Raw genomic sequence first — 72,089 nt, 5'->3', positions numbered from 1 at the left:
AACAGCAAAGAACAAAGTTACAATATGCACTTCATTTCAAAAGAGAGATGATTTAGTTTGTAGCACACATCACGCAGAAAGCTACTTCTGCCAAAAGCTTGGACATCTGCAGCTTACAAATAGCTGCTTTTCAGATATGTAAAGATTAAACTGTCATTATTCTGCTCAAGAAATCGCTGTCTGCAGCCCTTTTTGGATTATTTAGGTAAGCAGCATGATGGCCTCTATGGAAAGGGAAAGAAAATGATAGTGTCCTGTTTTATATTCTTGGAAACGTTAACAGCTCTTCTCCTACAGATAATTTAGATGCACTGTCACACAACACACACACTCAGTTGGTGCAGCTAAGAAGTAAGATGTGAAGCCCTTAGCTCAATAGGCAAGCCAAGGACAACAGCTTGCCTAGGTCTTTCTGAGGCGTAGGTAAGAAACATGGGAAGGAAGGGAAGCACAGCACATTGCTCTCCATATTCTATTGGCCTACAGGTTACCATGGTCTCTGAACACTGGTGATGTTGGCTAGGGTTGATGGGAGCTGCACTTCAACAACACTGGAGGCTCACAGGCTTCCCAAGCCTTTAGTAAGTGGATATTACTGGCCTGTGTGGCAAGGCTAATGTGAAGATTGTAAGAAAGCATCAACCGTAGGATGCTACTATGAGGATGTGTGCAAAGTACACTTCCAGCACAGGCTATATTCACTTGAGATGCTGCAAGGTCATTTCCTCTCCGCTGGATTTCCAAGTCTCTTTCTGTGTTCTCAACAGAGTGAGAGCGGAGAGGTCTTTTGCCTGATTATTTCTTCCCCTGTGCCAAACTCCAAGCTGATGACACTTTCACCACCATCTGCACATGTGCAAAAGCTGCCCGAATTGTTCACACCACAATGAAATGACAGTTTGCATTTTTGAATCACATTGAATCTGATTTGAGGGAAAGTTCATGAACGAGGAAAGGAGTACAGTATTTCTCTAAAAGCAGCAGGATACAGATGAGTTGTGCCTCATGTCATATGAACCCGGCTCAAGAAACCACCCGTGGGAGCAGGCTGGAGCTGCAGTAAATGGTAATATGAACACACCCGCATTAATCTGCATGGCAATGAAAAAGCTGTCTGTTCCGTTTACATAATTTGGGCCACTATCTGATAATAGAAAGCGGAAGGCAAAATGCTGGCATTTTCATTCCAAAATGATGAAATGTAATGCAGTAATCATGAGGGGTGGGGGAAATCTCCCAGGAATGTACTGCATTTGTATAAAAGGGCAACATGCTTTCCCCCCTTCCCACAGGAACTGAATAGAAGATTCCAGTTGACTTTTTGAACAAAGAACAACCATCAAATTAAGAACAACCATCTCTATTAAACTGTAAATAGGAAGAAGTAATTGATAGGGCATTTAGTTCACTGATCCTACACACTGATATAATAGTAATTAGAAAACCCAGCAACTTCAGCAGTAGAAAAGAACAAGGAAACCCAACCAAGAAGTTCAAAGGAAGGATTTTAGAGGCTTTGAAGAAAATACATAGGTTCGATGGACTTGAGAGGATACATTCCAAAGAGCTGTGAAGTGAAACAGTGTGTGAAACCCCCTAATGTTGTAATTTGCACTTGCAGTTTGAACAGAGCTTAGTTTGATCAGAGGCTCAACTGGGCTTAGCTCTACAACCAGCTCTCAGTATCAGGATGCAAGCCTGGCACCTTGAAACTATAAGAGAGTGACTCTGACCATGTGCAAAGTGCCCTGCTCTCTCCAGCAAATAACTCCAAGCAATCTCCACTGATTTAGAATTAGGGATAAGGCTTTCCAGGAAAACCACAGGTTTTTTGGGGAAGCTTTTTCTCAACATTTATTTATTGCAACTATATCCCGCTTTAACTTTGGGAAGTGCAGTACTGAAGTTGCTAGTTTTTTCCCCACTGGTCACTATGAGATGGTGTTTTCAATATCAGCAGGTGATAATGTGATAGACTTTCTATCAAACTGTTCCCAAAGGGTCAGGTTGGGTTCCCACGTCTCTGTGGATCTCATCACGAATACGGGCAATTCTGGTTCTAAACGCAGCATAAGGGATCTCTGTAGTATAGTGTATTTTAAAATGGGGTTTTAGAGTTTTTTGGGGGTTTTTGAATGTTTTATGTAGTTTTTATGTAGTTTTATGTAGTTTTATGTAGTTTTGTGGTAGTCTTATGTAGTTTTGTGGTAGTTTTATGTAGTTTTGTGGTAGTTTTATGTAGTTTTTATGTAGTTTTATGTAGTTTTTCAATTTCATTGTTCCGCAAGGGACAATGACAATAAAGATATCGTATCGTATGCTGTGAAATCTTTACCTACTGATATATGCTCACAGAGTTTTTTAAGAGCACAAGGCAAAGTCATGCCATATTGCTTTCTGGTCAGTTGGCAACCCCCCACACAGGCATCAACCAGGCAGAAACCTGCTTAGCTCTTGCTGTGAAGCAGCTGCCAAATGGCTTCAAACCATTTGTGTGCGCGCGCCTATACCAGGGAATTCTCAAAACTAAAGGGCGCATGTTGTGATATCTAAGCAGAAATTAGCCGGAATTAAGAAACCATCTTATATCACTCAAAGGCTTCCGGTCAGGAATTAGATAGCTCATTTAGGTAAATATGATGAATCCACTTGACAACTAATGCTGCAATCCTGTACCAGCTTATCTGGAAGTAAGCCCCCATTGAACTCATTAAGAATTATTTATGAATAGAAATGTATAGGACTGTGCTGTAAGCAACCATTTATGACTTACGTGATTACCTAATTCCTTTCAGTTCGGAGGGAAGGAGTCACATGGCACATTACAGCTCCTTCCTTCACTTTCTTCATTGGGATGGAACAGCCAGGGACAAAGAGCAAAAGTTTGTTTGGGCTATAGTGCCTCTCTGGATTTGTGCCAGATTTTGATTTTAAAAGGGAGGATTTTGGCTCGCTCTCCTAGCCTCAACATTTCCAAAGGATGCCACTTTTTCTGACATCTGCACTATTTCCTGACAGCTGTAGTGTGCCTTTAACAGCTGCAGGATAGAAATTCAGTAGGTTCATCTTCTCCTATCCTGGCATCATGATGCCAAACACAAGCTGCACCTGTTGAATTTCTGCCCATGGCCCATCTTTGTGATATTGCAAGCAGAAAGCCTCTGTCAGGGAACAGCAACAACCTAAAAACTCCCAGTCTCTTCCCTCAGTAACTGACTCTAGGTATGACAACAGGATTTTCTGTTGGCCCAGTACACTATATGTGGATGTACATATATCAACTAAGCCTAGACTACCTCACAGGGCTGTTACAAAGATAAATAGTGGGTGATGTACACAACCTTGAGTTCCTGGGTATAAATGCTAGATATAAATATATATCACAGATTATTCAAGGGGGAAAACATATACCTTGCTTTAAAGGCAACATTTCATAGTCTTGCTGTTTACAGAACCCACCAATAGGTTTGCCAACACTGATAAAGAAGAATAAGCAAGTATTTCACAAATTTGGTGTCTGAACGATGAACGACTAAACTACGTAGCCTAGCCTACCAGATGGGGCTGCTGCAAAGATGAAATGGGGGACAATGTACTCAGCCTTGAACTCCTGGGAGGTAAAGCAAGTTAAAAATAAACAACAAGAAGTAACAAAATATTTACACATGAGCAGTTTCACAACTCTGAGCAAAACTCACTTACACATATGCAGTGGTACCTTGGGTTACATACGCTTCAGGTTACAGACTCCGCTAACCCAGAAATAATACCTCGGGTTAAGAACTTTGCTTCAGGATGAGAACAGAAATCGTGGAGCAGCGGCAGGAGGCCCCATTAGCTAAAGTGGTGCTTCAGGTTAAGAACAGACCTCCAGAATGAATTAAGTTCTTAACGCGAGGTACCACTGTACAAAGATTTCCTTGCCATATTTGACAACCAAAAAAGTATCCTTGTGCTAAAGTGTATAGGAATTTTAATTTGCTCCACAGCTGCATGATGATGCTATGGTTGTATCTGCTAGTTAATGTTGTATTTTATATGTTTGTTTTGTAGCTATTGTATAGTAAATAAATAACAGCCCAGTGAAGACAAGCATAATACTAAGTACTATTAATAAGCAATTAAAACAATAAAAGCACAAATTCAGTTCAGGAGAATGCTTGCCTAAACAGGCGTGCCTTCGGGAGCTGGTAGAATGCCAACATTGATGGCAGCTCTCATATTTCAGCAGGGAGGGCATACCACAATACAGGTGCTACAATTGAAAAAGCCCACCTCCATGTTACCACAAGCTGATAGCCATCAGGCCATGGTAAAACTAATTACTTTATTGCAGTGCCCTTACCAGGCAGTGGAGATTAAGATACCTTTTCAGGTAACCTGGTCCAGAGTTATTCAGGGCTTTGCATGTATCTTGCAGAGGCTTAAAAGGAGTGGCTGTGTGGGAGATATGAAAAAAGGGTGGCAATGGGGAGGGACGGCACTACATTATCACAATTTTTTTGCCAGTAGGAAACAAGCCTCATTTATTTCCAAGACTCCCTTCTGAGTAAAACAGACCAAAGTCCTGTTGTGGAAGTGGAAATCCTTGTGTTGACTGCACATGTAGTAGAATACCCCCTACATTTAAAGCACATTCACCCCACCTCCCCCCAGAATCCTAAGACCTGTAGTTTGCTACTGGTGCTGGGAATCATAGCTCTGAGAGGGGTAAATTGCTACAGTCCCCAATATTTTTGGAGCGAAGCCATGTGCTTTATGTTTCTGAAATGTATGTTGTGTACACAACCAACATTTCGGAGGTGCTGTTTGAGAGACTCAGCTAAATTACAGGAGAACTGGAGCATGGTAACATTTGGCTATTTAATTTACCAATTTAAAATATACCTCAGAGTGGTTCCTTTTTAGTATTGCCCTTAATATCCACCTTCCCTTCCCCACAGGTGGGCGGGGTTTGCGGCACTGAGCGAGGCTTACCTGGGCGGGTGCCACCCACCTGCTTGAGCTGGCCTTTGACCCGCCCTCGGCCAGGGAGGACAATGGACGGCTGGCCGGGGGTGGGCCTAAGGCCAAAAGAAAAGAGACTGACTCCTGGTCTCAAGCCTCTTTTGCCGTGCTTCCTTACCAATTTAAAATATACCTCAGAGTGGTTCCTTTTTAGTGTTGCCCTTAAAAAAAAGTTGCTGCTCTTTCTTGTGCATTTAACAGCAAACAGTCTGACACATAGAAATTAAGCAAATGAAGTGGAGCTTTTCTTCTCACTAATTTATCTCTGGGTCAAGAAAACTTCACTTATTTAAATTATGGGTGCTAGCTGCTGCTTAAAGGCATAAAGAGAAGGCCAGTAAAAATAAAAAAGAGGGGGAGCTTGTTAGCCTTTCCTTTACCAAAGCAGACACCTACTCATTAGACCAAGGAGTTGGTGCTCCCTGAATCCAGAGTTTGGGCAGCTACAATTATACATCACTTTAAAGTGTGAAATGGGGAATTGGCATCAGACTAGCCTCTGCCTGACAGGGTAGATTGATTCTTTTTGTCCACCATCTTTGGTTACACCCCCAAAAGGCTAATTTGAGCATTCCTGTTGGGTGTGTGTGTGTGTGTGTGAGAGAGAGAGAATTAACTCTAAGCCCAGGGGGACAGATGTTAAAGGAATACGACCATTCAAAGGCAGGAGATTGAGAGGCATCCCTAAGATGCCACTGTGTGTTTGTATGTGCAGCGAGTGTGGTTCAATGTAGTCACATGGGTTTTGTTCAGTGCTTGTCTTTCTACCGAGCTCAATGGGAGCTAGATCAGGCCTGAAGAGAACTAAATACTTGACAGCTGTCAGGGCTGGTTATGGTCTACTGTGAAACCCCCAATGGCAGCCTTCCTTCCCAGAAACCGGTTCTCTGTATTGCAAAGAGGCAACCAACTGAACCTGTGAGATGCTGAGTCACATTGGCTTCACATCTCATTGAAGTTAGGGGGACTCAACTCTTAATGGGGAATTATTACCGGTCCCCAAACTAGTATGGTGTGAGAGATGCAGCAAAATCAAAGCAAATTGTCATTCTCAAATAATTCTGGGCACTGTAGTTTGTTAAGGGTTGCTGGGAATCATCACTCTGAGAGGGGCAAACTACAGTGTCCGGAATTCTTTGAGGGAAATAATAGGATTTAAAGGGACAGTGCCATACACATCTGCACATTCCCTGGAATGAATGAGCAATGATTGGTTGAGAGTAGAACTGGGCTGTATCAGAGAGAAAAAGAACAAGAGTATTTGTAAAGTCCAGGGACTACTTTGTTGACTGATCAAAGCTTGAAGGCTGTTCTTGCCTTGTTGTGGCCCTAGGCAGCAATTGCAGCTACTAGAATCAGCCATATGTTGCCATGTTGCAGCTCTGCCGCTGCCTCTAGCTGTCTCTCTCAAGCAATATTTTGGGCATTATACAAGTTCAGAATCTCCACGTAGCCGGTTGTGTTGATTTGCACCACTGCACCCAAAATTCAGCTGAGCAGTCTATAATGCAAGATAAATTGTTTCGGTTTTGGTGTGTGGTGCAAATAAATTTCCTGTAGTTGCTGAGCCATTCTGAAGAAAAGTGGAAAAGTATTCTCTTAAATACAAAATATGCAATTCTTTCCACCTTTGAATTGATGGTAATTTAGCCATTTTATCCCTCAAAACCTATTGCAGATTTATCAGGAATTCTCTCGTTTGCTTTTTTTTTAATTTGGAGAGAGAGAACAAGGCTATTATACACAGTTTAGACCAGGGGTGTCAAACTCAAATTCATTGGGGGCCGCATCAGCAGTTTGGTCACCCTCAAAGGGCCGGTCTAAGCAGGCATATATTGCGTTGCAACAGTTCGATCCTATGTAGATTTTAGGGAACCTAATTGTATATAGGATCGGGCAGATATTAGCTCCTCTGGAGCAATGCGGTCATACCACCCATAAAACAAAATGGGTATTAGAAAATAGAGAGCTGTGGACGGGCACTCATTTGGCAACCACATAAGAGGGATATTTCCCTGCTCCTCCTGGAAGATCTCCGCAGAGGAAATTCAACAGGTGCCGTCTTTTTCCCTCGCTGTAGCCACACCGGCAGATTTTCTGCTCGGCACACAGAAAACCTACCAGAAAAATGTTGGCAGGCATTGTAACAATTAAAAGTTAGCAAGGAAGGCTCCCCCCCCCCCCGCACCTCCAGGAAGGAAAACCCTTTTGCCCGGTTAATGCAGTTATTAAAGGCACAATCCTCATTATTTTAAATGAAGCGGGCACACTTGGGAGGCAGCCCATTGAACTCAATAGGACTCCCCAATTTCACACGCACGGAGAGAAACCGATGTTACCCATTATATACATTTGCAAGTGGCAATGACTAAAGTAAATAAACATTTCCTTCCCCCTGGAATTCCTTAAATATTTGTAGCTTTGTCTCCATTGTGCACAGCAGCGTATATTATTATATTAGAGTAATCAGAGGGGGAAGGGGAGAAAAACAAGCAAGCTGCTCATCGACGTTACTTCTTACTATGCTGCTGCGCAGGCGCTCTTAGCCGAAGCAGGTTTTGAACTCAACTTCCCAGGGATCTTGGCGCGCCTTTCATTCGGTTGCTTAGCAACCGACGTACACCTGCCATGGAGCCGAAGGGGGAGCAGGAGGCGAAAGACGCAAAAGGTACCCCCATTCCCGCCCCTCTCCATTTCCCGCCTTCAGCCATTGTCCAGACTTGCCACCATAGGGTTCCCCTCGAAACTACCCCTTGCTCTCAGTAACGTTGGCAACACTCCACTAGTATGGCACACTTTAAAGCGCCGCTAGAGGGCAGACATTCTCTGGCTTGTAGGCTGCCGCACATGCGCTGAAGAGGCGGCTTTCTTGTGTCAAAAAAAGAAAAAAAGAAGCGAGAATAAAAGGTGAAGGCTGGCGGCCGGCGGTGGCTACACGGGCCACATGACGAGGTCTGGCGGGCCGGATTCGGCCCGCGGGCCTTGTGTTTGACACCCGTGGTTTAGACACTATGTCTTTATGCAATGACTGCCCCACATTTCCAGATCACAACAATAGTCCTTTACCTGTCCTAAATGCACATACAAATCCATTGTCCTTTTTAGCTGTGGCTTGGGGTGGGGGACTACGACTCTTGTGCAATGGTGTAAATCCACAAGTTGGATTCGCCTAAGTTGCTGGCCAAACTCCAGCACTGAGTTAAATATGCTTGTCCATTGTAATAAATAGGATTGAGTTGCCAACTCTTTGTTGATGTGTTGCCAATATGTACTGTTTTCACGTTAGTGGCACACAGATGTGGATTGGCTAAGGTCAGACCTTGACTGCTGAATCGAGCCTCTTAGGAAAGTTCAGGTAGAATCAGGTCTAAATGTATTCAATAAGATTTTTACCTTAAAATATTGATATACTGCTGTTTATCTGAGTAATACTAGAATGGTTCAGAAAACACAAATAAAATACAGTAAGATGCAACAGACATTAAAATGTTAAGCCACTGCAAAACCCCACCCACTGCAGCCAGCATGATATCTTACTTCAAGCTGCTAAGTAGGAGCCAGCTTGAGTAAATAGGTATGTCTTAAGCAGGCTTTGAAAGCCCATCTCAGTCGATGCCTGCTTTATTTCAGAGGGAAGCAGCTTTCAGAGAGCAGGTGCTACCACAGAAAAGGCACTGCCTTGGATTGCTGTATGATGGGGCTCAGCTAACAGCAGCATGCTTATGGTCACTTTCAGGTTGTGCAACTAAAGTTGGTTTGGTCTCTTGCACAATGAGCTGACTGAAATTAATGGACAACAACTAATTTAGGTCTATTAATTTCAGTGGGTCTCATTTGAGTATGAACAACACTGGATACAACTCTCCGATGTCAAAACCTGTTATTGTCATCCTGCTAGGATTTCCATTGTCATATAAACAACAACAAAGAACCCTAGTATGAATTCAGTTGAGACAAACTGTGAAACTGCTGTTGTATAAGACCATACACTTTTTACCTTTAAGAGTTTGATCAATGTTTACTTCTGCAAACGAGGGCAGAAGGCTGAGTGGCATTTTTACACTCTCTTCAGCAAAAGTCTTTGTTTTTTTGGGGGGGGGGGACCTGAGGTAAAAGCTTCACAGCTTGTTAGTTCTAACAAGCAAATCTTACACAGCAGATGGGGAAGCAAATTGTAACGTGTTAAGAGACGTTAAACACTATTTGTGTCCAATCCCAACCCTCTCCCCAAAGATGTGGCAACACCTTCCTTCCACAGCTCTAAATAGCTGGCCATCTCTTAAGAATTAAGCTCCATTACACAATCAAGAGTCTCCAAGAATCCACCCACAACAGGATACGCGGCAGCAACATCGCTAGTTAATAAAGTTACGTACAAGCTTTGCATCATGAGACTGACTCGCAATAACTAATAACTCAGTTATTATGTGCATTCCACTGTTACCTTGATAATTATGAACACCACTGATTAACTCTGAGAATGTTTCATCTGCCTCACCTACAGGAAGGAAGCCACCAATCTAGGGCACTATTTATGTTGCTGTAACAAAAGTTGCCATTCCAGGTAGAAAGTGGCCTAATGAAAGGGAGACGGAGGGAGGTTTGGCAACCAGAGCTGACAAACAGGAACAGCCAAGGCTTACAGGGAACAGGGAGGAGTGACGTTCCGTTTTGCAAAATAGGGTTTGAAGAAACCCTACGTTTCAAATGCACCCCATTTCCAGCATTTTGTGAAAATCCCCCATATGGATTCATGTACTGCTGCAACTCAATTAGAATTAATTGACAGTAAATGAGATAGCGTGCCATTCTCTATTTCCTACCAGATAGGCGCAATGTAGCTTGTGTCAGGTTGCTTTTGGGTTAGGGTAGCTGGCCAGAGAAAGTGCCATTAACAAAAAAGCCAAGCCTTTTCCACAAGTACAACCACATTGAGGAGGGCTGCATACTGCTGGAGTCACAGAGAGGGATAGTGTGTCAGGCAGCATATGCTCTGCAGAAGCAAAGAACTGTAGGGAATGCTCAGCACAGCTGGTTCACGTGCACTCTCACAACCCTTTGATTCCTATGGAGCGATGCTGACAGATGACACAACTTGGAGCAGTGTGTGCTCACACTGCTTTAGTGGGCTTTCTTTGCACATGGTGCAATGTTTGGTGTAGTGCTGTACTATCAGTGCTTGATAGTGAACACAAAATGCTGCCATGTATGTATGTATGTATGTATGTAACAGTACTTTTTGTATGTCTCAGGTTCAATCCCTCAAATCTTCAGGTAGGTCTGGGAACGTTCCCCATCTGAAATTTTCTAAGGCTGGTGGCAACTGGAATTGATAATACTGGGTTAGATAGACTAGCGATCTTACTTTATAATAATATAAGGCAGCTTCCTATGTCTCTGTTTCCCATGGCATGCCATAGAATAAAGTCATCTTTACTCTATGGCATGCCACCATCGCCACCAAATCAAAACACGGAAAGACTCGTCTAGCCTGGTCATATGTGGCCTTGAAAAATAAAATAAATAAAATAAGGCACGGTAAACCAGAAAGTATTGAGTCCTCTGCTTGAGGCTTCCCCAACACAGGACTTTATCTGTGCTAGTGCAAAACTGTGCTCAGATTTGTATTTTTTATATATTTATATACACATTTACTTATATACATACATCACCATTTGTATGCTGCTCAATTAACAATGCCTCCTGGGCAATTAATGCTAAAAGTTAAAAACAATACAATGCAATTTACATGAGCTCTCAAAAATAAACATAATAAAACCAACCGCAGCACACATACAAAACCAAAGCAAAACAAACATATAAAAACAGCAACAGTTAAGCATACATTAGCATGGCAAAGCTAAAAACACTGAAGATCCTAAAATAATCTTCAAACGCCTGGGAAAATATTTCTTTACAAAAGGTTCCTGGGAGAATCTTATAAAGGCCAAACCTTGGTGCCAAAAAGGCTGCAACGGAAGCGTCAGTTTTACAACACATGCATGCTGAAGTGTAAACAAGCTGCTTCTTCTACACTAGAGCATTATTACTTGGTTTGTCATCAGATGTGTGTTAATGCATAACTGTCCCGTGCACATTGCCTTTCAGATCCCGCTCTTAAGATAAATAAGCCAAAGTGTCCACTGAGAGGGAAGTCGTGCCAATGGCCCACATCCTGATTCACTACGATTCTCACACACTGCACTTGCAGAGGTGTTCCTCCAACCAGCCCAAAACATCTCTGCTGGCTTCTGCCTGCAAAGTGACATCCTGCTACAGTCTGGCTGAGGTTAGAAACACTCTGTTAAGGCAGGGATGGGGAACCTTAGTGCATCCCCCCATGTTGTTGCTGCACTACCATGTTGTTGCTGCACTATCTTGGGACTGGGCTGTAAACAAAGCACAGAGTACCTGTAACTAGATCAGTCCAATTAAATCCCCCCACTCTATGCTGACCAAAGAGAAAATGCTTTGTTATAGGACATGCACACACCCCCAAAAGCAATTCTATACATATTCAGCGCGCTAACATTGGCTCATTCTGTGTGTGGCTTGGAAATGGCACTCAGCTGTGGGTAAAACTAGCTTTTGTGTCTTTTGCTGATGGGTAGCGATGAAATTAAGCAAGCTGACTTCTTTAACAACACTTCCCACACTACCGGGACACCTTGCTGTTCTTTTTAGAGACACGCTTTGCTCATGCCGGAGAACTTGGAGAAGTTCAAGTGTTGCATAATTACCCAAAGCAGGCCTGAAAACAAGAATATCCTGTTTGGATTCCTGTACGCTCCCTAGGGTAGCTCATCTGAATCTCTGACAGCCTTCGAGCTCCATGAAGAAAACATTAAGGCTCCTTCCTGATAGCAGCTTTATACCTAGAGTTCCTCAGCAGTAGGGCTCTTTAGTCCCAAAGCATCCTCAGACAATCGCCCCATTGTTTACTTGCTAGTCAGATGAAGCGTTATGCTTTCCCTCACTCTGTAGGGCCTCCATAATCCTAACAGTCATGTTCGCTCAGCAGTAAGCCTAAATATATGCTTCCCAGAGGACTTTCAAAGCCAGGCTATGTAGATTAACATTGCTGAGGTCTGATGCTATCTGTGACAGGTTTCTAACACCATTAACATTTTAAAAAATAAAATAAAATGTGGCCAAGGCTTTAAAATGATTTGCTCCCGATAAATACATTTTTAGTGGGTCAATTATTAGAATAGTAAGGGGGGGGGAGTGATTGTCGATGGGACAGGATCCCATTCAGAATCGGTCTGTCAGCCGCGCCGCATCTCTTTATGTGTCACCATGCCCCCTTTTTCTGATTAAGAAGAGAAAAGAGGAGAGAAAGAAAGAAAGAGAGTAAGAAGCTCAATTGTATATGAGTGAATCAGGAGACTTCACAAACATTCAAGGAACACACATGCCACTACAAATTAACCATTAGCACTGCACGGTATTCATCTTTTCTGTCACACACTGTGGGAAGCATGCCTTATTAGCATGGAACCACGGAGTAATAGTATCTCCATCGACTTAGCATGTCCTTATCTTGGAGGTAAAAAAAGGCAGACAACTGCATAGGCAAGCACCCAGCAGACCCCGCCACTTTCCACCACCACCACCCCTCCTTTCTCCCCACCCATCCCTGGAATTACTGCCTGCAATTTACAAAGAATAATAAAATAATCCTCAACCTCATGGCCTTTTCGGCTGTTCTCGAGTTTGCCCTGGCGTTTTACTCCGCACAGTGGCGTTTGCATTTTTAATCAGCCATACGCATAAAGCAAACAATGACCCCAATTGCTGCATGGCTTCCCTCGCCCCGTCCCCCACCCCCAACTGCAGTTTCTCATTGGCTTTGAATTTGAATAGTACACGGCGCACGGGGCCCTTCCTGGAACCCAGATGTCAAATTATAGGCTCTGTCTTATTGTGTGGGGTGGTGGTGGGATGTTTCTGTGTGGCAGTGAAGTTCATTGTTAATTCCCCCCCCCTCCCCCTCGCTGTTGTGATCCAAAAAGCTGCAAAGGAATCCCCCAAGTTTCATTTGAATGTGAGTCGGTCTTGGTGCTCCCCCTCTCCAAATAAGCAATTAAACTGTTAAAAAGAGAAAGAAAAACCACGCTACATACGTGGTCTTAAAACGAAGCACTTTCAAAATCTGTGCTCAGGCTGAGGAGGCAGCTCTCATTTGATGCCTGTGCAGTCTATAAAAAGGCTTGAGAGGGGCCCGTTCCCCCTACCTGGCCCTCCTTACATGCTGTTTTATTTAAGAAATCAAGAGTCTATTTCACAACCACTTTGCCGTATAAAAACCAAACTTTTACAACATAAAAGTGACTTTCAAGGGGAGGGAAAGCTTATTGCTTGTTTCACTAGCTTCTTTTAGCATATACTTGTAAAAATAAAAAAAAAATCTGAATGCCATCCAATTTGGTAAAATCTAATGTAGCAACAAACCAGAGCCTCCCACTGAGCTAAAAGCAGAGCTGGTATTTTAAATGTTATAGGGCTGTAACCTAAGCACTAGAGGTAAGCGTGGGGCAGAGATGGGGGGAATGTATGACACAGTTGTAACCCAACACGGTGGATTCCCCAGCATAAACAAAATCAAATGGGAGCGTGGGGTGGTTTGGCCTTCCAACAACTCCAGTTTCAAAATAGTTACAGATTTGTGCTCCTAACTGTGAAACAAGACTTCACATGGAACAATGGGACAACGCAGGGCTCGACTGAAGCCAAAGCTCACCGGTGCTGAATCTTATGGATCCAGTTTAATGATGGAATGAGCCCAAGACATTTTGCTGCCTGAGGAGGACAAGATGGCGCCTCCCCCCAGTTCCATGCATACAAGCCAACTGGACTGGCATTTGTGTCTTACTTCAATACTGGTTGATGGGGTAGCACCCTCCATGACGCCAAACAGCAGCAAGTTAGCTTAGGGGGAACAAGGCAGGCTATTTTGCACACCAAGCACTGTCTTCCATGCCTCGCCATGGCTCGCACACACACACACACACACACACACACACACACACACCACAGGCACCTGCTGCTTGAGGCATCTACCTCGCTCTGCCTAATGATAGGCCAAAGCTTGCTAGGAATTAGCAGGACATCCAGAAGTAGGCCTCTTGTATAAATTAAGTGCGGGGAAGATGTGAACCTACTGAAAGTCAGAGTGATAAGATGCCCTCTAGATCATGGAAAACTGATGCTTGGGGAAAGTTCAGTCTTTGCCGCAAAATTATACACCATTAAGGATGCCTATCTTGAGAGACGAAGGAAGAATCCAACACCATTCCTCAAACTTTATCTGCCTCTGAACTAGAATTCTGACATTTCTTCCAGTGGTCCAGTGTACTACTCCCATAGAAGCTTCTGGAAAACTGTGATGAGGGAAGGCTACAAAAACAAAACGAATAAAACAAGCCATTGGCCAGCCAGCACAATTGTCTTTTGAAATACGAATGGGTAAGGCACATCTCTGTTATCCGTTGCCTGAAAGATGCAGGCAGACCTTCTCCATGCTTGCTGTCATGAGCATATGTTTTACCATATGCCTAGCGTGCTGTAATTCACCAGCCACTTCCAGTTCCCTCAGCCTGCTTCAAGACAACACGGGCTACAAAACTTCAGTCCATCTCATGTAACTTCTGCCACCAAGCAGCACTTCTCGTTGAAAATTCCCTGTCAGCATACAGCCGCTATAAAGTACTGGTTTACTTACAAGCCTTACTGATTTTTCACCACATCATTTTTGCTCGGACATAGGAACTCTCCACCTTTCTGCTTCACCCTTGCTAAATATGCTGGTTAAAGACCACCCGATGTAACCTCGAGTATTAAAAAATGGACAAGTTATATTTAAACACTGGGGATTGGAAAGAGAGGGTGGGTTGTGACTTGTGAGGACGTGGGCCCCCTTTTATACCATCTCAGCCAGCTGCTACTGTAAACAGCCTTCTCTACCTGCCCTTTGAGCAGGCTGTTTTATTTAGGAAATCAAGAGGCTTATTCACAACCACACTGCCACATAAAAACAGATCAGCACGCCACAAATGGATTTGCGAAGCAGAATTAAGGAAGCAGAAGGGTAGAGTTTTACTAATTACTGGCACACTTCTTAAAGACCAAATTACACAAGATGCAGATCTGTGAAAGGAGGATAGTTAAGAGAGTTTAAATTCAGCCATGGCACATCCTGAATTGCACTGGACCCCAGAAACTGGAGCGGGGGCAATTTATTAGCCTTTCCCAAGTGTTGCATCACAATTTAAACCACCTCTCCTCTCAACAGCCTGCTATTAGTCCTACTGGGGTGGTGGGGGGAGGGGGGAGAGAAATACAATACAGGCTACTTAACTTGAGGTGTGATCCTATGCAGACCTACTCAGACATGAGGGAGGACAGTCACAAAGAGGGCCCCATTCTGGCACCCCGATCTGCTCAGGTTGTGGGGTGCATTTGTGGCCAGCTTGGCCAAGAAGAGACAGCCTCTAATGCAATCACATAGAAATCATAGAACTGTAGAGCTGGAAGGGACAGCAAGGATCATCAAGTTGAACCCACTGCAATTAAGGAATCTTCGGCTGTGGTGAGGACTGCAGGGCCTGCTCCCTCTGCAAGGCCTCTACCATCTGGCCTGGGGGACAAGGCTGGACTCACTGGAACAAACTCTTGGGGCAGTGCTTGGGGGGGGGGAGAGAGAGAGTGTGTGTGTGTGTGTGTGTGTTTGCTATTGTTTCTATTGTGTTTGCTATTGTGTGTTTGCTATTGTGTCTATTGTGTTTTAAAACATTCTTATGCAGCTTTTAACCTTTGGGGCTTTAAATTTTAGCGGCCTTGTTTTGTTTTAGTTGGGTTGGGGTTGTTTTTAATGCTTGGGTGGGGCCGGGGGTTATTAAAATCTGTCTGTCATTGTAAATCGTGTTTCTTTTTTAAAAAAATTCTATTGGCTTATTGATTTGTTTATGGTAGTTTGTATAAAGAAAGTTGTTTTTAAGTTCAGGACTGCCCCGGTAGTGGTCCCTAGCCCACAGAATGGCTGAGGCAGGTTCCACTAGGGGGGATGTGCTGCGACACTCGATCACATGCCGCTTGGAACCCTAGAACATTAAAACAAAATTTTAAAACACTTATTTTTTTTTAAAAAAAAACCTATGTGGCATACAACTTAAAAACAGTTAACAATATCATTAAAACAAAAATATAACATAAAACCAGAAAAGCTGTTGTGTAAAAGCATATAAAACCAAATAAAAAATGAGAATTCACATAGACAGAAACAGAGTCTGATCTTATGAGTTGGACTTTCCCTGACCCATTGGTCAGGCAAAGCCTGACTCATAAGACCAGGCCCTTTTTTTGTCCGTATGAATTTCCTGAATACCTGTTTTTAATGAGTTATTATTTTATTTATATTTGAGGTGATCAAATAGCCTGCAAAACCAGATACTGTGATGCAGAGAGAGAGAGAGAGAGAGAGAGAGAGAGAGAACATATTATGGACATTGTGGCTTCGCTATACTTCCAAATATTTGAAGCAGAAAAAAACTGTTGTGAAGTGCATATCCTTACAGTGCAATCACATACATGCACACTCAAAAGTAACTTGCATCAAGTTCAATAGGGCTTACTCCTAGGTAAATGGTTTTACAACTATAGCCTTCATGTCATTGCAAAACCACTGCTTTTTAGCAGAGCTGGAGAACTCTTTATGACCTCTCTAGTCTAGCCTGTTCTTGATTTGTGATTGTTTATAGCTGGGCAGCAGCTATTACCAGATCTTTCTTACAAGCTGATTTCTGAGACAGAATGGACAAGCAAACACTGCCTGGGCATTCTGAGCGATAGCCCATATACAACCTGTATATACTAATTCATTTTTACATTTAGGGAATTTGTACCTTCCCTTTCCATTCAACAGAACACTGGAGGTCGTTCACAAAGCTCAGCAAGAAAAAAGAACATGTAAATGCAATATGCATAAATTATAGAATGTGATTGCCAGGCAAGCTTGAATTTCAGTGCATCTCACTTTAGAAATGCAGTGTAATAATAATCAAGCTACTGCAGTAGAGAATCCTGGTTTTGAACAAGTTTGATCTTACCATGAAGCAAAGTGAAGCAGCCATCACTGCCTATGGATTTAGAGCGACACCATTTTGTTTTCTCCACATCAGTGTTTCATGAATAGTAACAAGGCACCATTTTAATTTTTTTGCCTCATGTTTGAAAATGTGTGAGAGGTTTTTGTGGTGCCCGAGGTAGAAAACCTCACTGTTGTTCCATAAAAATTCAGGGAACACCTAAACCACCAATACATGCATTGCCCCTTAATGGTACCTCATCATCTGCCTCATCTGTGGATGGCCCAACTCTGACATAAGGCCTGCACATATATTGAATACGCTCGGCCTAGGGCTTGTTCCTGTGCGTAAATGGAAAGGAAAGTGTGAATTGGTGCCCTAGAGATTCTCTCTTCGATTCTTTCTGAGACCTTTGCATGGAGGGGGCATTGGTACAATGGCATGACAGCATGTAGCTCTCAAGCATATGTGTGGAGAAGCTGATGAGTGATTATGGGTTAGAGGGAGAGAGAGAGGTAGCTGGGAAGCTTTCACAATGCTTCAAAGCAGATTTGACTTTGACCCCTGCATCACTCCACCACCTATGCTTCTCATTTTATGACCTTGCCATGCTGCTTCTCTTTTGGGAGGCCTCCAGCTTATGAGATGCTGCTTCGCAAGCAGGAGAGACAGATGGCAGCTTTATAGATTTGGGGTAGGGGGTGGGGTGGGGTGGGGGTAGGGCACTAGGGTGAATGGAGAGTGAGCTGCCCAAAAAAAATAGGCTGGAAAGAAAAATATATCAAGGTACTCTTTTGTTTTTTTGTCTGCACATTTCAAACAGAACTGGTTTGCGTACACTAAATGGTTTTTTTGTTGAGTGCAGATATCCGACATGGAAATAACCCTTGCCACTCGCAGAGATAACAATGGTCTTATTCACAGAAACCTTTTGTCAAGTCTTGTTTTCGAAGTCCTGACAGAAGGAGGGGGGGGGGGTTGTTGTTGAGAAAACACCCATGCAAGGTATTATTGGGAAATAATTTTCATTTAGGGTGGGGGGGGGAATCTCTCTCTCTGGGCAATGCATAAGCAGCCATAAGCACTCATCCAAGACTAACCATCCCTGCATTAGGAATTCCTAGCCACTGCTTTTAAACTGTGCTGTAGTTTATTGTTTGCTCTAAATCAAAGCCGAATACCACTGTGTCTGTTAGAAAATCATTACAGTGCCATTAAAGTCGGAGTCGCAGGCCTAGCAAACATGGAATCTCTCCCCCCCCCCCACCCGAGTGGGAGGTGGGTCTGCAGCACGCTGCCTCCTCGCCTGATTATGTGCAAACCAGTTCTGGTCAAGAGATACAGCTGTCACAAAGCACTCAACAGATGGCAGTTGCTGGGTGAAGGCTCATCCATATTTGGGCACTCGGGTGACATCTGAGAGCCTGTGTGTTCCATAAATGCTCTCATGCAGCCTTTGCAATGCAACGGAAGGCTTTGCAATGCAGAATGGCAACATTCATCTTTCCCAGGAATAGAGATAAATTGAACTGCCCTTATGAAAAAGCACTGCATAAAATGCTCAAATTTATTGTCCTTTAAAACTTTTAACTGTTATGGAGAGAGGTGGCTGGAAAAACGGAGAGGCTGACAAATTGGGAGATGGATCCCTTTTTTACAGAGATGAAAAACAGTGGTAAATTCGTATTTTAGCCTTAAAAGGTTCTTTAAAGATTGGTTTAACTCACAAAGAGCAGCAATTTCTCTCCTGATGCAGGAAACTGTGAGGAAGTAGAGAGCTTTGGAAGGCAATCGTACTGATCAATTCCTTTACAAAGAAACTTAAAGCAGCCAAAATAATACAGAGTTTCTTGGGGCTTTTCATGCACTGTAAACCTACCTAGTGGCTTTATTTTAAATTAAGTTTTAAAGTTAATTCATATTGGAGTCTGGATGCTGCTCAAATAGATGCCTTGTATCAAGCAATAGAATTGTGCTATTTTAAAATGCCTTTCTGTTTCTTTCAGGAAAACCCTCTGCCTGTGTTGGACTAGAGCCTGGGAGAGCTGTGTTCAAATTCCCACTCAGCCATGAAATTCACTTGCCAATCTCAGGTCAGTCACTGCCTCTCAACCTAACCTACCTCACAGGGGTTGTTGTGAGGATAAAATGAGGAGGCGAACCACCACGTAAGGCACCTTAAACTTCTTCTAGGAAAGGTGGGATATAAATGTAATAGGGACACAGGTGGCTCTGTGGTCTAAACCACTAAGCCTCCTGAGATTGCCAATCAGAAGGTCAGCGGTTCGAATCCCTGCGACGGGATGAGCTCCTGTTGCTCTGTCCTAGCTCCTGCCAACCTAGCAGTTCAAAAGCATGATAGTGCAAGTAGATAAATAGGTACCACAGCCATGTGAAGGTAAATGGCATTTTTGTGCACTCTGGCTTTCGTCAGTTGCTTCAGAAGCGGTTTAGTCATTCTGGCCACATGACCTGGAAAGCTGTCTGTGGAGAAACGCTGGCTCCATTGGCCTGAAAGCGAGATAAGCGCCACACCCCATTGTCGCCTTTGACTGGACTCAACCGTCCATGTACAGAAACTCCTGCAAACGCCCGTGCAACGTTATAAATGTCTACTCAAAAGTCAGCCCCTTTAAGTTCAACAGAGAAGGACTGAGTGGATGAGAACTGCATCCTATATTGGATATGACATTATTTGTGTGATTGGCAAATGCTTTCTTCCCATGCCAATATATCTGGTTGACATAGTTACCGCACACCTGTCCTGGCATGCATAAGACACACCAATGCCAAAGGCTTATGCCCTATATTATACACAAAGTATATCCTGCACCAAGTACAATATCTTGTGGCCTCCACTGTGTAATAGATGAGACACCCATTTGTAGTCTTAGGGCATGGGTGAAATCAAAGGAATATCTCCCCCCACATACATACCTTTCATTTCACACCTAGGCAATAACCACTTCCTTTTACACATGTGTTCTTAAAATTCCTTCCTTCAGGAGGAAGGGTGGGATATAATCATCATCATCAAGTGTTCATACATGTTGTTTTGTTCAGAAACAAGGCTCTAATTTGATAGCTTTGAACTGAATGAAAAAGCCTTAAGGCAGCTCCTTCCTCTTTATTCTGCCCGAGTATTGCTTCTGTCCCAAAATCCTGCCCTGATGGTGCTACTGCTGCTGCTGCTAAATTTGCTCCCAAAAAAGGTAGAGCAGGTATTTGGTTTCTCTCCTGTGGGTGGTTCTGCATTTCCCTCCTGCTGTTTCCAGAAGAACCTGATTTAAAAAGAAGTGCTTTCAGAGGCTAGTTGTTCTGTGGTAATCCTCTTCCTGCCCTGTCCTGAAGAACTTGCTCCAAAAGTATCACTTTCAGAAACATGGACAAGCAAGCGGTGAGTCAAAATGACATCACTGTTTGTTTATTTGCACAACTACATTTTTTTGAGTGACCACAAGCAGCAAGTATAGCTAATTAAAGCCAGCTAGTTATTTAATAAATTCTTTCCCATAAGAAGTTCCCATAAGCTGCTTCCTTCATAGACATGCCCATTTCCCAACAGCCTCGTCTTAAGGTCATGGGAACCTTCAACCACAACGCCTACGTTCCACTTTGGTAAATGATTAAGTGGCTTCCAGTTGCTTCAGGGAAATGGCACCCCAAGTGTTCAAATGTAGATTAATTCCAGGTCACTTTTGGGCTGTTAGAATGTTTGTTTGGTGTAGGGGTTACGAGGTTGAGCTGTGAACCAAGATAACACTAGTTCTAATAACCCACCCACCCCACCACAAGTTCATTAGGAATGAATAGGCAAGCCACTATTTTCATCTCAGCTCTCCTCCATTCTACAATATTGGTCCTACCTTACAAGGCAGTTGTAAAGATAATAATAATAATAATAATAATAATAATAATAATAATAATAATAAATTTTATTTATATCCCGCCCTCCCCAGCCGAAGCCAGGCTCAGGGCGGCTAACGACAATAAAACAGTACAAAAGTACAGTACAAACAACACTCTAAAATCATTCATTATAAAATTAATTAATTCAAGCCACTGGCAACCATTGGGCCAGAGCTCTGCGAAGATAACTGAGGGAGGGAGTCAGGCTGTGCCCTGGCCAAAGGCCTGGTGGAACAGTTCTGTCTTGCAGGCCCTGCGGAAAGATGTCAAGTCCCGCAGGGCCCTGGTCTCTTGTGACAGAGTGTTCCACCAGATCGGAGCCACGGCCGAAAAAGATAATTACAGGAAACGCTGAATTCCAAAATCACTAAATAAATGCTTAAAGAACCACCCAATACTGTTTGCTTGGAATAAGCTGCAGCATGTTCAGTGGGATTTGCACCCTAGGAAGTGTTTTTAGATATGGAGCCAAAGTATTAATGTATTTGTACCAGGCATTTGATGCAACATAATTCACATAGATGCATATGGTTTTCTCTTTTACACTGTATGTGGTTCTTTTGTTTTGTAGTGTTTTTTTGGGGCAGGGAAGGGGAATCATACAGTTTATCTTTTAAAATGACAAATGTTGGGCACTGCATACCCATATTTCTCACTGCCTCCCTACAAGGTCTATTGCTTTGATCACAGTCAGATTCTGATTGTTAGCACCATTTTCTAGTGTGATCTGAAAACTAGATACACTAGACAACAGTATTACTTCATGAAGCATATACATCCTGATGTATAATGTAGGGTCAGTAACTAAGGTTAGAAACCTGCATTATTTTTATTTATTATTCTTTATTTATTTATTTATTTATTATGCATTATCATTATTTATTATTTATTATTATTATCCTCCAATGAACTCAAGGTGGTGTACATGGTTCTCCCTGCCTTGTGAGGTAGGTTAGGCTGAGAGACGGTGACTGACTCAAAGTCACCAAGTGAACATCATGGCTGAGTCGTGATTCAAACCCTGATCTCCCAGGTGGTTTAGTGTGACATATGACTATAATTTCCTTTTTTATTCTGTGCAACTCTACAAAATAATTTCAGAGCTGCTGCTAGGGGAGGTGATAGCACAAAAAGCATCCAGACCCTCCAAGTGTTCCTATTTTCCAGGGACAGTCCTGGATTTACTGAAGCTGTCTGTCCCTGTTTCTGATTTGATCTGGGGATGTCCCGCTTTTCCTTAGGACGTCCCCGTTTTCACTGGAGAAATGTGGGAGGGTATGAGCATCGCATAACGAATTGCCAGTTCTTGAGCTGGGTATATGCTCATCATCACTTACTGTCTGATGAAAGCCCAGATTACATTTGTTGAAGTTGCTGCTGTGGCTTTAGCCCTAGCCCTTCTGTCAGCGTTTTGCTGCGCGATTGTAAAGAGCAACCCTACGCATGGCAGAAGGCAGATGCTGGCGATTTAAGCAGGGCAACCCACCACAGCGCTTTTACTCAGCTGATCCTTAATGATTTAGCATTTAATGCAGTTCATCTTTCATAATGCAGAGTTCAGAGAGACACAGCTGCTACTGAGGATGCAACAATATTGACCTCCCAGCCAAGGGTAAAATATGGCTTCTTTCATTGTCTTTGCCCCTGAAACCATGGGACCTTTCAGCTGTGCTCTGAAGGTGAAGGAGACTACAGTACAAAAGAATGAAGCAATTCACTTCCCGTCAATGAGTTCTTCCCAAAGAAAAATCATAACTCTGATTTTGATACAATTAATTTTCATTAGAAACTCCGCCTCCGTCTCAAACTGTGGATGAAAGCAATCCATGCTATCCAATTATCCAGACCACTTTCAGAATTAGCCAGAGCATATGGCAAACCATGCTGATTGGGAATCAATTTCCTGAAGGTGTCATGGCCAGATCACCTTCTGGTGAGCTTTTGACTTAACTGTGGCCTCTGCCCACTGCAGAGGTGGGCGATCTATTAAGATGGTTCACCCCAGAGACTAATGGATCCAACTAGTTTTCAGAGAGCTCTGAGCAGTTTTCCATCTGGCTCATCAATTAAAGCACTGTTCAATCTTTGGAACACAAAGATGAGCCAGGAAGTTGACTTAAGTGCACTGAGCATCCTCTCCTGACTGGCAGAGTTCAGAAATCTCTGTGGTATACCTCAAAACTAGGAGCAAGGAGTAAGACAGCTTGAGTACAGGTGAGAAAACTTCCTAGTGAATGTCACCAAACACTAGCATGCACTTACATTTGAGCCTACTCAGTGGTAATGAAAGTGTTGAAGAAAGCTTACTTCTCCACTGTGTCCTCAGTTGGCTGTCCAGTGGAGTTGTTTAAGAGTGGCTAAACGCTTATTGCATACTGGCTCTAGGGAGGTGATAGAGCCACCTAAAGCCCACTTTGATATGTTTGCTAAGCATTTTGAGGAGAAAACTGTTTCCCTCTCCTGGGATTTAGATTACATCATTGGTGCTGATGAAACTGCTGAGTGCTTTCTTGTCCCATATTGCCTGGGAACATAGACAAGGCCATGGACAAGAAACTTGGCCAAGTTCATACAGCCACTTGTGGCTAACCATTGCCCCTCATGGGTTCTAACAGGGGGAGGGGTCAGCAGGATAAGTCAGCAAAGTAATTAATGCCTCATTTCAACAAAGAATGGTTCCAGGCTACTATCTTCAGAAATGCTTCTCCCAGCATTAACCTACCTGGACCCCTGGACCATCATCCAAGGCCCTGCTCTGGGTCCCTCCTCTGAGAGGGTGATGATAAGGGAGAGGACCTTTTCAGCTGTGGTTCCCTACCTGTGGAACACTGTCCTCAGTGAGGTCCAACTGGCACCTTCACCCACATCATTTTGGCATCTGGTAAAGTTCTACCTTGTTTCCAGGCCTTTTGCGGATGGAGTTGATTTTGTTTTTATTTTTAGGGTGCTGTTAATGCTTCCTGTCGCTGTTTTGGGTGGGTTTTTGTCTTTGTTGCATTAGAAATTGTTAATGTTCATATGACACCCACCCCCCATTTGTGGTGTGAAGCAGAGATGTTTCTGAGACACTCAAATGGAGATCTAGGCCATGGCTCCAGTCTGAAACACACTGACTTAAGAGTAAGCTTCACTGGATGCCATGGGACATAAACACTGATAGCATTGTGATATACAGAACTATTTTTCCTTATATTGAATTCACAATTTAAAGGCCTCTTATGGTCCTCCAGCTGAAGAGAGAAGGGCCACCTTAAAAATCTGCTTGACCTCCTGTAACAATGTCCAAAGTTTTTCTTCATAGTTACTTTTCATCAAGTCTGAGCACATAAACAGTAAGTTAATATTTCTGCTGTTCGACCTATCATCAAATTGGTTGCTTTTAAACTCTGCTCCCTCACCACCCCCACCCCCACATCACAACCACCACCCAAAAGCCTTCCTTAATGCAATAATCTTCTGTTTTCATTTTGTGCTAGTGGAACTCTGGCAGAAAGTAGATTATATAGCAAGAGTGCATCTACCTCAGTTTCTGACAACATCTGTAAATTAGGATTTGAAAGAAAAAGAAGCAGATTATATGAACTTTCATTACAATTACAATGCCACAGAACAACTGTTGCCTAGCTATGATTATGGCTAATCCCTGGACACTCTAGCAGAGACTTTAGGTTTATAATGTCTTATTCATAAAAAAGAGCAGAAGACATGCATGTTCAGTTGAGTCTCCAGTGGAAAAAGAGACTCAACACACTATTTGATCAAATCCAATGAAGAAATGGCATGTCTTAAGAGGAGAATCTAAAGATATTTCAGAAGTTCTATTTTTAAAAATGGACATATCCCACTGAAACCACCATTTCTGAGGCACCTCCAGACTGTTAGTATTTTGTGGAAAGACCTCAAGTTCATATTAGGAAATTTAGATTTGCCCAATTAAAATCGTGGATTAAAGCAATCTGTTGCCTTAGTGCAACAAAATGTGAAAAGTGTGGCACTTAAAAGTGTGGCATGAACAAACAATTAAGGGGAAGACATATGAACACCCCATAAGCAAAACAAGCTGAATGCTCATTTTCATATATTCTTCCCCATGAACAAGTCAGGATGAATGCTCAAGAAAGACCAGATATAATCTTGCATCCCTGTAAACTTTGTGCCAGCAAATCAGGATGGTTGGTCAATAAACAGGTCATTTATAAGAGCCTCTGGATTGACCAATGTGCTAGTGGCATGCAAAGAATGACAAATTATGTAATACTTTCCCCTTAGGGTATTCTGTTTCACCTACTTTGGTTCCATGACAGATTAATTCCAGGTAGTGTGGGATTGTACTGTTTAGCCACACCTCTGTCATTCATTGTATGCCCTTGTGGCCTTGCTCCTTTTACGCCTACACATTATACACAGTGTCTTAAAAGGAACACAACATGTGTGCAAGCCCAGATGTGGTGGCTACTGCCACACAATCATTTCTCTGTTATCACCTTCCCCCAGAAACTATTAGCCCTGTAAGTGAAACTCTTTGATACATGCAAAAACAATGATTCTATTCCTAGTATGAATGTTCTCCCTTCGCTTTGGACTGTTTCCACTGCAGCCCTAGTCAGTGAGGTGTTTGGATAGGTGAAAATGTGGGTAGCCATGGTATGGCAACAGAGGAGGGGAAAGGGTTCTTCACACTTACCTTTCACAATAGAAAGCTGCCTGCATCCATCCTTGGTCAGCTCTCCTCTTTCCATCCATGCTGGGTTAGCTCTCCACTCTGCAACTTTCACTCACATGGTGTCGCATGTGGCAGCCCCAACCTCTATCACAATAAAAGGTCTCAGCAATGAGAAGGAAAGACAGGAGCACTCTCCTCCTCTGTTGCTACCCTGCAGCTGTGGGCAATTTCACCTAACGAACCACCTCACCGGCTGCCATCCATATCCCCGCAAAGCTCTAGCCAATTGCCTACAAATCACTTGCAAATATTCACATTTTGCATTCTAGAAGTGAAAACTGATACAGCAAAGAAGTGACCGCAAAACTGGAAAGAACACCACTGACAAGTGTGGGGCGGGGGGAACAAGGAATTACAGGTGCTTGAAGAAAGTTTTATTTCAGGCCTGATACATTATAATCCTCCTTCAAGGGACACTTTTGGTATAGCTGTTTCCATTGAGTGTATGAACCACTATACAGTGGTACCTCGGGTTAAGTACTTAATTCATTCCGGAGATCCGTTCTTAACCTGAAACTATTCTTAACCTGAAGCACCACTTTAGCTAATGGGGCCTTCTGCGCCGCCGAAGCACAATTTCTGTTCTTATGCTGAAGCAGAGTTCTTAACCTGAAGCACTATTTCTGGGTTAGCAGTCTGTAACCTGAAGCGTATGTAACCTGAAGCGTATGCAACCCGAGGTACCACTGTAGTAACTCTGATTGGGCTTATAGACATCCAAAGACCAAATAAGTTACAGCTTCCTTCATGGCTTTTCCTTGTTCTAATGAAAACATAATTTTTGTATTTCAAATGGACTTTGAGGAGATCTGACTGTTACATACTGGGCAGACAAAGTCTGGGGTTTAAATGGTTAACCCATGTCTGTGATGCTCACTACAGGTTTAAGGCAGAGAAATGAATCTTGTAGCCTGAAGAAAATGAGTTAGACAGTTTGGGAGGAGGTATCTTATGTAACCATATTTCACATATCTTTAAAAATTTAAGAAGGCTCCATGGCTCCTACTTCATCATACTTGATTGTATGTTGAGCTACCAGTTAAATTAAAATGCAGCTACCTAAGATGGCAGGTCAGAGATAGGAAACAGTTATTGCAAGGATGTTGATCAACACTGCCTTCGTTTTCATCATGCAGTATTACCCTTCCTATTGTTTCTGCTGCTACTTAGTCTGGTTTCTATGTGTGGGTGGTAGAACTCACTAGAAGGATTATGAAGTTTGCATGCCAGAGGAAAGGAGCAATCAAAAGGCAGGGATTGAAACCCTACCACGAAGCTACTGGCGCTCATGTTGGTGCTCTTAGCCAACAGGGCATGCATGTCTCCACCAAAGGATGCAACCCACAGACCCCTCGAGGCTCTGTATTTGAAAATGAATTGGTTAATCCTACAGAGCACCGCAAGGAAGTGGGTTAGCTGGTTTGTTCATTAGCTAGATGGGAGGCACCTGTTTGTGCAGCAGCAGAATGATGGAATTAAGACAGAACAGCTACATTCTGGAGACAAGAGGCCCCTGTGACACAGCAAAGTCCATGATTTTGAAAGCAGAATTAACTAGGGCATATTAATTTTATCACTTGTGGGGTGTAGCTTTCTATATATATGCCCAGGGTTGTCAATCTATCATAGGTGGATCAAACCCAAATGTACTGAAGGACAAAATTCCTCACTCAGCTAGCCTAGGGTATACTTGTACTTTTGCATCCTCAGAATGCCAGCTCCAACTCAATTTCACTCATACAGAAAATAGCAATGACACCAAAGCTTACCAAAGCTCATGCACATTCCAGAAAGGCAGATGTCTAATGCCAGCCTGCCTCTTGAAGGAACATTTCAGGAAGTCAATGGTTTCATATCGGTTGAATGTATCGGATTCCTAATTTTCAGGAGGATTTGGTCATTTGTGTGGAATGCACAGGTTCAGGTTGTGGAGTCTGTAAATGCCAGCTCCAGGTCTGAGGAGTCCCTCCCCCAGTGCCCTATAGCAGGCCTCTCTTATATTACTGGGTTCTGGTGAGTTCACCAGGTGGCAGCAACAGCAGCAGAGTTGTGCAACTTTGACCCAACATTATTAAATTTTCCACACGTCCCCAATGCCTCAGGGCATTGTGGGTGAGTAAAATGATGTCCTTCCAAGAGAAGTTTCCAAACCCATGGTAAGCAACAGCAGTGGGCCTTAGGGGCCCACCCATTGCCTGAGGTTGCTGCATGTTGATACCAGGCCTCTGTACAGAGCCTGATAAGGCCCTCAGCCTTAGGTTCAACACTCCTAGCTTTATGTTTACACACCGAGTTCTGTGCCTCAGCAGTATGGCATTCATAAAATTCCTGGAAATGGAATGTGATGGGGGAGTGGAAAGAATTCAATATATCTTTTGTGTCGTTTTCAAAAAAAATTAAAAATATATTAGAGAAGAAAAGATAGGGGGAAAGCGAAGTAAGGAAAGACTCTGTTCCATTACAAAAAAAAAAGGTCTTGAAGTTTAAAAGTGCCTGAAGCCGTTATAGAATGCCATTCCTCTGAGGTTTCCAAAGAAAGAGATTGACAGGCTCTTTTGGGGTTACTATAGGTATAAGATACTCTGCCTTAGGACTAAATGACCTATTGGCTCCCTTCTAAATCTTCCATTCAAACATGTAACAGCATTCTGAATAACAGCAGGCTTTATTCTCCTTGATTTATTTACTTCCATAGAGTTTTTAAAGCAATTCCCCTTAAATTTTAACTGGTTAATATTGTTTATATTCCTATCCCTACCCCCTCGCTAATCCTTCCATGTTTGCCTTCTTTGGATATCTGACAAGTACTCTCATGTTTAGGCTTATCACCTAGACAGTCAGTCTCCAGGTCCCTAACAATTGATCTTCATCTTCTTTGAACTCCCTGCGATGTGCCAATAGATGTGTCTAGCAATAGGGTGTCTAGAACCGATAACAATATTCACAGTGTAGTTGCGTCAAGGATGCACACAGCACAATAAATCTCCTCCTGTGATGTAAACTGTGTTGCCTGTGATAATAGCATGTTGCATGCTCATCTAGATATATATTATGGATCTCAGAGTCTTTTCTCAATATATATTTGAATCATGCCATGGACACTGTGGGAGACTCATCTGTTTTCAGATGACCTCTATGAGTATGGTACTGCTCAAGGTGTAGAGAACCTTTGACCCTCCATATGTTGCTGAACTATATCTGCCATCAGCCCTGGTCACTGGCTGTGCTTTCTGGGGCTGATAGGAGTTACAGTGGTACCTCGGGTTACAGACGCTTCAGGTTACAGACTCCGCTAACCCAGAAATAGTACCTCGGGTTAAGAACTTTGCTTCAGGGTGAGAACAGAAATCGTGCTCCGGCAGCGCGGCAGCAGCAGGAGGCCCCATTAGCTAAAGTGGTGCTTCAGGTTAAGAACAGTTTCAGGTTAAGAACGGACCTCCAGAACTAATTAAGTTCTTAACCCGAGGTACCACTGTACAGTTTAGCAATGGTCTGGAGGGCCATAGGATACTCACAGCTGGACCAGCCAGTCGCCAAGTGTACTGTATACTAACTTTTAGCAAGCATAAGTGGCAAGCGTAATTCCATGGTGTTGGTGCTGCTGGCAACAGTCACAGGTGCTTCTATATTTTCTTCTTACTTCTGGGTTGACAACTTCAAAGGCAGTTGATACTCATCAGCAGGTTCAGTTTGACCTACAGTTGCCCCTATCACAGAGCTGATCCCTATCACAGAGAGTTGTATATAACTTCATCATATCAGGATCAAATGCAACAAAATAAAGGTAAAGGTAAAGGTACCCCTGCCCGTACGGGCCAGTCTTGACAGACTCTAGGGTTGTGCGCCCATCTCACTCAAAGAGGCCAAGGGCCAGCGCTGTCCGAAGACACTTCCGGGTCACGTGGCCGGTGTGACATCGCTGCTCTGGCGAGCCAGAGCCGCACACGAAAACGCCGTTTACCTTCCCGCTAGTAAGCGGTCCCTATTTATCTACTTGCACCCGAGAGTGCTTTCGAACTGCTAGGTTGGCAGGCGCTGGGACCGAACAGCAGGAGCGCACCCCGCCGCGGGGATTCGAACCGCCGACCTTTCGATCGGCAAGTCCTAGGCACTGAGGCTTTAACCCACAGCGCCACCCACGTCCCAATGCAACAAAATATATCCCCTTAATTACTCTTGAAGCTTTAATGTAACAACAACAGTCCTCTTAATTACTATTTCTTCTAAGTATTTCTAGGAGCTGCCTGTTTCTTATCGGTTTCAAAAATAAAAAAAATAAAAGTATTGTACAATTAGGTCTGTGAAACGCTTGTTTTGTAATGAGGTCTATACATTAGCCATTAATTTCTTCTGCCCAGCTAATAGGCCACACCTTCAGCTGAAAGGACGAAAACATTATAGAACAAGTTGAGTGAGCAGCTAATTGAAAAATGTGCGAATGTCGGACTGCATAATTACAGATGCAACAGGTGGATACAGGAATTTCACTGGAAGCAATGGATAGTTAAGCATCGAGACTGAACAAATGGTGGTTAACTATTTAGGTTAACCTAAGCCTGCTGTGTGGCCTGTTAGGTTCACTAGTGTTCTATGGCAAACAGAAATACCTGGAATTGTCTCTTAATGATCAGTCACAAAATATTATGGATCAATGTCCCCTTGATAGTGCTGTCCTTTATGTATGCAGTACTAATGATCGCAGGAGCCTGAAGTGCTATAGTCTGAGTTATATCTTCTAAAACAGAGATGATATTTGAGTAGGAGAAAGTCAGCTATATAATTTTCCATTCATAGATGGCATGGGGTTGCCTTGGAGATATTGCAATGCAGTAAATGGATCACTGGACAGTGGAATAAGAATAAAGAGGATGAGATTGCCAGCCTGATGTTCTAAAATGGCTCTCTGTGTTTGTATGTAACAGTATATCCTCTGTATGCGCATCAAGCATAAATCTAAGGCATGCATCCTTTTTATGTCAAGTGTGGGCAACAATTACAATTCTTCACTTACTAGAATGCCTTTTATCTTGCAAGATCCAAATCACTTAGCAAAATCTATCTAAAGATCTCTCCACTAGTACCAAGGAGCAACATTCAGTATTTGAAATTCAGCAGCCCCATATAAGTGGTAGTTACGCTACACCCAATTCATAAAGGGAAAGCAGCCATCCATTTGGAAGTGCTTTGGAGGACTGGGGATAGAGCGAGTTTAAGTACCTAAAGAATTTGGCTTGGACACCAAGGTGTCAAAATATTTAGCTTGGCAGAGAAGTAGGTTTGACTGCAATCCTATGTAATCAGCTGATCACTATAATGTTCTGATCCATAAGTGGACTGCAATGAAGAAGTTGTTTGTTCAGTCTCCTGAATTTTTCAATATGCAATTCCCTAGCTTTTGCAAAAAAAAAAAAAAAAAAAAAAGGCATTTATTTATGGGCTGCGTCACCCCCTAAAGATGAAAATCCCATTTAAAGCTGAATACAATTCAATCAGATTAAAATATCATTAAAGGTCCTTGCCAGCTCAACTCTAACCCCCAAAGTCTACTTAAAGCGACCTCATAACACTTTTGAATAATGCTTAGTTTTACACTTTGGTGGGTCTCCAAGGGAATGGAATTCCATAATTGGGAGCTGGAAGTATCTGAGAAGACATTTCTGTGGACTGCTTCTGTCTGAACCTGGTACAAAGGAAGTTTTATTTAAGAAAACACCATTGCTTGATCTCTGAGATAATACTGGGACATGAGAGAAGAATCTATCATATAGTATAAGTTCTAAACCAGTTTGAATGGAGAATTGATATCCAAGTCATAAGACTGATTTAATTGATCCCAACTATTTCTTGGAACCGGGGAATATATTCTACAACTTCCAAGTTTCCAAATGGTCTTCACATGCTTTTGCACTGCACAAAGCCAGCCAACTGGGTGATACTTCCAGATGCCACATCTGCTGACAGGACCTAACAACTGACACCTGAATGCCCTCTGCTGGCCACACAAAGCAAACAAGAAGCTGGCTGTTCTTCCTTCCCTCCCTTGATACATAACAACTGCCCTGCCCAGCCTAACCCAGTATAAGCAAGATCTACTTGCTCTGCCTATACTGCTTCTCTGTGGCCTGAAAGAAAACCAGGCAAATGCAAGAAGTAAAGAGGCACTAAGAAGTCTTCATGAGTTTGTGTGACCAGAGAACATGGAAAGCACATGGTGGGGGTTGTGTGGGGGGGATGAGGCACCTTGAGGTTATATGCAATGGGAGGTGGGATGGTTTGCATGAACTGAGAACACAGGAAGACTGCAGGTGAAAGAAAGAGTGCCGTCTGAGGAACCATGACCTCCTGACCTCCCTTGGGTCCATCCCTGTTGCATGGAGAGGAAGAGGGGAGTCATCTGTGAGGTCAGTGCAGTGCAAAGGCACCAGCGGAGCCAATCTGGCTCTCCTGCCATCATGTCTGCATCATGTCAGCCTCACCACCACATTGTCCCTGTCCCTCTTCGTCCCAGGACACAGCAACAACACAATGTGAGAAAGGTGAGGTGAGTGACAGAGCCACACCATGCTGTCTACTAAAAGAAAAAGAAATCACCTGTACATTTCAACAGTGCTGTTTGTCTGCCAAGTGCCATTAGCTGAAGGGTGTCATGTCTCAAAGTCAGGCGAGACAAATTCCCAGTCATTCACTCCCATTCAGGTTATATCAACCAATGATTAGCCAGCTTAATGGATGATGATTCAGAAGCTGTAGCAGAGTTGGCTCAATCAGAAATCAAACTTGGTTATTATATAGATGAAGGAGCAAGAATGTCCTGCTACAAGTTACTTGATCAGTGCAGTGAGAGGACTTGGCTTTCAACTCCAATGAAGTAGCTGAAGACATCCCTTTACTTTTTTCTATCCACACATTTATGGAAAATAGTAAAGTTCTGAGCATGTGGTTCCAAGCACAGTACATGATGCACTGAAGGCAGTCTTCAGCACCAACCCTGGAATTCTTTGACTTAGACTTCTTCAACAGGAATCTTTCAAGGTTACTGCAATGCCCAGGTTTTAAGCCCAGGGATGGGGAACTAGTGGCCTTAAAAGATGTTATTGGACTAGAACTCCCATCACCCTCAGTGAAGGGTCATGTGGCTGGGGCTGATGGAAATTGGAGACCAATGATATCTCAAGGACCACACATTCTTTTCTACACACGGCATTTCTAACAGTCCTAAAAACAGAAAACATCCCCCCCATACACAAACATACAAAAAGGACTTCATTATCTTGTAATAACTGTGTTGAACCTGGTGAAGGGCCATCAAGTGACAATAATAATATCTGAATCGTCACACCTTGGAGTGAATGCAAATTTGGGATGAGCCTCTTGTAATTATATTAAAAGAGCTTAGACCCAGAGCGCTTCCCCCTTAACTTTTGGAAACACTTGCAAAGGCGTGCTTACCTCTCCTGCCCCACAGGGCATAGCTGAACGCTTCACCCTGCTGCCTCTCAAGCGGAGATTGCTTCCTTTTCACGCCCTGCCTCTTGATAAACGCTGCCGTGTCATGGCAGAAACAATCACAAGTGACAGTGACTGAACTGTACAAACATGCAGACAACTGATTAAGCAAAAATAAAACAAGAATCAAATAGCTCTTCTGCATAATTCCTAATTTGCATGCATAAATGAAAAGGTGGCAAGGCTCCAGGACTCTGTGCATTTCCTAGAGCAGCCTGAATAATTTGGTTTTCTGTGCTCTTTCCTTGACAGGAATTTCAGAGTTGCCTGCCCTGCCCATGTACAAAGAGATGGGGTAGAAAAATGTAACTATCATCCCACGAATCTCGAAATCGTCCCTTATTGCAGCAAACAGGCAGCATGCATAGCCAGCTGTTCTTTCACACGCTTGGTGCCAGAAGATGTAGCAAAAGGTGATGTGAATAGACAGCAGAAAGCCCATGTGCAGAATACAAATAAGTCAGTTACCAGGGTTTGGGTGACAAACTGAAACTGATTTCAAACTGGTTTGAGTGTCTTGGCTCCCATCACATTGTGGGACTTTGAAATGTCATTTTGTGACACAGCTGGGGAACGCTCTGTTAGGATGTATATGCAAAAGGCCTTCCCATTATTCTATATTAACCAACCTCTTCCTTCTCCCTCCTATTGCACAGTCTCACCCACATGGATTAGATTAATCACTCACACAACCCTAGAGTCTGTCAAGACTGGCCCGTACGAGCAGGGGTACCTTTACCTTTTTAAACTGTACATTCACAAATATGACATGGCATGTAGCTCCTGAGAAAGGACTATTTTAGAAACCAGGTTGGGAAACTACATTTGAAGCCACTTAAGGTCAAAAACAATAATGTCCCCAGGTATAATAACTAGCATGGGACACTTATTGGAAATCAGTTTTGTCACCTCTTCCCCCCCAAACCCCGAGACAATGAGCCCAGCCACCGTTTATTCACAGTCACATTAGCACTACAGCAATGGAGATTTATGTTACTGCTTTATAAATGAACACTGTGTTTTATGAATGGACTCTGTATTTTGTGAATTACCTAAGAGCCACCAATAGGTAGCTCTAGAATCTGAGAGCTAACCAATTGGGTACTACCAAACAGTGACCTCTACTGCTGAAAGCAGGTAACCAGCAGGGAATGCTTCAGCCGCCTTTGCACTGAAGAAGAAGAAGAGTTTGGATTTGATATCCCGCCTTTCACTCCCTTTAAGGAGTCTCAAAGCGGCTAACATTCTCCTTTCCCTTCCTCCCCCCCAACAAACACTCTGTGAGGTGAGTGAGGCTGAGAGACTTCAAGGAAGTATGACTGGCCCAAGGTCACCCAGCAGCTGCAAGTGGAGGAGCGGAGACGCGAACCCGGTTCCCCGGTTTCTACCGCTCTTAACCATTTTACCACACTGGCTCTCAGCAGGGGATGTTCACTGTTGACTGAACATGCCCTGCTGTGCAGATAATGGAGAAAGTTCGTAAATTGTATCCCTTCTGGCATCCTGGCCAACTCTATTACGCTGGTGTAAACCCTGGTACACCAGAAGCCCAGAATAACAGCAAATAAAATCTGCTCATATGTCAGTGACTGATAAGACTTGTCAACCAGTTCTTCCAAAGTATTCCTAAATTATAAAGCTCCAAAATACAGGCCAAAAGAGAGCAGGTCTGGGAAGAGTGAGGCATACAATGGGCACCACCAGTGAAAAGGCCTTGTTCCGTGTAGCTCCTGCCCTGTCATTTGATAGGCTGACCACTTGCCCTCCTTCTTGACATGGAATAGTCTCTATTGGCATTTCCAGGTCCAATACAAAGACCATAAGAAGGGAGAGCAGGGACCTTGAAGTTCCCAACAGCTTTTAATCAAGCAAGCAAGCACACAGGTCACCTTTGTCACAGTCAGGATGCCTATGTCCTGGCCAGTCCTGCACCCAATCTTGTTTGTTCTCAGTAACCAAAATTATATTCTCCACACATACAAGCGGAAAAGTTGTTTTCCTTCATTTGCAAAGAATTGTACAAAACAAAGTGGCACTAATAAAGAAAAGTTCCAGGGTGGCAACAGAAAGCAAACTAAAAATGCTTTTGCAGTTCTTCAAAACTATCCAGTAATATCAAGTTATAGGAAAACTGGTGCTATTAACAGTAATCCTTCTAGTTCAGGGGTGTCAAACTCAAATTCATTGGGGGCCGCATCAGCAGTTTGGTCACCCTCAAAGGGCCGGTCTAAGCAGGCATATATTGCGTTGCAACAGTTCGATCCTATGTAGATTTTAGGGAACCTAATTGTATATAGGATCGGGCAGATATTAGCTCCTCTGGAGCAATGCGGTCATACCACCCATAAAACAAAATGGGTATTAGAAAATAGAGAGCTGTGGACGGGCACTCATTTGGCAACCACATAAGAGGGATATTTCCCTGCTCCTCCTGGAAGATCTCCGCAGAGGAAATTCAACAGGTGCCGTCTTTTTCCCTCGCTGTAGCCACACCGGCAGATTTTCTGCTCGGCACACAGAAAACCTACCAGAAAAATGTTGGCAGGCATTGTAACAATTAAAAGTTAGCAAGGAAGGCTCCCCCCCCCCCCGCACCTCCAGGAAGGAAAACCCTTTTGCCCGGTTAATGCAGTTATTAAAGGCACAATCCTCATTATTTTAAATGAAGCGGGCACACTTGGGAGGCAGCCCATTGAACTCAATAGGACTCCCCAATTTCACACGCACGGAGAGAAACCGATGTTACCCATTATATACATTTGCAAGTGGCAATGACTAAAGTAAATAAACATTTCCTTCCCCCTGGAATTCCTTAAATATTTGTAGCTTTGTCTCCATTGTGCACAGCAGCGTATATTATTATATTAGAGTAATCAGAGGGGGAAGGGGAGAAAAACAAGCAAGCTGCTCATCGACGTTACTTCTTACTATGCTGCTGCGCAGGCGCTCTTAGCCGAAGCAGGTTTTGAACTCAACTTCCCAGGGATCTTGGCGCGCCTTTCATTCGGTTGCTTAGCAACCGACGTACACCTGCCATGGAGCCGAAGGGGGAGCAGGAGGCGAAAGACGCAAAAGGTACCCCCATTCCCGCCCCTCTCCATTTCCCGCCTTCAGCCATTGTCCAGACTTGCCACCATAGGGTTCCCCTCGAAACTACCCCTTGCTCTCAGTAACGTTGGCAACACTCCACTAGTATGGCACACTTTAAAGCGCCGCTAGAGGGCAGACATTCTCTGGCTTGTAGGCTGCCGCACATGCGCTGAAGAGGCGGCTTTCTTGTGTCAAAAAAAGAAAAAAAGAAGCGAGAATAAAAGGTGAAGGCTGGCGGCCGGCGGTGGCTACACGGGCCACATGACGAGGTCTGGCGGGCCGGATTCGGCCCGCGGGCCTTGTGTTTGACACCCGTGTTCTAGTTGGTTAATTGGTTCGGCAACTTCCATGCACACGACGTGTGATGCTAATTATTTCTCCCAAGAGTTAAATGCTAACTAATCAGAGGCAGCTACAGTTGCAAATGGCAACAAAATATCTGTGAAAGGAAGAACAGGTTTGCTCAAGTATGTTCCAGGTAGAAATACTGTTTGTAATGGAGTGAGAGCAGTAGCTTACTTGCTCAAATTAACAAATAAGAAAGTTTTGAGAATTTAAATTCTGGATTAAAATTGATTACTTAATTGAGAAGGGGATTGTAACAAAAACACTGGGGCCTAATTTGAAAAGTAGACTGCCTGGCATCTGGTGGGCAAACCAAAGCACACGTCAGGAGAGCTATGAGATTCAGGTGAGGGTCAGATGCCTTGTCAATCCCAGCAAGTATATAAGAGGCCCCTTCGGCCTGCCCAGTTCAGTTACTGCAAAAGTCTTTCAGTGTTAATTTTATGCATTTTTTAAAATCACCATGGTATTTAACAATAATAGCTTATGTCCTTTAGAGGAGAAATTGTGAATTGCAGAATTTTAAATACCTGTCATCATCCTTGCCTTCACTCAATTTTGTTTATAACACTCTTCCATTTTCTTCTAGCTGTGAGGGTTGGGGGAGGGGGAGGGGCCTCACAAGTGGAGGCCTACATGGTTTCTGAAGCGACATAGTCTAAGGATGCCCTGCCTACATGGTTTCTGAAGCGACATAGTCTAAGGATGCCCTGCCTACATGGTTTCTGAAGCGACATAGTCTAAGGATGCAGGAGTATCTCTTTGTTGTTCTGAAAGGGGTGTGATCGTTCATGAACGCTCTGCAATCTCCAACACTCCCTCTCTCTTTCCATGCTGCCCCTCGGCCATTTAACCTTACATCTGGCAGCAAAAGAGACAGACATGGGTGCTCCATTTCCCTGGTGAAGGAGGACTACACGTTCCAAAGTCTGTGCCAGGAAAATGGCCACACAGAAGCGATCCACTTAAGTATGCCACAAGGGAAATATTGGACCAAGTCTTCCTTTAGCATGTCCCAACTTTCCTAGAGATTTTCACTGAAAGGCAGAATCATGCTATTTATAAACCAGAAAGGGTTCTGGCACTCTGCATATTTTACGTTATACTTTCTGAGTGATATTACATGATATGGAAATTAATTTTCCTCTAAATTAACATATCACAGTGGAGTGATTTAGCGATTTGTCATTATGAAACCTGCCAATGCCAAGAAAGAAATTTTGGTAGGGTTAACCTCATTAAGCAAGAGACTTCTTGTACAGTGGCTATCAAGCCATGCGTTCCCTTCATGATGAGAATCCAGTCTTCTTGGATTGCAGTATACCATGTGGCGGGGAGACAGCAAGCAAAGGAAGCTGCCTAATACTGAACCAGACCACTGGTCCATTTTGCTTAACCATGTAGCTCAATGTAGTTCTTCAGGCTTTTCAGAGAGGAGGTCTCTCCCAACCTTGCGTGGAGATGCCAGGCTTTGAACCTGGGGCATTCTCCATATAAGACAGATGTTCTGCCACTAAGCTACAGCCTTTTCCTTGGCACCTGCAGGTGCAGGACAGCACATATTTATCTGCCACACTCTTTCCTCCTACCTCAGATGCTTCATTTTGCATCAAGTACAAGGTCAAAAACATGTGGATGACGCAGGCCCCTTAAGGCAGGACTGCAGCCGGATTTAAATTCCACATGCATTTAAAATACAGTATAGCATTAGTCAAACTCGGGTCTCGGGGGTTCTTTTCATCTCACCAAGATTATCTAGCTATCTCCCATATCTAAAACCTGTTTACAGTAGAGAAATAACAACAGAGCTCAAAGTCAGCCTGCCATTGCGATTCCTTGGCCATCCCGGATGTGGTTGCTACTGGCGCTGCTAATTCATTCATTCCTTGCTCCCTTTCACGGGCATGGGAATGTCTTTTTCTGTCTCCCCACCACCACCACCTCCCCAACCTTCTTCGCATTAACATGCTGCAGCTCTAGCAATGGCAAGGGTCCTGGTGCAGACTGCCTGCCAACATTTTTATGCTGAACTGGGCAATGGTTAACAGAATCTAGACAAATAAAAAAGGGATTCTGAACATAAACAGTGTGCAGCAGGGCATGGTGTCTTTACCACCCAGAAAGCTGCGAGTTCCTTGCCAATTGAAACAGTTAACTTCTCTTGTGCAAGAGAGATGGATGTGCACACACTCTGCTTGGCAGCACACAGGGGCGTGAATAGAATAAACCCAAGACAAAGGAGGGAGGCTAATCCTCCTCGCTAGGCAAGGCAGACTATGGATTAGGGATCGCTCCTAAAAGAGGCTCATCTAATCTCCCTTTTTAAAAAGGTTCCCCCCCCCTCTTATTCCATAGCACTTGAAGAAACGTCACTTAGGCAAGTAGTATCTTTGGTGCCATGCAGCCGGGTCCTTCATACTTTCTAGTCCTGTGGTTGCTGGTTCAATTCAGGATGGAACTTTGCCAGCAGGAGAAGGGAGGCTGTCTTGTTAGGACACATGGTAGAGTAAGTGCTTTGAACAAAAGAGCATACAAAAGAGCCCGGCTGGATCACGCCACTGGCTCATCTGGCTCAGCAACTTGTTCTCACAGTAGCCAACCAGATGCCTTGGGATTCCCCTCATTTGGTATAGAGAAGCTTACTGCCTCTCACAGAGGAGGTAGAATAGCAGCCATTGTGGCTTGCAGTCACATCCCCCCCCCCAACATTTCTCCAATGAAAATAGGGGCATCGTTTCTACACCAGGAAGCTTCCACTGTGTTTGATCTCACTGAACACACAGGCATCACATACGCATCTACATCAGTAACCTGGTACCAATTGCAACCTCACCACCGAACCTATGTCAGAGGATTGTTGCAAAGAAAAATGCGCAAGGGAAGGGATTGTGTACAATGCCTTCCACAAATAAATAGAATGTAATAAATTTTTAGCTTTAAGATGCCTTGAGTCCCTTGTCCGGAAAAAAGGTGGGATATTGTAGCAGTAGAAATAATAATGGAAACTCTGAGAATGCTCAGGAACATACCAGAGAGTAAATCCTATTGAACTCAGTGGGACCTCTGAGTAAAAATGCTTAGGAGTGCAGTGTAAGGCTGCCCAGTCTTTACCCAGTTACCTGGGAGTAAGCTGCATTGAATACAGTGGGATTCTGAGCAGCCAGTGTAAGGGTCCATTTCCAATAATCACCACTCCCTGTATTTCTTAAGAAACGGTTGGCTGCTGAAGCATTGCAATTAAAGGATTTAAAGTGGATTGGTGAGCCTTTCCTTCAAAATTATAGGAAGGGCTTCATATGCCAGTGTCACCATTTCCTTCATTTGGTGCAGGTATTTTATTTTCAGGATAACGGTTGCCATATGTCCTCTTTTTTCAGGACACAGCCTCCTTTTCATGGGTATGTAAAATGAGAGTCGTCACAGCAATCCATAGTTAAAAGCAGAAGTCGGCAAATGTGTCCTCATTTTTGCTCTTCAAAATATGGCAACCCTAAACAGGACTCTGCTTTTGTACCTACACACACACAACTTTTAATTGTTCTCTGAGATGTGACGGGGAGGAAAAAGGAAAACAGGGACATTCTGGGATCAAATCAGAAACCGGGACAACTTCTGTAATTCTGGAACTGTCCCTGGAAAATAGGGGCACTATGCAGTCACTGATAGCCTTATCTTCCATGAATTTGTCTAATCCTCTTTCAATCCATCCAAGTCTGTAACCATCACTACATTTTGTGGAAGTGAATTCCATAGTATGCCCTGTGTGAAGAAGTGATTCCTTTTTCCTGTGTCAAATCTTCCAACATTCAGCTTCACTGAATGGCATTGAATTCTAATATTATGCAATTCAAGACCTTGGGCATGCAAGGTTCAGTCCTGAACATCTCTAGGTAATAAGTGTCAGGAGCTTGTCCTACACTCAAGTAGGACCCTGGCAGAGACACATGCCCGACTGGCATATTCCCTCCCTCCTGGTCATTCATTCGGGAGCTTCAAAAGCTTTCTTCTGCCTGAAGATCACAGTGACCGATGCCAACAGACACCGGCACACTTAGGGATCCGCAGAATCTGCGCAGTTCGCGTGACAGACCTCAGCAACTCAGCATTTTGGCTAATCTACTTTCTTTACATATAAAACACACGGAACACTGCAACGTGGCTCCCTCTCTAGCATCAGACAGCAAAGAGAAAAAGAACAATGGACAATAGTCCCACTTCATGGAACACAGTAACACAAACATCCTGTCTCCGTCACTTCCCACTCTGTGGAGTCAAAATATATACCGTCATGTGATAGACAAAAATCCCATGACTGCAATCAGGAAGCAGGAATTCTAACAGGCTTCCATAATGAGAAAATGTCTTCTGGAAACTCTGGAGAGCTGCTAGTCATCAGAGTAGATGGATCAGTGGTCAGACCTGGCATAAAACAACTTTCTATTGACTCAGATGGCAGTACTGAAGTGGGTGTGAGCACAGGCCATTGACTGAGTTCATTTGGCAACTGATAATGGTAAGTAATTTTTTGGTGATAAGAGGCAATGATATTTAACTTAAGATGCCTGACTATATACATGCTAGTCAGATTGTTAAACATAATGCATAAATCTTTGGCTAACAGATAAGGTGTAGAACAGGTTCAGGGTAAGCAAATTTTTATCACTCTTCTTTTGGTGATTGATTGAGTCACTTCATTTATGATTATACACCTGCACTTAATACATATAGAAAATAGCATATAACCTACACCACATATGTCAATGGTATGGCACTGCATGTTTACTCAGAATATAGATTTATATCTATATATCTATAGCTGTATCTGGGAATCTGGAATCTAACCTGCTTTCCTAGTTTGTATTTGTACAACACACTAAGATGATCTATGCACTGATTACCTGCTATTTTTTCTAAAGAAGGGCAGAATGCCTTCTCTGTAGGAATCTCACCATGTGTAAAGTGATCGTGGCAGACCAGATTTTGCATCAAAAGCCACCCCACCCACCCTAGTTCAAGATTTACAATTGTCATTTTTTAAACAACATAAAAATAAATGGATTAAGCACTGCCATAAATGCTTTTATCAGCAACGTGACAATTTCTGAATGATGGCCACTTAGGAAAAAAGATAACGATGAACAGAAGGCTTGAGATAAAAGATAAGGCAGCAAATGTTTCCATTAAAATGAATACACACACCAATCTTTAAAAGAAAAGCCTGTCTGTTCAACATGCACCAATAAACACCTAATGAATCCTGATTCCTAGATTTCATGGCTACATGCACATACTCAGGTCTGATTACCTATGCTGACACTTTAGTTTATATATTTAATTAGCATAAGATCTTTCTAGCTGTGGCTCCTTCCCCCACCCCTTATCTCTATTATCCAAATGTGCAAAAGACATTTAGAGCAGATTGGTAACAACCAAAGGAGCGGTGTTGCATGAATGATTAGAGGGGAAAAAAATATTTTCCTTTTTTTTTACAAAAAATGCTAGTTGCTAAAGGAAGGAAACAAAAAAAAAATTAAAAAGAGGAAAAGGTGTTTTGTCCATGTAAACAACACATTCATTAAAATGGAAAGTGACTGTCTAATTTGGATTGGAAATTTTGAACTTGCAGAATATGCAAGATTGAGGGGTGTGGTGGTGAGGGAAAGAGAAGACATATTTTGCTTTGATTATCAGGTCTAAATCCACACAGTCTGTTATTGTTCCATCTTATTTGGCTGAAGGGAATGTATGATTGAGAACATACTTTGTGACTTGACATATTACATACTTAAATCCCTTGATTTGCATTAGGTAACCCTGGAACACACGACTGCAAGTTACTGCTGACTCTGATATGCTGCCTCTATATCTCCACCAAGGCCAGCAAAGGCTTCCAACTATTATCAAATGTCCTTGGCAAATGTGAAAGTACATTTTACATGTACTCAAGCAGGCAATTTTTCCCCTATAAAGTAATGACAGATTTTGGACTAATGATAGTCATTGTCTTTATTTTCATACAAACTTTCAATGACTTTGTTTGTCGAGCTATTTCTCTTATCTTTTTCTAAACAGAAAGGTGGGGGGGGGATCTTTATGGAAGCAGACAGAAATCTCTGTGCTCTGTCTAAAGAGTTGTTGTCTCTAGGAAGTAAAATACAGACTAGGAATTCAAAGCAATAAAAGGTATGTTAGAAATGTTCCATTATGTGGCATTTCACAAAAGAAGCCATTATATTTAGTCATTTGGGATCAACAGCATACCTCAGTTCTGTTCTCATTTATTAGGACAAACTGAATCACTAGTCCATAGTTAAGGTACATCCTCATGAGTTGTCGGCTAATTAAACCAAACCAATGGTGCCCATTCTAGTCTTCTGAGGATGACCTCTATGCAAAAGCCATCAACACTTTCAACACTTGCAGGTATTTCTCACGTAGACATAACTTGCACATGTACATCTTTTATGTGAAGAATCTCTCATGAGTATGCAGAAGTTGGAGCCAACAAATGTTATTCTATTAGGCTCTCTGCATGTTTTTACTGCTTTTACATGCTTTTACTTTTATTCCCTATGAAAACTATTTGCGTGTTCAGACCTTTAAACTTCCCCCTTAAATAAATTCAGACAAGACTCAAATTTTGTTTTGGTTTTTGGCAGAATTTAGGCCACAACTTTATTGATTACAGCAAGTGATTGGTTGCATAGGCTCTGGTTCGACTAGCTCCCTGCACTGTTGCAGGTAGCGCTGACCCAGGGCATCAGCATAGGTGTGAACACCTGGATAAGTGGAAAGCCGGGAACAGGCTATCTCTGCCACCCAAATGCCCCCTGGACTCAGGCATGGGCACAACCCTCTTTCAGGGGTTGACCAAACCATTTGAGTCCCTGGATTTCTTTAACGGAATACCCTTCACATAGGGATGGCGAGAGCGTTCTCCCATCCCTATCACCTGAACCAGACCTATCTGCAACCTTACAAGTTGTGATGATTTGCCCAAAATGAAACCCAAAAGGCACCAGCCATCAGCCAAGTGGGGAAAATTCCTGCCGTGCCCCGTCCCAATGACAGACAACACACAACGGCATATCAAGGTCAAGCGCACAGCCCTAAATATAGGGAGAGGTGGGTGGTGTTCCAATGCACGCGCCGAAAGAGGAAGCTCCGGATCAGTGGAAGGGCATAAATTGGTCCCTTGATCCATTTAGCTTGCATCCCATTGTCCTGATTAAAACCAGCATCAAGGGACCTACCAATTGGGTGTTGTGGCTAATCAATTAACCCACCCACAACACAGGGTTTGGTTGCCAGGTCTCACCGCAACACGTGCCCTCTTTAAGGGAGGACCTGATTCATTTTTATTTTATTTTTCACTTGATTCCAAATAGAACTTCTAAGTGGTTTACAAACTTTGGCAAAGGTTCAGTCTTTTAAATTCATGAATCCATGTTTATCAGACTTTACATTAAGGAACTTGAAATGTGCTTTCTTTGAGAGAACTGCAGAAATGAACAGTGCTGACTAGCAGCGTGTTTCAAACCCATAATCCGCTGTGCTAGATGAGTCTCAGTGGGGTGGAGGAGCCCCCTTTATCCAGGGTTGCCTTGTTCTGTTGGCCTCCATCAACAGTGTCTTTTAATCTCATGGTCGTGGGCTCGAGCCAAAAGATTCCTTCATTGCAGAAGGTTCGACTAGATGACACTCACAATCCCTGCCAACTCTAGAATTCTATGATTCTGTGTAGCAGTTCTATTTTGTTTCCCCAAATTGTGAAGCCAAATAACCAAATATGCAACAATAATCCATGCAACACTACACTATCAGGAAAGAGGAGGTCTGATTATGCATGCTTATGATTATGTATGCCCCTTCAAGAATACAGTGGTACCTCGGGTTACATATGCTTCAGGTTACAGACTCCACTAACCCAGAAATATTACCTCGGGTTAAGAACTTTGCTTCAGGATGAGAACAGAAATCGTGTAGCGGCGGCACAGCGGCAGCAGAAGGACCCATTAGCTAAAGTGTGCTTCATGTTAAGAACAGGTTAAGAGGACCCATTAGCTAAAGTGGTGCTTCAGGTTAAGAACAGACCTCCAGAACAAATTAAGTTCTTAATCCAAGGTTACCACTGTACACACGTCATACCCCTCCTATTCCCCTATTTATAAAATTGGCACAATAACCTTGCTTGGGATTGCTGAGATGAAAAAAAAAAGCATGATATGTATGTATCCCTTTATTTATTAAGACAATTGTACACTGGTACCTTGGTTTATGAACTTAATCCATTCTGGAAGTCCGTTCTTAAACCAAAGTGTTCTTAAACCAAGGCGTGCTTTCCCATAGCAGCGGGCGACTCAATTTACAAATGGAACACACTCAACAGGAAGCAAAACATGTTCTGCTTCCAAGGCAAAGTTCACAAACCAAAACACCTACTTCCGGGTTTGCAGCGTTCTTAATCCAAGTGGTTCATAAACTAAGCTGTTCTGAAACCAAGGGACCACTGTACCACTCATTATTCCAGGTTGGTTTACAACAGTTCCCATAAAAACCAGTAACAGGAAACCAGAAAAACTGAAAACTCACAGTAGAAAAATTCAAAATGCTGAAAGCTGGGCAATAAAAAGAAGCAAGTACTTAAGTGAACCACAAAGGGTGGAGAGTTCAAAAATGATTGCTTTGTCATTGCAAGTCTTTCTGCTTGCCTGACAGAAGGAAGCTCCACACACTGTTTTGAGGTTTCTCCAGAGCAGGTTTTCTGGAGGCGTGGCGGGGTGGTAGGGTTAGCACACAGGGGAAGGAATGCCCTATAGTGGGAATCCTTGTGCTGGAACTAAGCAGCCAAATCCGGCCCAAAATGTTCAGCAAGAGTGCCCCAAACTGGCCAAGGTTGGGACTTGCCTGACACCTAGAGGAGCTGATTCTGAGAGCTGGGTGTCACTGCAGAGAAGGCCCCCTGGTTCTCAGCAAAGTGGATTTGTGCAGGCTGAAGACCAGAGTGACGGACCTCACCATCTCAGTGGGTGGGCAGGCCTCTACAGGAAAAGGCATTCTCTTAGTGAACCTAGTCCCGAGTCGCTCAGGGCTTCATACATCGACTACATTACTTTGAACTTGACCCAGTAGCAAGTTGGCAGCCAGTGCAATGCTTGGTGTCACATGTGCAGCACAGGAATAGGAAGATCAGTGTTCTTCCAGGGGAGTGTCAATGGCAAGCACCAGGGTTTGTGAACAAGTCACGGTTTGCAGCACATCACACATTTGATGCTTTATAGTTTGGCCTAAAAAGTTTAGGCACTAGCCTTTGTATGTGTGTGGTAATTCAGTCCCTTGTTACTAACAGCACTTTCTAATGTTAAGCACCTGTTGGCTGTTATATTTCCTCAGAGCGCATTCCCATATTTGTCTGCTTGCTGCTCAGATATGCTCCCCACATCTTGTAATCATTATTGTACTCTGGAGAGAAAGGAGGGGGCAAAAGGACGGGTTTCAAAGTATGTTTCTGCCCAATTCATTTTGACTCTGTTTGGAGACCAAAGCAAAGCTTTATTGAGGCACGTCCTTCCTCAGCTATTCATCACAGCTAAGCTGAGATATAAGCAGCAATAATATGGCTTTGGATAGATTAGCAGAGCCATCTCACTTGTCATGCCTTGTTTTGGCTTTGAAGCTTCCTTCGTTATTTGTCATGCATAATCCCCTTCTGCAGCTACCCCTGGGCCCATTTTCACTGTCAGGGTAAAACCAGAAGAAAAAAAAGTCTCACTGTTTCAGTCATATCTCCCTGGAGACCACAAGTGGGAGATAAAAGCCCTCTTCAGGAGCCTGTGTGAATCCATGGGATAAATTTGGCCCCTGATGCTGCCACACACAGCAACAATGCTTCCTTGGCTGAGTCTGAAGGGGGCAATTTTCACTACATGAAGGGGTTCCTGGTTCAGACTCAGATGCCCCCCTTCAAACTCAAGTGCCCCCCTTCAGAAACAGACAATCATGCATTGATTCAGGAGCATGACTAGCACATGGACCATCAAAAGTGGTCAAAGCTTGTCTCACCAATTTTTGCAGGTCCCCAGAAAATGTCTGAATAGGGTTTTTATTGCATAAGAATGTTTTCTTACAGAACAAGTAATTGCCATTGCAATTATATCCATGTGGCTGTTGCATGCATTCTTCCTGGTCATGCTAAGCCTCTGATGTGTGAACATCCTAGCATGAGCATGCTTGGAAATCCCATAAGAGAGAAGCACCCTAGTGCCCCTTTCAACGAATTGTCATTATAGAGCAGCCACTGTAGTTGCTTGGCTGAAGAACTGGAGGCCACGGTGAGGAGGAAAGTTGGAAGATAGCAATTTCCACAGCTATTCCCTGCTCCTCTATGTAGCCAAAGCCCAGTTACTGCAAAGACAAAGGTATGCCATGCAGCTCTAAACAACACCTATCATCCCAATTCATATTATCACATGCTTCATGCAGTACAGGGAACACGTTATCAAATGTTCCATACGGGAAAGACACTATGGTTAGTTAGTCTCATAGCAATATGGTACATTAGTGCCACAGCGTCTGATGCCAGCTTTTGGGGGGGGGGAATCTGAACATATGAAATAACTTTACTGCAGGGTACAGCCTTGTTTGCAATCTGTTGTCCATATGCTCTTTTTATAGGCACATTTCCCCCCCTGGTGCATTAGGTTTTCTATATGATACAAGCAACACTCTGATACATTAATGCAATATTAAAATAAGATTTCTAAAAAGCTATTTCTCATTCTTTTGAAAACCTTCCGGGTTTTCCCATTGTCTGATATTTTTTACCCTGGAACCAAGAAATGGCCACTAAACAACAGAGAAAAGAATGCTTAAAAGTTATTTGAATTAAGAGGTGGGGATTTTGCTGATTGCTAGTACATGATGAATCTCATAATAGATTTCCATAATCATGATGCATTTTCATAAAAAGAAAAAGACAGATAGCTCCAAGATTTGCTCATTACAAATGTGCTCTTCATCATTTCACTCATTTTGTTTCACTGTTTTTTTCTTTTTACTACCTGAACAGATTTCTGAGTGATTGCCAGTGGTTTATAGGTTGTATCCCAACAGGCCCTGTTGCCACCGCAGTATAGCAAGCGTGGTTTCTGTAGAATTGTTATAAACAATGCTGAAACGAGGAAGATGTCATGCACCAGATACAAATCACAGCCAGTTGCAAACATAACAGGTTTACATTTCTTTGGAGTGAGATGCGAACACATGATAACGGGGTGTGTGTGGGAAATCATTCATCGTCCTTATTGCAGTGTGTGTGTGTGTGTGTGTCTTGGGCCACTGCCACACTTGTCACAGAGAAACAAGATAGGCATAGAATCTGCTGACACCAGAGCACAGCAGAAAGGGAAAGGGAAATCAAAGTTGATACGGTTTTGCATTCCTACCTGTTGCAGCCCTGCCTTGTCTAAGAATGTGCTGGCAACTCTGTGATCACGTATGGCCGTACTGAAAGCTGCTAGCTGGTTGCCAGGCTGCCTCTTCCCACTTTTCCTTCCAGTGTTCATGCTACACATTTTGTCTGCACATGGTTTAACTTTTCTGAACACACAGCAAGATTGGGCCCAGACTACATTTTGGGATGGTTTTTATGATGAGTGTGTCTCTGTCCCCTTGGACACACTCCTTCCATTAAACATGCTTTTGTTATTGACACCATAAGAATATATCCCTTGTATGCTGAAATGGGGTAGCTGGCTTTGACATGAAAGCAGTGACATCAGGTTGGGGGGGGGGAGTAAGGAGCAGAATAAAAACAGCTGTTATCCACTTGTACTATTCCTCTCCTCCTTCCTTTCCTCTTAAGAACTGTAAGATAATGGTGTGGAACAGTGGGTTGCCTCCAGCCATAAGAGCTTTTTCCACAAAACTGAGTTGCCATGTGTTTGAATCATGACTCTTCCCCACAGTCCCTAATGTGCTCATTTTGGCTCTCCTCATGGCTGCTGGTTGTTTAGTGAGGTGATAAATGTGAAGGAGGAAAACCACCTTTGATAGATACTCAATTGGACACGCGAGTAGGCATGTCTCTGGTAAGTAACCCACTAATATTAGGAGCGATGGCTGTAGGCTCTTGTTGTGTGATTTTGTTCACTGGGAACAAGTAATAGCTATTCCCCCATATCTAACTAGAGAGCACTAGACTGGTCAGAATTAATCAAGGCACATTTAAAACTATTACAGCTGCCTCAAAAGAACTTCGCTTGGGATAACTTCTCTTGGCTAGGGAATAAGAAATAGCCATATTCTGACAGAGGAGTCCCGTCAAGAACTTGGGGCTTTAAGGGAAGAGACTGATGTTGTTAGAGAGCCATAGAGGGGGGGCTTTATTAGTTTAATTTCCATTCAGCCTTCCCTCATCCCCAGACCGTTCCCAAAGATTTCGCTGCGTTGGCCTGGACTGACAGGCCTAAACTGTATGTAACTCCCAGAGGCCTCTGTTCATATTGCTGATGTTGCCAAGTGACTATAGCACAACTCATCCATATCCCTTCTCCCAGCCAATGATTTATGGGCTCAAGATGGATCAACCAGTGGAGGCCATAACTCCCGTCTCTTTGCAGGAGAGAATGGTCATTTCCTCCTTTTAATGAATTGCAATTGTTAGTGGATAATGCTTAAAACTCACTCTCTCTCTCCCACTCTCTTTTTAGGAGGGGGAAAAATCTATTCTAGAAGTGTGCTGAGGGCACATGTAATGAAAAATGCTCAAAACATCAAAAGAGTCATTTTCAAGTAAACCAGCATTTAGCCCATTATCCTGGCTTTGTTTGTGTGGGGCAGGGAAGCATACCTTGGGGCTACAGCACTAGAAATCCACTGAAAAGACTCTTCCATGGAATCCTCTCGGTTTGATTATAAGGCAGAAAGAAAAGGGAGTTCTACGACACATTTGCACTTCTCTTTTTGGCCCTTTACGGAACGTGCAGGTGCCAAACCTTTTTTAAAAAAATTCAAAAAAAAATCAGTGAGCAATTTCATTTGAATTCTAAGAAAGGTCATGGACTGATGCTGATTTATGGGAATTGTCTTGCTCAGCACTAATACTTGGGAGTCTCCCTTAATACTTGACTCCCGAATGCTGCCAAAGATTTTATCCAACACATATGTTTGTTTCTATGAGGCTGTGAAACTGAAGAGCTGCGGGGCAAGGCACAATGGAAAATATTAAAGGATTGATGAGGCAAGCACTGATGAGCATTGATTTCCCTATGGATATGGATATATAGGGCCAGTCCAAGACATTTTGCCTGAGATGGACCAGATAATGGTGCCTGGCTGCTGCTTGCTCCATCACTGCTGTCTCCTCCCCATTGATGCAGCTGGTATCGGTATCTGCAGTGACTATGGCTTGCTCCTCCTCTTCCTCTTTCTTTTTCCTCTCCTCCATCCCCAATGGGGCAGCCACTGCATCCCACAGTGCCTCATTTTGCTGATGGTGAAGGCCACAGAGAGCCATAAGTACGGAATGGGTGAATCTGCTGGTTTCATTTCTCTCAGCTTCTTATCCCCCCCGCCCCCAGTCTTAAATTCAGTTCTTCACAGTTGCATCCCAGTTTGTATTTTTTTTAAAAAAAACTTCTAATGAATGTCAGTAGCATTTTTGTGTGAATATCTCCTAACGTACACATAGGTAAAGGTAAAGGGACCCCTGACCATTAGGTCCAGTTGTGACCGACTCTGTGGTTGCAGCGCTCATCTCGCTTTATTGGCCGAGGGAGCCGGCGTACAGCTTCCGGGTCATGTGGCCAGCATGACTAAGCCACTTCTGGCGAACCAGAGCAGCACATGGAAACGGCGTTTACCTTCCCGCCGGAGCGGTACCTATTTATCTACTTGCACTTTGATGCGCTTTCGAACTGCTAGATTGGCAGGAGCAGGGACCGAGCAACCGGAGCTCACCCTGTTGCGGGGATTCGAACCGCCGACCTTCTGACCAGCAAGTCCTAGGCTCTGAGGTTTAACCCACAGCGCCACCCGTGTCCCCATACATACTTACACATACTTACATGCAATTTTGTGCTTAATATAAGTGGTTTTTTTGGTTACAGAATTCATTAATGCAAAGCACTGCCGTGTTATTTCTCCTTTCTTTCTTTTTTGCTGCCATGGCTGCCACTTTGTGCTGGCAGCCACGGCACTTTCATCAAGATATCAGTACCAAAAGCACTGCTGATTGGCTTACCCAAGCTGGCACCTCTGTCACAAACTCTATGCAGCACTTTTAAAATGTAAGTTTTTTTTTAAAAAAAATTGCAGCTAGCATCTTGTCTTCACAGGGGCGGAGGAAGGGGGTGCACTGGGGGCGGATCAACCCGGATGTCACCACAGAGGGGGGTGACAAAATGGTGGGAGACACTGCGGGGTCTGCAGCGCACCCGAGCGACACGTCTCTCCTGGGAGTGACACTGTGGTTTGGGTGCCCGCAGGCTCTGTGCTGCCCCAAACAGTCCACCTGCTGCCTCCCCCTCAGCTCTAGAGCAGCTGAGTGGGAGGAGGCAGGCAGACTCCTCGGAGGCCCCACAGAGCATCCTGCCCCGGATGGGCCCGCCCCTGGGTGCAGGGCACGTACGCCGTCCGAGGCACCCGATCAGCTTGCTCTGCTGCTGTGTCTTCATATTCCGTCTGTCAGTTAATGCATGAAGCAAACTATTATGTGGGATGGGCCATACCTCAGTTAGTAGAGTATCTTCTTTGCATGCATTCCAGGTTCAATCTCCACTATCTCTAGGATGGGCCGGGAAGATCACTTTCTGGGGAGTCAGTGTAGGCATTACTATGCTAAATGGGCCAATGTTATGACTTGGTATATGACAACTTCCTATGTATTTATGGGGTCTATATTTAAAAAATAGCCTTCAAAATAATTTAAACCCTTCCACCATCCCCGTATAACAACCCATTTTTTGTGCCACTGGGAAGGCATTCAATGGTTGCTGCACACTGTTATCTCAGTAAAGGCCCCCTCAAGTTCCCAACGCAAGTCCATTTAAATGGATTAGATGGTGCACAAACAGCAACAAAAGTGTTATTCCCTGTGCTACCTTTCTGTGCTAGACATTATTTCATTTATTACCTACACTTTTGGAACTCCCCATTAATAGTATTCATTTGTTTTGGTGCCTGCTAAAAAAAAGCATTTGTTCCAGCAAGCCTATCCATGCAATTGTGTCGCCTGATTTTACTAGGTATAAGTGTTTTAAAACAGCTTATTTTATATTATATTTTAACCTTTTAAAAAATGTAACTAGTTTTTAAAGTTTGTTTTATTAGCATTTTAAATCAATATGTTAGACTTTTAAAGTGCTTAGAGGTATTTTGTTCCAGTATACAGAATGTTAAATAAATAAATGAAAGAAATTATGTTTCTATCTTACTCTTAATATATAAAGCTCAGAGCATCTTAGAGTCTGTTTCCAGTGGCCTCCCAGTCACTGATCAGGTCCACAACTCATTAGTTTCACCATTCCTTTAGGATTAGGAGCTGCAAGACCAATCAGAAATTGACAAAATGCTTCTTAGAAGGTATCTGAAATAATAGGTATGTTGAAGGGAAGATGGAGTAAATCTTCTACTGCAAATCTACATCTGGGATGTTTAATAGCTACTATCAAAATCAAAGATGGCATTCACTGGAAACTGGGATTTGCTCTGAAATACCAATTTAATATAGATAATTCTTTGTGATTTCTGGGGGGGATTTAATCAAAGTATTATCAGCCAAGCTTTGTTAGCATTAATTGGGTCTTCTGGAATTTGGGAGTATATGTTGGTGCAAATAAATGAGCTTTGCCTACAGAAAATCCTTAAAGGGGTAAGGTTATTATTGGATGGCCAATGACGAACGTACGCTCAGCCCAAATAGTATTAGACTTAGTGATAAAATATTCTACAATAGTTTGATAAGGAAATATTAAAATTCTTTGAAACCTGCCGTGTTCTTTGTGAGTTGAGGCTAAGGTCCAGAAATATGGCTTTTATGATTGGCATTATGTTTTTATGCTGCCTTATTGCTTAGCTGTGCCATATTTTATATTTTATTGTCAGGTGGGGTTTGTGTTTGTTAGAGATTATAAATTTCTTTGTGAAGGAAGTTCCTTAAAAAGGAAACTGAGAATGTGTTAAATAGTTCCTTAAAAAGCAGCATATCCATTTTAAATACACTAATAATGACAATAGTAATAAACGCTTCTTATCACTGATTTCAGTATACTGTGACTCAATTAAGTCTATGACTATGATCCAGCTTTCTAAAGGGGGAAAATAGTGGCAGTGACAAAACAGGAAACCAAATCACAAAAATGGGAAAAGGGAAATGTCTTGACCATTGGAGAGAGGGATGCTCTTTGAGACATAGGGAGAAGTTTGAGAGAAAGCATGGAGGGAGAGTGGGGGCTGATAATATATGGGTTGTGCATAATAGAAGGAGATATAAGAGAGAAGATGTTGTAGTCTGAGCAGAGAGATTGAGATTGCAGGAGGTTGGAACAGATGACCCATGGAGTCCCTTCCAACTCTACAGCTCTATGATTCTATAAGTGTGCTAGAACTCCACTTAGTAGCAGCAGTAGTAGTAATACTTTATTATTTGTACCCCGCCCATCTGACTGGGTTGCCCCAGCCACTCTGGGCAGCTTCCAGCATAGTGTATTTGGTAGGTAGGTAAAGGTAAAGGACCCCTGGATGGTTAAGTCCAGTCAAAAGCGACTATGGGGTTGTGGCGCTCATCTCGCTTTCAGGTCGAGGGAGCTGTCGTTTGTTCACAGACAGCTTTCTGGGTCACGTGGCCAGCATAACTAACCCATTTCTGGTGCAACAGGACACCATGACGGAAACCAGAGAGCATGGAAACACTGTTTACCTTTCCGCCACAGTGGTACCTATTTATATACTTATACTGGTGTGCTTTCAAACTGCTAGGTTAGCAGGAGCTAGGACTGAGAAATGGGAGCTCACCCCGTCACGTGGATCCAAACCGCCAGCCTTTTGATTGGCAAGCCCAAGAGGCTCAGTGTATTTGGTATGAAGATTGTGATTGTTACATTTTATATTTGCCATGTCTGGCCCATGTAGGTTTATGGAAGCACTCCAAAACAACTATCTATTTGCAGAGTGTTGTCTCCAGAGGATGGGCAAAGCACAGATTGCACAAAAGCAATTTATATGGCTTCATATTTTATTTTGTTTTAAATACAAGTAACCGAATTCAGCTTGTCTTGCATCCCACTCCTAGAATTAGCTCACCAGATAGAACACTGAGGATATTGTGACAGACATTTAGTTGTAAAGGAAAGCGATATTACTTTTTTTTTTTAAAAAAAAAAAGGACAACACAATTTAAAAGATACTGTTTAGAGAGAGGAGGGGGAAACATTCATAGTTAATAAAACAAAATAGTATTCCTAAACCTACAGAGGGTTCCATACAACGGTTCCCATCGTTGAAAATCTTCCAAAGGCTTTTGTCTGGAAGCATTGCTGAAAAGATCAATTTTAAATAGCTCTGGCTGTAAACAAGGCATCCACTGTTTCTTTTTCAAGCGAAAACCCTTCTGTATGTTATCATTATTTCAATGCTTCAGCAAACAGGTTGCTTAAAAATATATATCCATGCTCAGTCATAAAAGGCAGGTTGCAAACGCAATAACATTTTTTATGTGAAAATGATTGCGCTAACTTCAGCTATTTCACTGCACAATATGCTTTTATGAATGATTTTACTATTAGAATCACTGTCACCAATAAAATAGACTAGCGCATTAGCTTTATAAAGAAAATTAAGGTGATTTTTCTTTTAATAGCAATCGTCAGGAAGAAGGGCACCAAAAAGAATGCCAAAAAAGCAACCCTGCTCTGATTTAATAATATCAGTTTCCATAAATTTTTATATATATTTCCCCCTTTCCCTCAGATTCTGGTCGTGTGCCAAAGGATAATTTCCACTACACCAGTTGTGTTCCATAAAAAAAATGGTAAAAATCAATTAGAGTCATATATTCTTGAAGAGCACCTAAATATATGGAAATGTTATTAAGTTAAAGCCTATTTTGTTGTTTCTGGCAATGCTTCTCCAAATTGTGTCCAAACCACTTTGTTTCACTGCAGAATAAAGGAAGCTATGTGTTTTCTTTTCTTGGCAGGTTAGGGTAGAACTAATACAGAGAGGAACTGCCTTGTACAGCATGGGGTGCCGCGGAAGCTGGTTAACCAATGACATCACCCCCACCACAAAGGCCAGTCTCCAGGCTTTGGAAATCAGAACAAGCTGCTGTCCAGTCACGGGTGCCATTGACTGAAAGAGATATACTGTTAACAGAGCAGGGGGTGGGGGAGAAGGTATGTAATTCCATAATGAAATTTCACCTATGAGCTTATACACACTGCATGCAAGTTAATGCACTGCTGAACAATACAACTCAATAATACTTTGCTGTTGAGTATATCTCTGGTCCCACGGATATTAATGTGCATAGAGTTTTTTTTAAAAAAAAAACACAACCCTGGGTATAATTTCATATAAGGTCTCATGTAAATAGCCATTTTTGCATTGTGAAAATGTGTATCCAGCAAACATAGAAGACGGTCTCCTTGTGGAGAACTGGGCAGCAAAGTTTCTAAGAGTGAGTTAAATGGTGGTGCTGGTTACGGAGACTCTGTTCTGTTCCAAGTACTGAGGCAAGACAAGGGTACCATGGACAGTTCCCTGCCCAACTCAGATTGGCTACTTCATGAGAGCATGGTTTGTAAACCCTCTCAGTTGTTGTTTCAGCAACAGTCAGCTAAAGCTCTGTCTCAATAGCTACTGTATCTCCACCTTCACTGAGAGCAGTCTCTTCATTTAAAGGGACCCAGTTAGTGGAGTAGGAGAGCTGAAAATAATTCACATCTGGCAACCACTGAGCCCCTTTGGTTTCAGATAGTACATGGGTAGATGAGTCTAAAAAGCTTGGAGCAGACATTTTCTCTGTCCTCTAGCGGCTATGGTGGCTCATTTGCCAGTTGTATTTAACATTAACTCTGAAAGTGTATACTTGATTCTGACCAAACTAAGCCTCCTAGAGCACAATATACACCCAGAGGCTTTATTTGGGCAGAATCGAGTATACATTTCCAGAGCTAACACTAAATACTTTACTTCTGGTAAATGACCCACCAACCGCTAGAGGGCCATGAAAATTTGTGTTCCAGACTTTTTAGGATCATCTACTCGTGTATTATCTGAAACCCAAGGGGCACATTGGTTGCCAGATGTGAAATACATTGTCAGCTCTCCTACCCCACTAAGTCAGCTTTAGCAGTTATTTATTCTAATGAAGTGGAAGATCTGGTTGCGCCAGGCTTTTGAGCTGGTGTTCTCTAAGGAGGGCAATACAGCTTCCTCAGGCCAGAAGGATACTGGCACCATGAACTCTTCTTGTGGAAGTGCTTCCTTTTTATTGGGTACTTCTGGGGCTGGCCCTCAAGATCATTCCCTGAATCTCTGGGCTCATCTCCTGAAGGTGAGTTTGACCTTAGGATCACAACTGGCTAAGCTGCAATATATGTACAACGTGCAGTGAAGGAAACTTCAGCACGGGCCTAGCATATCCTATCTCTAGTCAGTCCCTTCATCTCCCCTGATGACAGAGGTTGTACAGTCATAAAAGTTAATGCTTGCACTTTTTCTAAGTGCTCGAAGTTCCTTAGGTAAGTTCTCCAGTGTTCATTACAGGAACACAATAATAGGGTAGTCCAGTATTTATGATCCGCATATTATAGGTGGGGAGTGAGACTGAGAAATAATGGTTTGAATAAGGTCACCAAATGAGATTATGGTTGAACTGACATTTGAATAATGGATCCTAGGCTCATAGGTGATGCTTTTAATAACTATACTTCACCAGGTTTGAGGCCTGATTCATGGGCACTTGGAAATAGGGCATCTGGGAGCTGTTCAATATGCAAAGGATCTGTGTTTTCTACTAAATTTTCAAGAAAAAACCCAAACCCCGTACCTCTATATAAGGAAGTCATCGACTCAGTTCAGAAATCATGCCAAGTCATGGCTTGTGATTCGTATATTTTGCATCCCAAACCATTTTTAAAGTTCCAAATGCATACCAATCATATCATGCTTTAAAACTATTTGCTTTCATTCCATTTCTTTCCTCTCAGTAATCAGCTTCAAAAATTCATTCCTTCTCCATAGTGCAGAAGCACAGCATGGAGGGCCAGCAACGGCCATATCTATAATCGAGCAATTCAGATATCATGAAGGAGATAGTTCAAAGCAAGAAGGAGATAGTTCAAAGCAAGTTGTACAGAGGTCATTAGTGTGAAGCATACATGTGAACTCAATGATAGAGCAACCAAAATAATGTATCTGCTCTTGCATAGGCCCTGCCCATTGAAATGGGCATTGCATAGACTCCATATGTCCACAATGCAGAGTCGATCTCTGAGAATGCACCAGTTACCTCACCACACTTCTCTATAAGCCTTTGGTATAGTTTGGCAATGTATTTGCATCAATATGGCTTAACACCTAGAGATGCTTTTGTATGTATGGACAAGAAAGCACATGGACTTCCTTGTGGAGAAGCCGCTCAATAGGAAAATGGTTTTGCTGCACTGTTTTAAGGCAACTATCCCACCTGCACTTCCTTGGGAGTAAGTCCCGTAAGTGAACATAATAGGGTTTACATCCAAGTAAAGATACTTAGAACTTGGCAATGCATGAATGCTTTCTTTATACACTTAGGGTATGGAGGACATAAATCAGGGGAAGCCCTACTATTAGGTAGAGTGTGGCAAGTGCCTCAGGTGGCAGATGCTCAGGATCTTCCTGATCCTCCAGACATTCACCTCTGCTGCCACACGGCCTCTGGGCCTTCTTGTATAGGGCCCAGATGTGGTGGATGGTGTTATTCCATCACCAATGTTAAAGTAAGACTCAGTTGTCAGTCTAGTTGGCTTATAGCAGTGGAGATGGAAGAGGCGCCCATTTTGTCCTTCACTACAGGCAACAAAGCACCTTGGGTTAGCCCTGATTAAAATGTAATATCAGGGCAACACCCACAGGCTTCATTGGATTACATAATTACTTTCTGCTGAAGGAGATGAAGAGAAAAATCCACTGACCATCAATCTAGCAATAAATAAGTTATGATCTGAAAGTTTATACTGCAACGAGCATTAATGTTGTTTGAAAGTCCCTGGCATCTTCCTCAGAATCCTCTTGCCTATTTATATATTTTATTTTTTTGCAATGCCTAAAGTTAGCATTTCAGTATAAATGGCAACATCTATGCAAATTTTACATTAAATAATTCATACCCCCCAGGCTTCCTTGCTTTGCAGAACACATTGCCAAATCAGAAGGCAAACCTTTAATTTACTGTCTTTCTGCACTGGTCATGCGCTTGTGTGTTTGCGCATGCATGTGTACAAGTGTGATTGATCGCCCTTGGCATGCTCCAAATATATTTTGAAATAACTGTACGTTAATTCTATTAGAGAGAGAACAATAAAACAAGAGTCTTTGGCGTTAGTTCTATCTATCATGGGAGTGCTGACACTGTCAACTGTAATTCCAGTGACTTTTGCTCTTAGTAGCAATAAAGCTATTTCTTCAGATTATTCTATCCTGCCCTCAGGGGCACTTATCCTGAAGTATAACCTTTTTCTCACACATGCTACTAGCAACAAAGTCTCCACAGCAATTACGTATCTTCTTCCCTACCAGTAGCAATGTCGCGGGCTGAAATGCTTCTTTCAAAGAGTCCGGATGAGCACGCCAGTGTTTTATTCCATCAAACCTTTGACCTTGCTAAGAGTTCTAATGTGTCCCCTCGCTGGTTTTGAAATCTTGTTCAGCTAAAACTCCAAAAGGAAATCTGAAAGCCAGTGTTCCATTGGAAGAAGAAAGGCTTTATTTACATGCACAGATATGCTATTATCTTACTTAGCATCCAATCATAGCACTGTTTTCAAAATGTATACCAGTGTAAGATATTAAGCAGACTGCCGGGCTACTGGCGTCCTCCCTTGGTAGTAAGTCCCCATTTCAGCCTGCTGATGGGTGCCATGTGCCAGGGCCAGGTAACAATAAAAAGGTGCGCCAAATACTAGTATTGTATTGTTTGAAAGTCTTTAGGATTCTGTCATTTCATTTTATTTTTGCAATGCCTAAAGTTAGTGTTTCAGAACCCTACATTCAGTTCCAGACATGGGACGGATAAGTAAACATTGGCAATTTCTGCTCCCCTTTCTCTTTTCACTGGAATTCTCTGACATTGCTAGTTGTGATAACTTTGTTGAACTGAAGAAAGTGGCCAAAATGTAGGGTTGCTATATTCTGAACAGGTTTTTTTTGGGGGGGGTGTTGAGCTTTTTTGGGAACATCCCCCTCCCCAATTATGTTTTTGGGGTTTTTAAAGCATTTTTTAATTTGTTTAAAAAATCCGCCCAGACGCCATTTTGACAGCCCAATTCCTGGATGTGTCCAGAAAACCCGGACATATGGCAGCCCTACAAAATGGCCATCTTGAAGCTCCACACATGCACACTATGATGTGAAGCTCTCTATACTGAGACTTCCAACCTGGAAGTACTCCTGACGATGCTTTGGAAAGAACAAAACTTTAGAAAAGCTGTATTTGTGCTCACACTGCCGCAGGGCCCTTCACACGAAGGCTTCCCATCTGGCAGGACTTCCTGGAGTGACCACATGACCATGCAATGGCTTTAAAAATTATTAGATCTCACTGAATTGTGCCCCTTGTGATTAGAAATATATGCGTCTCAATTAGTAGAGCAGATTAATTACAGGAATATAAATTCTCCTACTAATTAAAATGAATACCCATAAAAACGCTATTGCTGACCCTAATAAAAACATATTGCAGAGTATGTAGAAAGGTATGTATCCCTTGCAGGGTTTCTTCAAAGTGAACCACAGTTTGCACCAACGTTGCAGTTAATCATTATTAACCAGTGCCGGGATGTTTTAATGCAAAAAATGATGGGTACTGCTGGAAAAAATAAATGGTACAGTTTTAGGTGATGGGGTGAGGTGGGGGAACAAGTGTGTGCTATCATTTTTATAGCATTTCTTCACTTTTACTTGATAATGCAAAGCCATAATTCTATCATTTAATATTTTATAGACAACATTTTTAAAATAAATAAATCTCTAAACCAAAAGTGTTAACCCATTTGAGTTAGTGGCTGAGATCATTTCAGATTAAATTTTGGAATCCTCTGCGAGAGCTCACAATCCCTGCCAAAGACACATTTGTTAACTTTAAATGCCAAAAAAAGCAGAGCATTAGATCATCAGAAGTATTTTACTTCACAAATAGATGTTTTGATACAACATCTGATCTTGCAGTACTGATTACGTATGGCAGATTCCATCTATCGTGCAGCTGAAGTAAAACTAGATTTCACTTGTGATCTGATTACCATCTCTGGCTACAGTCCTTGAAGTATGGAATTTAACGATACAACTAGGAGTGTGTCCCCCCCCCCCCCCATATCTTGGCATGCCTTAGTTATAGCTTCACATTCTTTTTACCTTTTTCAATTATGGTGGTTTCATAAAGGCAAAAAAACAAAAACAAAATTAAATTAAAGCAATGGTTGCAATTATTTAAAAAATGCCTTAAAGAATACCCTAGGGATTAATTCAGGATGAAAATGATAAATAACCATAGGAACACCCAAAGCAGGCTTGCATTAATACATCTTTTTTATGTCTAGAAGGCCACACAACATTTCCCCGGCATATGTGACAGCATAGACCCCCCCCCCAACTTGAACAAAGGTAAGGCCCTTTTCATTTTTGTGAGATGTTAAGTAACTTTAGTACTGTAATGCTTACGGGTCTACTGTTCCTTTTGCAAGGGAGAAGGATAAGGAGAATACCAGAATGAATGGAGTGCTTTTGGAAGAACAGCCACTACCCTTGACACGGAAGAGTACATTGAGGTCAATATTAGTCAGTATTACAAAACATTGGAAACAAGAAAGCCAATAACAGGCCTTTTTTTCAACTGGAACTCCATTCCGGCACCTCTCTGGTAGGTGCCATTGCAATTATGAGAGAACAAGGGAGGTGTTCACAGTGAGTTCCAGCACCTCTTTTCCTAGAAAAATAGCACTGGCTACTAATAGTTCTGCTTCTGTTTGCCATTAATTGTGAACATCAATATGTGCAGACTTCAAAGAGGGGACACTCACAAGCAAGGCAGTAAGGTTTCCAATGCATTAGCTCAGAGATAGCCCTCTTGGTGTTTTGAATTACAACTCCCATCAGCCCTGATCAGCCTAGCCAATGGTAGGGGATGATGGGAGTTGTAATCCACAATGTCGGGGGCGGGGGGCAGAGCACAGTGTTAGATCTCCCAGCAACTGCTAATTCAAATAGCTTGTCAGGATATGCTGGCCAAGCTCCACATTTATACGTCGCAATATAAAACAATGCATTCTCCAAGTTATGGAGAGATATTTAAATCTGAAGCTTTCAGCTGGAAAACAACATTGCTTTAATTCAAGCCTGTTCTTTAACCACACACTAAAGGTAACAAGCAGGGACGCGGGTGGCGCTGTGGTTTAAACCACAGAGCCCAGGACTTGCCGATCAGAAGGTCAGTGGTTTGAATCCCTGCGACGGGGTGAGCTCCCGTTGCTTGGTCCCTGCTCCTGCCAACCTAGCAGTTCGAAAACACGTCAAAGTGCAAGTAAATAAATAGGTATCGCTCTGGCGGGAAGGTAAACGATGTTTCCGTGTGCTGCTCTGGTTCGCCAGAAGCAGTTTAGTCATGCTGGCCACATGACCCGGAAGCTGTACGTCGGCTCCCTCGGCCAATAAAGCGAGATGAGCGCCGCAACCCCAGAGTTGGTCACGACTGGACCTAATGGTCAGCAGTCCCTTACCTTTATCTTTACTAAAGATAACAAGCACACCAATGCAGTTTGTGCTGACATAAAAATCACATCAATATCTAGCATGATTGTGGAATATAAAAGCAGGTTTACCACTAGGATCCAGAGCTGTGCTTTATCTAACAAATGCTGAGTCCTGCCTGCCTGCCCGCCTGCCTGCCTGCCTTTAAGGGAAAAGGGACTGTACAAGATAGAAGATGCTGATTTCAGAATTTGCTTCCACTATTTGTTTAATATTTATAGAAAACTTGGCATTTAGGGCTCCAGAGCAGAATTTACATTGTGCACAGGGAACAGCTTGGGCCCCTGGCACAGGAGCCAACTCCTAGGGGCTGAGGTCCCTTCGGTTTCCCCAATAAAATAATTGAGGCTGCCCCCGCTGCCGAGTTGTTGGTCAGTGCCATTCAAATGGTGTGTATGCACTAAGTCATGTGATCAATTATGCAGGGTGGGGCTTACCTGCACCCCAATAGTTGGCACCCCTGGCCCCTGGGTCACTGCTAGCCCCTTGTAGCATTGCATGCAGTTACTTTTTCCTATCCGTGGAGGGGCCTTCAGTTACTGACTGCATTTCTTTGCAGTGCAAGCTGCTTAGCTGTCCATATTCTGGATCTCTCCAGCCACCCCTTCCTCTTGGGTGACTGGCATCTGGGCTTCCAGGTCACTAGTTTGCTAAGCTCAGGAATTTCTGTGTTTGGCACAGTTCAGAAAAACTGCTGCAGGCTTTATTTTCCCAACTATTATCTAAATTCTAACATTTTACTAACATTTCTAACGCTCACTAACGCTAGATCTGTAACAGTTAAAAAACAAACAAACCTGATGACCTGGTTGTATATGCAGAGATGCTAGAGAGGATAAAGATAGGTTTATTTATCCCCAATGTGATTCCTTCTTGGTTAGGCCCTGCACCACATTCTTACTTGGTGTCATAGATAGCCAGTCTATGCTTTCTCCCATATGCTTTGAACTACAACTCCCATTGGCACTAGCCATCATGGACAGTGGTCAGGAATGATGGAAGTTGTAATCCACAACATCTGGAAGCCACCACATCGGCTGATTCTGTTCTATATGGTGCATCAACACCTCTTTTTCATGTTACACAAGCACAGCAGAAATTAGCAATGCAAGAATGCCATCGATTATAAAGTGAATGTAATAAAATGCAATTTACCATAATACAACTTGAAAATATACTACTTAGAAAGCAGCACATCACAGGAAACTAAGAGTATATTTAATGATGTTTTTTTTTTTTTAAAAAAAGCATTTTCTCCTAATTTCCTAAAGATCTAAGCTTCTTTAAGGACAATTGAGACTCATCATTTTGATCTTGAACAAATGTGCATCTGAATCACTGAGTAATTTTCCTTTTGTGCCACTTCATAAATCAAAACAAGTCTGTGGATTAAAACAATCTTTTCTCTGTGAAAATATTTGAAACTGTACTGCCAAATTGCATGCAGGGTTTTCAACGTGATATGATTTGAAATAGCCAGGAGAGATAAAAGGCATGAAAATTGGGATTTATTAATGAATAGGGGAATAAAAATACTGTCTCCTGTAATACGGAGAGGAGATAAACATTATGAAAAGAAGTATGTCACATACTTAGTGGCCCCATATCTCAAGTGAGGAAATGCATGTTTCATTCAAAAAAATAATAATGAAAAGACAAAAGCTGAATCATAAGTTTTAGAGCACTGACTTCTGATGAACACAGATGCAGTAGACACTGGATGCACCCAGCACCTCACAGGATTAAATTTCATTGAGATTCCTTGATGTCATTGGTAAAAAATCAGGCCTTAGTGCTCCAGGAAGGCACTTAAGCACGTACCTGCCTTGAAGTGGGTCAGTAGTCTCAATGAAATCAATGGGACTGGTCACATGTTTTAAATTAAGCATACATTTTAAGTGCTTTGCTGGATTTGAGCCGACAGGCTCTTACTGTTTCTTCTGTGAAAAAATTGGCAAACACAGGTTATACTGATTCCAGTGTGTGGAAGACAGTCCCTTCCTTCCATCCTTCCTAGGGTGAATTAAGGAACATTTTCCAAAAGCTTTCCATGGTTCCTCAGATCTGGTGTTCACAGCCAGTGGTGCCTCTTTTGAAGTCCTATGGGAGACTTTGTCTCCACCTCGTATTTGTTTTTGTTTCTTTTTCAATTCAATCTTACTGGCTGTTTAGTTGCACAGGTGTGCTTTTATAGTAATGAAATCATCATTGCATGATATGGCCAGCTAATTGCGCCCATCGCGTTTCACAGGAGCATCAGAGTGTGTCGAGGGAGGAAGGGAATAGGTAGAGGATCCTTTCCCCACTTTACATTATCCCCCACTTCCAATAATTGCACACCTGGGCTTCAGAAGGCTTCCTCATAGTTTCCACTAAGTGGAAGATGCTCCATGAGGCTGTGTGAGATATGTAAGAGTCATATTACATATGGTGCCAAAGTGGAGTCTTTCCACACAGCAATTCCAATCCATACCAAAAGCAATAGCTACATAGATCCACTATGAAGAGGTAGCTTCCTATTGCGGCCACAGTGTGTTATGTTTGTGGTGTAACATGCAAAGCAATAGCTCTGAACTTTTTTTTGGGGGGGGGGGGGTTGTGGAATTAAAACAGGCAAAAAATGTATTTTATATTATGGCACATCTCCCACAGCAGCCAACATGTAGCACATAATCTTTCCTCAAAGATTCCGAATGGTCCAGGAAAATTGTTACCACTTGGGCTTAGAAGGTTGAAGTTACTCTATGTTTTTCTCCAACCTCCCCATTGTTCCCACTGGGACCAGTCTATTTGCAATGAGGAGTACCACAGGATGCTTATTGCAGTTCCAGCACCTCTTGAAGCAGCAACAAAGTCCCCCTCCATCCCCTCTTTAAGGCCACATCCACACAATAAATTTCAAGCACTGGTATACCACGTTAGGGGAAGGGGGATGGGATATTAGGGGAAGGGAAGTACCTCTGGTGGGAGACACATCGTGCTCCCTCTGGGGTAGCTTGCCCACCTTTGGTCCCCACCCAGCATTCAGGTCTCACCTGTGGCACTGAGAAGCTGCCAGCACAAGACAGCGGCCACACCTCAGAAAATGGTTTCAAGTGACCGGCTAAACCAGGTGAGGGAAGCCGATGGGTCTTATGGGTCCTCAGTGAGTTAGGGATTTTTCCTGCATGCAAAGACAGGCTACAGGGTATTGAGCAGATAAGACCAATAGTGGGTTCAACAGTCAAGAAGGCGGTTACTGCATGTGCTGTAGAGGGAAATAAGGGGCAGATGGGACTCGCCAACCTGGGAAGATAGCCATTCCAGGAGAAGGAAAACTCTGATCCTAGACTTCCACTGCCTTGCGACTATGCCCATTCATGAGAAAGGCTTCGGGAGTAAATTCCAAGGAAAAATCTGTATCTGCTGCCTTGAGGGACATATTCAGGAGAAGAAAAGAGTAAGGAGTAAACCCTACAGAAATCCGGAGTGCAGTCCCTCAGGCGGTTAGATGGCATCTTGTATATCTCCTTCCAGCAAATCCTGCAGCCATGCTGGTGCCAAATGTATTTCTATGCTGTCCTTTGGACTACATCAGCTATATCATCTGGGCAGCCCAGGACCTCCATATACACAGCTCAGGCTTGCACCCTGGAGTGGTCATTTTGGTGCTGCTAATGTAGCAAAAACAACGCGGGAGGCAGCAGGTACCAGTTTCTGCAGCCAAAACAGGCGCTGTGATTCTTGAGTGGTTTGACTTCAGCCCCAGAGGTGCACTCCACAGTCTCTCCACTCTTGAGACAGACAGATGCCAACAAACACAACAAATATCACTTGAACATGAATGGCTTCCCCCAAAAGAATGTGCGAGCTAAAGTTTGCCAAGGTTCCTAAAGCTTGTTACGAGACCCGCATATGCCTCAAAGAGCTACAATTCCCTACGTGGTTTAACAACCAATCCCTCTTCCTAGGAAACTCTGAGGAAAGTAGCTTTGTTGTGCGATGGAGATATAGAGATTTCCCAACAACCCTCAGCAACTTTAAAGAACTGTAGTTCTCAGACTTATCTGAGGGAAGTTCTGACCATCACAATGGTATAACTTTAAATGTATGGTGTGGATGTGGATGTGGTGTAACAGAGAGGTGGAAATGCTCTCTTTCCTCGCCTCTGTCATGGTAAGCCACTCTGCCCCTGAGAAACATTACAATTTTGGCCAGCCTCTGAAAATTGCAAAAAAAAAAATAATACTTGGAGGGCGTGTGCTTTTTGCTTTGTGTGTATGCGTGCATTTTGTAAGGAAGTATAAGGAAAAGCTGAGTATAAGGACTGGGCTTGTAAAATGAGCTATTTCAGAAGCTGGGATTCTTTACTGTGTTCCACTGTGGAATAAATCCTTGCACCCACCTCCCTCTACTCTATCTTTATTTTCAAAAAGAAAAGAAAATTAATGGAAACAGACCTGAAAACAAACGAAGGATGTTTGCTCAGTGAAAAAAGGCAGGTATTAAACTGACAAAGTGGTGACGGAGAACAAAAACAGGGCAGTTTGCAGATAATAGAGAAAAAGTACCTGTTGGCCCATGTCATTTGCTCTGCGACAGCTAATTATCAGAGCAAACCTCCCTTTACTGCTTTCATGGACTGCACTCTGCTTTTGTCTATGCATTAAATTGTTGACACCTCTTTCTTTTCAAGTCAGCCATGGGTTTAGGCATTAAAGCTAAATTCCTTGGGGACGGTGTTTGACATTCCAGAAAGTGTTAGAGGCACCCCCATATCCCTGGAGGTGTTATAGACAGGGCATGGAGGGGAAAGTGGTGTTTTCTAACCAGATGAGGTGTTTTGATTCACTAAGAGGCAGCATGATTTCCTAATTAAGGTTGCAGGGTGAGTTTCCAGAATGCTTCATATTTCCTGGCCGTGGCCACAAACACAGTAGCAAATAGTCACCAAAGTGGTACCCTAGGATTTTCTTTTTTTGTTCCTAATCTCAGATAGTAGTGGTGGACTTAGCTTTCACATAAGCAGCAGGTAACATGGATAGCAGGCATTTCGAATTTGAACCATCCCCTTCATATGGTACGTATCATTTCAAATTATCTGGTAAATAAATAGATTGCGTACAGACATAGACTTTGTGTGGATAAATATGACAATATTTGGAATGTAAAGGTAAAGGGACCCCTGACCATTAGGTCCAGTCGCGGACAACTCTGGGGTTGTGGCGCTCATCTTGCTTTATTATTCGAGGGAGCCAGTGTACAGCTTCCGGGTCATGTGGCTAGCATGACTAAGCCACTTCTGGCGAACCAGAGCAGCACATGAAAACGCTGTTTACCTTCCCGCCGGAGCAATGCCTATTTATCTACTTGCACTTTGACGTGCTTTTAAACTGCTAGGTTGGCAGGAGCAGGGACCGAGCAACGGGAGCTCACCCCGTCGCTGGGATTTGAACCACTGACCTTCTGATCAGCAAGCCCTAGGCTTTGTGGTTTAACCCACAGCACCACCCGCATCCCATTTGGAATGTAGTAGGCTATTAATATTTGCATATGTATTAGGATAATAATATCAAATTTATAAAAGAATGTATGTGTTAGTGTATTTTTCCTATATTGCACGTATTGTTTTTTTCTACATGTTTTTGTACCTTTTTATTTTTCCTTTCTTCTCTTTTTCTTTGCATCCCTTTATTTCTTTATAACTGAAACCTTTTCAATAAAATATTAATACCTAGTAAATGAACACTTGCCCTTTGCAGATGGTCACATTAAAGAATCCCCTCTTTTATGTCTGTTGTTTGAAAATATTTCTTAACTGCCCCTCATCAGAATATTTCAGGGCATTGTACAAAAATCCGCACAACTGAGAAATATAATCTAAACCAACAAATAAAAATTCAAGAAGTCTTGCATGTGGATATACGCAAATAATGTGTCACACACACATTCATCAGCATCTCTGAATGCAGGAAAGTTTGCTTCATTATTTTTTGTTTCCTATTTTCTGTCCTTCTCAAAACTGCTCTGCAAGGAAAATGGCTGCTCCTTGTGAATTTCACTGGATCATGGCCATGGCTGTAAAATGCACAATACTGGTTACTGAACTGATTCTATTTTATTTATTTTACTAGAGAAGCACACTTTCTCTTGGGAGGATGGCTAATGGCATCTTGAAGAAGATTATGGATGTGCCAAGAATGTGGAATGTTTGGATCATCATCATCATCATCATCATTGGATGACTAGACTGCACGCAAGGCAAAAGGAGACAGGAAGCAGAAGAGAGGAAATATGAGGCTGAGAACAGAGTATGCAAAGTCTATCTCATCCAACCTTCTGTTTACCAAAGTGGCCTGTCGGATGCTGTAGAATGACCACAAGCAGGTCAATGGACCAAGCAAGGTCCATTGGCTGAAGCTGCACCAAACATATAGATGTCCACGTGGAAGGCCCAGAATAGGAAAGATAGCCAGCAAAGGGCTTTTTATATCTAATTTGGCAAGAACGCAGTCTCATTAGACTGGTTGCAGCGATAGTCAGAAGAACTAGTGAAATAAGTATGACAGGCCAACTTAGAGACAGCTTTAAAAAAGGAACAGACAAATTCATTGAGAATAAAGCTATCAATGGCTACTATACTTTGAGTCCCCCCCCCCCCCCACAAAAAAGCTCAACAACTTTTGTGTCCTTAATTTTACTTCTAGAAATGTGGCAACCCTACATTTGGGGAACACCAGCAGAAGGATATTGGTCTATTGCCCTTCTTGGGGTCATTCGATAGCATTTGACAGGCTACCCTGGCAAACAGAAGGCTGGATGAGATAAAATCTGTGGTCTGATTCAGGAGAGCTCTTCAGTTGTCAGTGAACAGACGAAAAAGACAGTGAAATCAACTAAGGAGGCTACACTTCATGTGCAGTTCCACCTAACTTTTTCTGTTTATTTTGTTTCTAATGTTTTAGATGACTGTTTGTCATCTAAAAACGGCCTCAAGGTCCATTTCTCACTATAAGGTGAAAAGAAATAAGCTTTCTTTCTTTCTTTCTTTCTTTCTTTCTTTCTTTCTTTCTTTCTTTCATCTTCACTGCCAGGGGAGAGAGCTGACCATAAAAAATAGCCATAGGGAAAAGGGTTAAGTATCCAACCTTTTCCCACTCCTGACTGTAATCTCAAGAAGCTGCATTTATTTATTTTTATTTTTATTTATTAAAGATTTTCTTGTTTTACAGAAGTTTGTGTAATGTCTCTTGTATTTTTTTCAGTGTAACATTTTTACAAATCAGTTTCATTTGTTGAGACATTGGGGGGAGGGGGGAAGATGGGGGGGTCGGGTGCTGATGTTTCTACTTTGCTTAATGTATGTAGGGTTTGGTGTCAGCACGTGCAGGTTCTCTGCTGTTCATTTGTGTCTCTTTGGTGATGTGAGAGGTTGGGGTTGGCCTAGGGTGTGGTTGTTTGTTTGTGATTGGCTGTGGTGATCTTTGTTTTCGTGTGTGAGTGGGGTGGGTGGGTGTTTTGGATCAGTTTAGCCATATTGATTTGTATGCTGTTGGTGAATTTTTGTCATGGTCTTGTTGGGCTGTATATGTGATAAACGGGAGCCCTACTGGGGTAAAGGTGTCTTCTTCTGTTTGTCACCATGTCAGTTTCAGTTTATTGGTTAATTTTTCTAGTACGGCTGTTTCCCATACTATTTGGCACCATTGGCCCATGCTTACTCCTGACAGGTCTCTCCAGTGTCTGGTTATGGTGTTTGTGGCTGTGTGGTCCAAACTCCCCTTTAAATCCATATCAACAAAAAGAAAAGAATCTGCATTTTACTTAAAACAACAACTGCTCTACTGTGGTTTCCAGCAACGGGTATTCAGATGCATTACTAGCACCAATTGTGGAGGCAGAGCATAGCCATCATGGCACGTAACTATCAATAACCTTCTCTTCCGTGAATTTATCCAATCCTTTTTAAAAGCGATCTAGTTTGGTGACCATCACTGCTTCCTGTAGGAGTGAGTGCCCCGAGTTTAACTGCACTGCATGTTACTTTTATACTTTTATATGTCCTGAATCTTCCAACATTCAACTTAACTGAATTTCCATGAGTTTTAGTCTTAGGAGCAAGGAAGAAAAACTTTTCTCTATCCACTTTTTCCATGGCAGGCATACTTTTATAAACTTGCCAACACTTACTCACCTTTCCTCTAAGTCTAAGCTAAAAAGATCCCTAACACTGTAACCTGTCTTGCTAGGGGAGTCACTGCATTCCCTTGATCATTTTGGCTGCCCTTTTTGAACTCTACACTATCATTTTTGAGGTGAGGTATTTCCAAGTTCTGAAAAAGTAGCATTTCGAAAGTGTCACCTTTTATAGGTTTCTTTCCTCAGCATGCTGATGGTCTGGGGATCAAGCAGGCAACTGTCCCCCCCCCCAAAGGTTTACTCTCAATTTTAGTCATCTGTTCATAAAAAATGTGGATAATAATATTTACTTGTTCCATCCTGCACTATCTGGTGAGGATTCCCCCTCCCGTGCTTTTTTTTGGGGGGGGGGCGGTGAGGGAGAGAGGGAAGGAGCCCATCTCCTTCAATAGATATGATGAATGTTTAGTACAATGGAGGGGCTGAGATCAGCAGGAGCCAATGTAGATGCTGCCAGACTACAAAAATAATCACATGGTGAATGTGGGATTCTCATTTTGCTGAGGCCTTTGGGCTGGGTTAGATGTGGGCCTCATTTAGCATTAATCCCTGTGGTTTTACATTGATTTTGCTTGCTCTCCATTGTTTCAGACTGAACTCTTACATGCTTTCAGTGCAATTTTCATTGTGCAAACCCAAATGTTCTGACTGAGCAGACTCACTCTCTTTCCCCCACCTCTCCCTGGGCAGTAGGATGGAACAGAAGAGAAATATCTAGTAGCTTGTTTTTTGCTTTTGTGTTTTTTAAAATTCAAACTATGCCTCAGATGAGGTTTGTACTAGAAGCACCCCTCTTTCATTTTTCTTTTGAATATGCCATTTTTGTTGTCATGGGAAAGGCCATACTTTAAAAAAATCAAAGTAAAACAAAACAAAACCCACACACAACCCAGCAAGAACACAAAGTGAATGCATTATGGTTTCTGCTATTCTGAACAAGAATCATTACTCAAACACATAAATCAATGAAGCACACTGATGCATTACTTTAATTATCATTTCTGCTCAGATGGTTGGTTTATATAACATAATTGTTTACTGCATCTGCGTCTTACGCAAGAGTTGCATAGCTAGGCCTCTGATGTTAAGAAGTGCAATACTTTAGTAATTTATTCTGACTCTGTTCTTAGGGCAAATATCAGGCTAGGAGAAATGTGACAACAATCTCTGGCACAGATAATACAGAACATATATTGATATATTTTCAAATTTTGTATTTTCAGATTTTAATGTTATAATTCTATTCTGAAATGTCACACCTGGCTTTAGAATTGGAATTTTTATATTCTTGCAATTTGCATGTTAGAAGAGAAGTTACTTGACTTACGTTGTTTAACTGGTACAAATACAGCCATACCTTGAAAGTCGAACAGAATCTGTTCCGGAAGTCCATTTGACTTTGAAAACGTTCAGAACCAAAAGGAAGCTCCTGCAGCCAATTGGAAGCCGTGGAAGCCCCGTCAAACGTTCAGGTTCCAAAAAATGCTTGCCAACCGGAACACTCACTTCCTTAAGTACTCACTTCTGGTGCATGCCACCTGTCAGATACTGCCAAAAGTTGACAGTATTGCATACCAAAGGATGTGGTGCTTTCTAGAACACTACCTAAGCCACGCTGAGAGAAACCTGCACCTCAAGATCCTATATAGCTTATCCATATATAGTCTATTCATACAACACTTTCCCAAACATCTGAAGGAAAAATATTAGGATATTTGGAGAAACGGAACTGGGCTGAGGCACAATCACCCAATGCTACTCTTTGGAACTGAACTGGAACCATTGCAATACAATGGCTGAGTGGGAGGAAGCAGGCAGACTCTTTGGAGGCCCCGTGATGGCGCCGCCCCCGGGCACCGCCCCAGGCGCCCAATCGACTTGCTCTGCCACTGCTCTCTCTTTCCCCATCCTCTTCTGCACCTGACAGAGCCAATCTGACTGAAAGAAAGCATGTCCCCCACACACAAAGTAACCAAGAGGTGTCTTATGCCTTTGTGAAACCCCAGAGACAAATCTTTTTTTCCTCTTAAAAAGATGGTATAGAATGAATGCTGCAACAGTGTCTCTTTATAGATCTGAGATTTTGCTGGATTTACCATTTTCAAGAAATGCTTTTCTTAAAACAAGTCATTGTAAAGTCACAAAGTCAACAGGATTCAATATGTGGATTCACCCTCGTGAGCAACTGAACACCCCGAGTCAAACGGTTTTCTATTGGAAAGTTCATGCTGTGTAAAATG

The 72,089-nt window shown here is 42.8% G+C and overlaps 1 long non-coding RNA gene across 1 annotated transcript; it reads left to right on the top strand.

Annotated features, from left to right (window-relative positions):
* The first annotated feature begins 18,580 nt into the window (after nucleotides 1–18,580).
* Nucleotides 18,581–60,542, top strand: LOC310679631. Its single transcript, XR_014512422.1, has 3 exons — nucleotides 18,581–18,768; nucleotides 19,100–19,186; nucleotides 60,465–60,542. It is a non-coding gene; the product is annotated as an uncharacterized lncRNA (long non-coding RNA).
* Nucleotides 60,543–72,089: the final 11,547 nt, after the last annotated feature.

This window comes from Podarcis tiliguerta (genome assembly GCF_965153285.1).
Source record: "Podarcis tiliguerta genome assembly, chromosome: 6".
In the NCBI taxonomy this organism is placed as follows: domain Eukaryota; kingdom Metazoa; phylum Chordata; class Lepidosauria; order Squamata; family Lacertidae; genus Podarcis; species Podarcis tiliguerta.
Note: the sequence above shows the minus strand (reverse complement) of the source record. Positions and strands in the feature narration are given on the sequence as shown.